Source organism: Triturus cristatus, chromosome 1_2 (assembly GCF_964204655.1).
Source record: "Triturus cristatus chromosome 1_2, aTriCri1.1, whole genome shotgun sequence".
NCBI lineage: Eukaryota > Metazoa > Chordata > Amphibia > Caudata > Salamandridae > Triturus > Triturus cristatus.
In genome coordinates, this window is record NC_140580.1 from 465,899,971 (window position 1) to 465,972,059 (window position 72,089).

Consider the following 72,089-nt stretch of genomic DNA (forward strand, 5'->3'; position numbering starts at 1 on the left):
ATATATAAAGTCTTTTCTAAACCTACATTCGCAGACACAGACTTTTCCAAAGAATCCAATTTTGACTGTAATTTCTCTGAGAGAAGAATAGTAACTCCTTCGTGTACCATTTTATCAATGGCTTCCATTTTCACTATTGGTTGTATTTCCAGTTTCAAAAGTTCTTGATTGAATGTGTCGGCATTAGGCACACTATAGAGTTATTTACTCCAATTTTTTTGTACATTATTTCAGGTGCAATGTTTTCATTTCAAAACAAGTTCGTTAATAGCCAACTCTGTAAAATTACTTTACCATGTTTTGTCAAAACACTGATTCTTATATCTTGAAGAATGTTTCCATATTGTTCAACACTTGCTTGTCACATATTCTTAATAAGTTCTTTATATTCAAAATGAGACCAAATGTTTACATTTCCAATACCTCCCAGATTTCCTAGGGTCTTCATGGACAAGTTATTTAAAAACTGGTTGACCTTTCACAGGAGTAAGTTGTAGTAGATCGCCAAATTCAATTACATGTTTTCCTCCAAATAAAACATCATAATCTGTTTTTTAAAATCTGTTGCATTCTTAAATGTACAAAGGCAAGCATTATGTTTGAGACCATGCTCACTTCATCAATGATCAGAAGTTTCATTTTCTTCAGTACTCTTGAGACTTTATAACAAGCTTTTCCAGATAGCTTGTGATATTCCAACTTATGTTCATGTTCAACTGGTATCATGAGTAAACAATGTAATTTAATCCCTTTAATGTTGTGTGCTGCTTACCCAGTTGGAGCAGTTACAACACAAGATAAATGTGATTCAGTGTTTTTCCGTAGATAACTGGTCAAAACTTTAATTAACAAACTTTTTCATGTTCCAGCTTGACCACTGATATACATTCGAATATGTTTAAATGATGTACAGTTGTATTCTTTTTTTCATGCAGTAAACCATGCTGTAACTGTTGTGTTACTTGCTGATATATTTCTTTTTGTTCAAAATGTTGTTGTTCTTCCAAGTTTCCCAACTCAATAGTATCCTGTTGTGCTTGTTGCATTGCCATTTCTACTTCATTCATAGCTATTGCTGCTTCATTTTCAAGAATTGGTTGTCCTAGTGGATTTGGCTAAGAGGATCATAACTTTGACTATCTTGAGAACTGTCTTTAGCTATTTCAGCTGCAATAGTAGTATCTTCTTCAATATCTTCATTTAACATTTGTAGATAATTTGGAAAAATTGTGCATTGAATGCTATCTTTACATGCATTACAAGAATCTTCTTAGCAGTCATAATCTCCAAGTAATTCCATTTCACTACGCCAAGGCTTGAAAAGTTGCAGAAGTGCTAAATAGAAGAATTCCCTTTTATCTGGAGTTGTGCAACTGAGTTCCCTGTGGTTAATAAGATTTCCTTTGGAATATTTTACCAAACATCCTTCACATCCAACTACTGCATATTTTTCTTGATTTATATTTTCTGTAACATTTCTCTTAAAGCTGTAATGTTGCAGTACTTTATGGAGACATATGTTTTCCAGATGTGGACTTCTTTTAGGATAATATGTATCCTACATATTCGTTTTAATAATATCTTTACTTTTTGGTTCATTCAATGCTAAGTACTCAATTTCTTGTACAGATTTCAATACTCGATTTCATGTTGCAGCACGACCTAGACGTACCTTGACTTTGAATATAAACTTGCAGATCTCAACTGATCCGAACATTCATAGGATCCAATCTCTCGATGGGGAAACATCTTCAAACTAAAGCTGTACAATTTGTTACTAAGAGTCTTCAATTGTGAAATTTCTTCCCACATTTCTTTCAACTCCGTCTTTTCAGATTTGGTTATATATGATGTAACATAGCGAGCAATCAAATTATCTGCAACATACTGGATATCCATATTTGCAGTCCACATTGTCAAAATCACTGGATTGTAGTCATTAATATACTTTGAATCTTCAGTTCTTTTTATCATGTAAGTATTCTTCTGAGATTTTCGAGTTATAGTATGCCTTACTGCTGACATAAAATTGCTAACTCTTCCTTTTGAAATTAATGGATGTGGTATTCCAAAACAACATTTTGTATAAAATCTTCCCTTTGACTTGTATTTCCTTCGACAATATTTTCAACATCGATGACTTTGAAACCGTAAAACTTGCTGTCTCAAGTTGTTTTCTCCTCCTTCTTTTGGAATAGCACAAGTAACATATTCTTCAATGAAAGTCAAAACTCTTTCATCAGTATCAATTTCAAACTTAGGTGCATCCTTGATCCATTATAACATGTGTACATGACGAGCACCTCTGGCTTGGTACTCCTTTCTCCCAAAGAAATCAATAACTTCTCCAAGAGGTGGATTATTTTTATTGCAGATAAAAGACATCATAGCTTGAAACCTATGATTAAAATATCTGCACACATTTACAGGTTCCAAGGAACACAGTTCTCCAGCTGGCTTCAATTCTATGTTTTTTATGTTTGAGTTTGCTTGTCGTAGAAATTCAAGTAATTCGTCCCATGCATAGTCAGCACAGCTAAGCGTATCAAACCACATAGGGGTTCCTAAGTTCCTTAACATACATTTAAGTTCTCTGTGACAACAATATCAATACTCATTAGTACAATGTTGACACGCAATCAAATTAATTAACTGAGATTCTAAAAGATCGTCCCTTTGTTGTACTTTGTCCAAAAATTCCTTTGAAGAAAGATGCGTAAGATGAACTTCTGTTTTTAATACATGGTTCACTGCATATGAAAGTCCAGACAATTCACTTTCAAACAGAAGATGAAATAAATATGGAATACACTGTCGCAATCTTGGATCTTCTGAGTACAATCTTGTTGTACGATATTCTGAAGCTGGAATCTGCACAGGTCGTTCATCATATCGTCCACCTTTTCCAGTGGGGAAGAGCTGTGGAAAACAAAGAGCTTCCAAACTTTTTTCCCATACACTCATGGGAGTTCCCTTCACTTTCTTCATTTGGATTGGAATAATTCAATAGTGTTTCCTACCACTTCTTTTGAATGTAAAGGATGTATACTATAATGTTCATAAATTTCTTCACTCTTGCAGTTGTCCACTTTTTTCTCTTTTTGGTAAGTTGACATTTCTCTTTCAGCTTCTAAACATATTTCTTGTTCTTCCACATATGCATTTTTATAATAAATATTCTTTTGTACAAGATATAATGCAGCCTTTTGAAGTTTGGTGACATCTATTAACTCTTGCCATATTTTCCAACTCTTTGTTGGTACACCATTAACTAGAATAACTACAGGTTCACTTAATTCTCTGTCTACACCAACAGTGTCAATGTTTTTCTACAGGTAAATACACAACTCTTCCTTTGTAAATCTGTTGGTGGCAGCTTACCTGTTTTAGGCTCCATACGAACTATAGCCTGAAACGGGTGGACAGATTGAATAGGAATGGACACATAAGTATCTAAATCTATCAGTTCCAGAGGAATAGCTACCAACTCTAGGTTGTTATGTACAGCTCTAGCTGGCATTTTGTTCTCTTCAAATTTGTTGTACCAATATTTACAAATACATTGATCACTACCCAACTCAAAACGACCTTCCAACAACAAATAAGCACCAAATTGCACCCAGTTATCATTGTTTTCCTTTTCACTTTTTAAATACACATCAACATTCCTAGTTTGACTTCTATAGTGAGTACGTCAACAACAAATACAAACATAGTTTGGTTTTTCACAAGAAAGTACCTTAAACTTTGTAACTTCTTCTGAAAACTTCTCAGTAGTACTAACTTCTACCTATTCTTCAACACCTACACTTATCAAACTCTCACTTTCTCTACACTCCTCTTCAGGACCAAAGAAACAAAACTGTATATCATCATAAACTTTTTTCTACATCCAATACTGAACCATGCAAAAGAGCAGTGTTTATTTCACTTAAAGATAATGCAGGACGTTTTACATAGTACAATCTTCTTACTAACTTTCACATTTCTGAGTGATGTACTGCTAACATTCTTAAATGATGAAAAGTACTTCAAGACACTTTTCTAGAAAGACAAGCCAGAGAATGGCCCTACAAGCTATTATATTTTCTCACTTTACAAGGATCTAGCCCTTGCAATATCTTAATCTTCTGTTTAACACTTTTATTACCATAAACTCATAAGAAATGTTGTAATATATCAATAGATACTGTTGTATACTGGAGCTTGTGTATGTCTCCCTTGAACTTCTTCAGGTATTATCTCTTCCACATTTCTAGCAACCATTTTTTCTTTTTCAATTGGACAACTGTTTTACCCTCATCACAACGACCACTGGCATCAACTGCATGAACTAATGTATTTTGTTGAAAATAAATAGCTTTCTTCATTAAAAAAAGGTTCAGTACTAGAAGTGTGCTTCAATTCGCCCGAAAATGTTTTGCAAAAGTTAGTTCTATTAACCAGTCTTTTTCTTTTACTTTTCCCCTTCACAAAGTTTTATTCAATGTTTTCGTTCTCTTCAATACTTATATAAACAATTTTCTTCTCAATTCAAAAGCCTTTTCCACTATACTTTCAATCTGTTCTTTCTGTAAAATGCTGATCTTCTTTGATAATTTTGCAATCTGTCAATACATTTTGTAGTACTCTACTTTTATACATTCTCTTCCTGATTTCTTTGTATTCTTTCATCGTTTTTTTAACATGGATTGTTTCCCTATAACCTGATTTTTCATTAATTTGTCCTTTTTTGTGTTCTGCTGATTGCTTGTAGAACTTTTCTTTCTCTTTTCCCCATTTTGAAAATCGATTACATTTTTAAAATTCTTTCATTCTCTTACCAGAAGACATTTTCTTCAACGTCACGTTGTACTTCATCTAATTTTTCCTTTTCTCTCTCCTTTAAATAGTTCTGTTTTCTTTGTTGTCTTTTCTTTTCAACTTTTATTGTCATACTGAATATTTCTTAATAATTATGGAGAATATCTAAAAAAAAAAAGTAACGTTTATTATTTAAAATAAATTATTTAATGTTATTAAAATAATGATATACAAATATTGCCATCTTTAAATAAAGAAATACCTTGAGTAGTGCCTGGGTGACTAGGTGAGTGCAACAGTAGAACCTGGGTGATTCTAAAACTGCAAGGGTAGTACATAAGTAGTGCCTGGGTGATTGCATGACTGCAGGGGTAATATCTGGGGGATTACTGGAGTACATAGCAAATGAGTGGGGGATTTTATAACTACATGAGTACTGCTTGAGTGATTGCAGGAGTACTGAGGGAATACCTGAGTGATTGGAGGACTGGAGAGGTAGTGCCTGGGTGATTTTATAAGTGCATGTGTACTGGCTGAGTGATTACATAAGTACAAGGGTAGTGCATGCATGATTGAAGGAGTGCAAGGGTAGTGCATGAGAGATTGTATAAGTTAATGGGTAGTGGCTGGGTGATTGAAAGAGTGCATCGGTAATGCCTGGGTGATTGCATGAGTGAAAATGTGGTGCTTGGATCATTGGAAGACTACATGGGTAGTACATGGGTATTTTTATGCGATCGAAATGCGTCCAGGGCGGACACTTGTGTGTTTTTACTTCGATGGTTTAATAAACTACTATCATGAGGTAACCCCCTTTGTTTGGAGTGACTGATTCATTTTGAAGATTCTTCTGAGGTCCGTACCTGTGTTTGAAGAAATAGCAACTCAGGCATCAATGCTGGGTATTTTTATAACTACATGAGTGTTGGGCCTATCCAAATATAAATCAGCAGACTATTACATGACTCAACCATAAGTCTCTCTATATTGTTAAAAGCATGCATACATACGTCTCTACCTTTTCAAATTATCATCATATCTAAAAGAAATATGTCTCTTTTAAATATGATGATGATTTGAAAAGGTCTGTCTGTACCTGTCAGAGCCTGGAAGAGGCTGGGCTGGGCCTATTCCCTTGGTTTTTGCTGTCTCTGTGGTAGCTCCAGGGCGATATGAGAAGATCTAAAGAAGACTATCAGAGCTTCTTCTACCTAGTATGTCTTTCCCTATTTGTGGCCGTGACTTCTTAACTGCACAATACATTTTTGCTCATAAAATAGCTAAGGGAAGCAACAGGGGAACAGGGAGGGGACACCTAAGCCATCTAAGATCCTTCAAAACTCCACATTTGATTGCTTCCTAACTAAGGCTGCTACAGCTATTGATAAAGAAATCCTGGCAGTCGAACGACGGCTATCCCTAGGAGGTAGCTCTCTTGTCACTCTGAATGAGAACCTAGTGCATAGTGGGGTGCTTGAGGTCATTGACAACGGCGATGCTGAAATCACACAATTACTAGTTGTTCCTCCAGTGGAACCACCATTACCCCCCCGAAAAATCACTCCCCTCCTATAAAGTCCCTATGTCACCTGGTCCATCCGTTAAAAGGAAGAAAAAGTTGAAACATATGGAACCTTCAGTGAGTGCAAAGACTAGGTCTAAGGAAAAGCTACAGGAACCATCACAAGGGATTAACAGTACCTATTTAGCATCAACCACTGTGCAAGAATCTCAACCAGCCGCTTTGGCCTCACCTCCGCAAGACACAGACTCCTTTTTAATCCGGTTGGAATAACTATTAACTAAAAATCTTTCACCAATTTTGCTTAGACTTGACAAACGTGAGGCTAATGTGGGGAATTTAATTAAATCTGTCACATGTTTTCTGGAAGGGGTAGAAATGGATAGAGCATCACATCCGGCTTGCTCCACCATGGGGGAACACATGGTCTTACAGGCACCCATAATAGGATAGGGAATCAAAATAATAAAAACCCTCTATCTGCTCCTGTTGGGAGTGCTTTGGGGGCAACTCACACTAAAAATGGGGTTCTGAAGCATACTAATTAAATAGGTGACAGTGAGCTTGCTGGCTGTGGATCTAGGCCTAAAACCCAGAGCCCTAAAATTCATCCAAAGGGTAATGGTGCAGCGAAGCAGTCTCTGTGTCAGTTCAATGCTTTGGCTCACTCTTATAAACTATCAAATAAGGCCAAACTGGATCTACCACCCGAATATTGTCCATATGTTGCAATCCTAACCAATGTCCCACCACTTCAGGGCAGTCTACAAGAAACCACAGGCCAATTGAAAAATAAGGTATGTCATTGGCTATCTCAAAATACGTATGAAAATTCTAGTTACCATGCCATCTTGATGGTCAGAAGAGTGAGTTGGGTTGGTCCCTTATGCAAGTCCACTGACGGTGATTGTAATGTGATAAACTGTTGAAACCCTGATCTCGCAGGGTCTACAATTAGGACTGAGAGAAACGAATCCAGATGGGCTTCAGACCATGGGATAGGCATTATGCTGTTGGGTTTCTTTTATGGACGTCTAAAACCTTGTGGGCCAGCAAACCCACAAAATGCCCTACCAGCACTGTGTGAGCAGACGAGGAAGGAGCAATCCCCCTTGGTAACTAGCAATAGTTACAAGGCATTAACCGATTTGGATAAATTAGATTGACTAGAGCCTAGTAATGCCGCTCTCATGACAGCCCAGGGCACATTTCAGGCCGGCTTTTCTGTGGAGGAACAGATTTATTCCAGCCCCAAAGAAATAGTGAATTACACTCCATTCAGCCCACCAGAAAATAAGGCTTTTACAACAGACATAACAAGAGGTAGCCCCAAATAAGAAAGCCACTGAAGGGAGGACCTATTACCAATCCTCAGTTGAACGTCATTTCCTGGACTATTGCAGGGTTACGTTCTAAACTTAATGATCCTGAGTAGGGTAATTTAGTGGATAACTGTCTTTTCCAAGAAACCTCATCTAGTGAACAGATCCACAGGGTGGGTTTTTCCACATTTAGTATAGAAGCAAGACAGTCAACATTTGTCAGACCAGTTGGAGAAATCCTATTTTTTAAGAACACACCACTTGTAAACATAGTACTGACTTGGGAAATTATACTTTAATAACATATCAGATATATATAAATTACAAATTCACATTTTAAGTCCACAGTTAAGTTTCAACCCTTACCCCATTATGCCTAATGCCATTTTCGATAGTAACAGTTCATGGAACATTCAACTAAACTGACAGGTCACAAGTTCACCATATTTTCAAACCCACCACACAAGGTTACTAATGCAAACAGCAGGTGTGGTTGACGTTTGCAAAATATCTCCTTATCCTATCTACAGTACCTTTCAAACATTTTCTACTAACCAATAAGGAACACGCTTTTTAAAGAAAGTAACATGCACCCTATTTTTGAGTGTACAATCTTCTGAAACAGCCAATCAATTCTCTACTTTTAAAACAGCATCTTGTCCACCATTTTAGATACCTCTCATTGTACCAACTGGCTACCTCAGCTACAGACATCTTTTCATTACTTCCAGACATCCCTTCAAGATGCTTACAGTGTGGATTATTGGACACAGCTATGTTTTCTGGTGCAAAACGTATGCTGAACGCAGAGCTATTGACAAAGACCTAGCTTTGCAAAATGTGGATATTAAATGGATTGCACAGAGAGGATTAAAGTGGCACCAAATGATGCCTTTGGTTAAAACCTTTTTGCATCTCCAACCCCCTGACCTCATGATTTTGACTGGGGTAGGTCTGGAAATACTAATGAAGGACACCTTTGCACAATTGATGTTGCTTTTACCTCAAACTGTCTTTGTATATTCTAAGATATGACAAAGACAGAAATGGAAGTGGTCAAATCAATTCTGTCTACAGATTGAGAAAGCTTACCTCAGAGACCATAGGATGGGCTCCATCTATAACAACAATCTACGTTTTGATATGGATGACATCTACAGAAGTGATGGAGTACACTTCACAGATCAAGAAAAGAGAGGCTTTCTCAACAAACTAAAACTGTGCATCCGCACTTACATGTAGCAACAACAAACTCATAATTAAAACAAGAGCTCTTTTTAAAGCCACCCTATAACATAATAGTAAATATAATTTTTTTTTTTACACATAGATATTTATTTTTAATTTTTTGTGGATTCGTGCACCCGACGCAAATCTGCAAAAGCATGAATTCAATGTACTACAACACAATACACTTTTCAAGTTTAACTATTCATTTTTAATTTGATATATTTTTAATAACTCTATCAATTGTAATCTTGTCATCAATCACAGTAACTCTTTAAAACAACTGCACAAATACAATACTACCTTCTAAATTACATACTACTTAATTATTTATTTACGGTGAATTCGCGAATCCAGTGCGACGTTACACGGGGGCCACACTGAGTGCCGCGTTCGGGTCGTGACTCCAAATTTGAAAGAACAAAAATACACCCCACTTTCATTATTCGCCCTACCTCCTCAGGCCAATAAGGACCTGGGGACCCCATCCCCCGGAGCCTGCCACCATTTAAAAAAAATATTAATAATAAGGATGGATAACGCGTGGCCCTCCAATAATGGCCCCTGTGACCCCATCCCCCAGGGCCTGGCCTCATTGTTGGGGACAGTGGGGGGAACCCCAATGCCCCTACGGTCCCTGCCAGCTTCCCGCCTCCTGCTAACATACAGCTCCCATTGCCCAAAAGCAATTCTGCTTTGCTTCGTTAAAGCGAGAGCAGGTTTCCTGCTCTCGCTTTAACGAAGCTAAGCAGTGTTCGCTATGGCAGGTCGGGAGCTATGCTCCCGCCCTGCCATAGCAAACAGCAATGTCCTGGGGTGGGCAACTTAGAAAATTGTAGGACCCGGCCCTGGGGGTGGCAGTCCCCAGGGCCATAGAGGGCTCCAGAAGGGGTGCACGTGGCCACCCTTCCTTCGTGAAAATAGGCCCGGGGTGGTGGTCCCCAGGGCCGGGGGTCCATAACAGACTCCAGAATTTACATATTTAATGCCCCAGGGAGGTGGTGGTCCCTGGGCAGTGTGGGGGGTTCGAGCCCCCCACACTAATTAGTTCACAAAGCCCCAGGGAGGTGGCAGTCCTCAGGGCTTGGGCAGCCTGCGAGGCCCTGCCCTTATTTTAATAATGCCCCGTGGAGGTGGCGGTCCCCGGGGCTTGGGAGGGCCAGCGAGAGCCCCCTCCTATATTTAAATTATGCCCCGGGGAGATGGCGGTCCCCGGGGCTGCAGAGGGGCTGCTTGACCCCCTGCACATTATGGCTAAAGCCCTGGGGATGTGGCGGTCCCTGGGGATGCGGGGGCCCCTGCTATATAATTACACATCCCCCGGGACCTGGCCCACCCGGGGGCTTAAGGAAAATGAAGCGCGGGATACCACACTTTGTCTTTCTTTATTTTCTCGGCGGGATTCGCGCACCAAATGTGACTTCCACCGGAAAAAAACAAAAAAATGCCTTATTTGGTGCTGGAGGTCCCTGGGGGTTCCTACATTTACAACCTTTTTCTACCTTTTTAATATGACTCTGTTCTACAGAATCACAAAATGGCTGCCAACACACTCTGGTTTGGAGTGTTGACAGCCAATCAGAATGAAGCTTGTGCTCGGGAGGTTGGCGACTCCTCCTCAGTGCTCAGATATATACATTTTTATTTTTTCAATTTCTCAGTAACTACTGAACAGATTTACACCATTTAAAAAAGGGTGCTTTCTTAACCAGGAGGTACCTTTTTGCCAAATTTGGTGTAATTCCATTCAGCAGTTCGAGCTATAGCCTGTTCCAAAATTTCCTATGGAAATTAACATTGGAAAAATGCGTTTTGGGACCCCCCCTTTCTTCTCGGCCCCCGCTTGAGGAATCACCCCGAAACTTACAAGACAGGAGCTGACTGGAGCAGGTCGTTAGTTTGGAAAATTTCGCGAACATTCATCAAACGGTGCAAAAGATATTGGCAAAAGAAAAATGCTTTTGAATAGAAACAAGGTCCTAACTATATATATAATTCACTGAAAAAACCATAGGTTTCACACATGTTATAGTTAGCTGGAAATTTTACTGATAAAAAACCAATGAAATTCCCCCGTTATAGTTACTGTAGGCAACTATAACTCACGCGACCGCAATCCTCTGCTGATGCTAATACTGTATTTAGACACTTATTTGCCCATGTCTTCTTCCATTAAATTTTAGCTATACATATATTACAAATATTTTTTTTTCATAAAGACACATATGTCATCAGCAGAGGATTACGGTCGCGTGAGTTATAGTTGCCTACAGTAACTATAACGGGGGAATTTCATTGGTTTTTTATCAGTAAAATTTCCAGCTAACTATAACATGTGTGAAACCTATGGTTTTTTCAGTGAATTTGTACGGTTTTTTAAATGCTAAGTTACTTTACGCCATTTGTGGCGTGCGCGCCCACTTAACGCAGTTCGTTCCATGCGCGCACGGTGCGCTTCGCGCACCGTGCGCGCACAGTGAGCACGCGGTGCGCGAACACATTACGCTAGATGGGCCATGAACGCACGATGCGCTTCGCGCACCGTGCGCACATGGAGGACATATGATGAGCAAACTCTTAAATCTGCTTTTCATTTATTTTTTTTTATTTTTTTTACCGTACGCTTACCGTAAACTTACGGTACGCGTACCCCGCGATTTTTTTTAAAATCAATAAATGTTTTTTTTGTACTTTTCTGTCCTTCTTTGACCCCCTTACAAATGTTAGGGGGTCTGTAACTCTCCTCATTGCCCCCTTTCCTTGTTTTCTCTGTTTTTTTTCTGAGTGAAACACACAAAATGGCGGCCGCCGCTTCCTGGTTTCGGCCGATTCGAATGTTTACTAAGATCTAAGAGCCAATCAGAATCGCGCTCGCGCACGCCATGTTTCTTCCGTACGCTTACCGTAAGCTTACCGTACGCGTACCCCGTGATTTTTTTTAAAAATCAATAAATGTTTGTTTTGTACTTTACAGTCCTTCTTTGACCCCCTCACAAATGTAAGGGGGTCTGTAACTCTCCTCATTGCCCCCTTTTCTTGTTTTCACTCTTTTTTTTCAGAGTGAAACACAGAAAATGGCGGCCGCCGCTTCCTGGTTTCGGCCGATTCGAATGTTTACTAAGATCTAAGAGCCAATCAGAATCGCGCTCGCGCACGCCACCGTACGCTTACCGTAAGCGTACGGTAAGCGTACCGTAAGCGGGCTCCGATATATATATTGATTTAAAGGCTATTTTCTCAGAATCTACTGAACAGATTTACACCAAACCTACAAAAGGCACTTCCTTGACCTAGGGACTACCTCTCTGCCAAATTTTGAGTAATTCTGTTCAGCCGTTCGGGCTGTAGCTCGTTCTAAAGGTCCTATGGAAAAATGCATGGGAAAAACGCGTTTTGGGACCCCCTTTTATCTCAGCCCCCGCTTGACGGATCCCCCCGAGACTTTCAGGGTAGGAGCGGAGCGTAGCGCCCCACCTATTTTGAGAAATTCGCGAGGATTCATCGACCGGCGCCAAAGTTATTCAAAATAGAATGTTGAGGTTTTCCTATGGAAACGTGGTCCTAACTATAACTACCTACTGGCGACCGCCAGTAGGTAATATATATATATATATATATATATATATATATATATATATATATATATATATATATATATCCAATAAAGATGCACTCCTGTCGGAAAGCGTAGCCCTCCGAGGGGTGGCACAGCGCCGGTGGAGTAACCCGGTAATTAAATCCTTGCAAAACGGAGTTCCAACTGTGCTCTCAGGTCAAGGAAAAAGACACCACACCGTCCAAGTTGCTTCAAGGGGGTTTATTGCTTCATAAACCCAACGTGACGCGTTTCACCCTCAACGGGCTTGCTCACACACCGTTATGCTACCGGACCATCGTATACATACATAATTTGTACAACCATGGACATTGAAAGAGGACTATTGCAAAGGTTTTTCAGCGCCATTTTGGAACAGTGAATTTTTGAACAAATAGCAGTACTTTATAGGCGCCATTACACAACGGTAATAACATCTCGTATTCTGTGCCAAAACATACTTTACAATTTACTTGTTTGTAAATAGACACTCGTATACTATGGAAAAAACATGATATACAATTAACTCATTTATAAATGGAAAATCCGTACCTCGCTCCTAGTGAGCTTAGTTGTAGGACATAGGTAACCAGTTCATAAAGATCTAAACATCATAAGCAGCGTACCCTGAAGTAATAATGTGCCGTGTGTTTGAGCTGGGGGTCGCGTTACTGTTTGCTGAATTGCTCTCTATGTATAAATAGCGTTTCAAGTTACAGTGTCGTAATTCGCTCCTAGTGAGCTTGGTTCTATATATATATATATATTTAAAGAAGAACTCGGTAGCTCCACCACCAAGAAATCCACGGCAACAAGGAAGTCCAATACAATAGCAAGGTCAGTCAGTAACGTTTTATTCCATCTTTACCAGGTGCACAGCAACAGGGACGGTCGACGCGTTTCGGCGAATGCCTTCAACTGGACCATAGAGTCCCAACATCTAGACAGTCTTTTTAAAGTGACAAAGTGCAAAAAACAAGTAATTGATCTAGTGTTCATCAGTGATGTCATCAGTGATGTCACTGACCATGTCATGAGTGATGTAATATGTGACGTCATCAGCAGTGGATTGCGGGCGCGCGAGTTATAGTTAGCTGAACTAACTATAACGGGGGAATTTCAATGGTTTTGTACGAGTGAAATTTCCAGCTAACTATAACGTGTGTGAAACCTATGGTTTTTTCAGTGAATTTGCAAGGTTTTTTAAATGCTAATTCCTAACTATAACGTTTGTGAAACCTATGGTTTTTTCAGTGAATTTCAAAGGTTTTTTTTAATGCTAATTTATGTATTTTTTAATATATTTTTTATAAAATTGTTTTATAAAAAGTTACCTATGTATATAGTTATAGATTACCTCTATCCTTTCATTTGGAATGGCTCTGCTTTTTAAAAAAAAAATTTTGGTAAAGTTGAACAGCATAGTTAATATCTTCTATTAACTTCTAAACACTTTAATTCTTTTTTTTTTTATGGGTTTTTACCGTGCGCGCTCGGTGCGCGCACGGTGATTGCTACGTCATCGTACGCGCTCGTCGCTGTGCGCTTACGGACATTCTCAACGTACGCATGCGTACGTCGTGCGTATCCGCGCGCTACGTTCGCGCATGCGCGCGTGCTTCGTACGCGCTCGGTGCGCGCACTACGTACGCATGCGTATGTTGTTCTTGTGCGCATGCGTATGTTCCCACGTAGGCATACGTACGTCGTGTGTACTCCGCGTAGTACGTTCGCGCATGCGCGCGTGCTTCTTACGCGCTCTGTGCGCGCACTACGTACACATGCGTACGTTGTTTGTGTGCGCATATGTACGTTGTGCGTGCTCCGCGCGCTACATTTACACATGCGCGTACTACGTGCGCTAAGTTCGCACATGCGCGGTACGTTTGCGCATGCGCGCGTACTACGTGCGCTAAGTTCGTGCATGCGCGCGTAGTACGTTCGCGCATGCGCGCGTACTCCGCGCATGCGCCGTGCGCGCATGGTGCGCGCACGGTAAGTCATGTGATTAAGAAAGATTACTTTTTATTGGTTCATAGTACTTTCACTTCCAGATTCTTCCAACACCACACCCAGGCAAGTCATGTGATTAATAAAGAACACTTTTCATTGGTTCCTATTACTTTCAGTTCCAGATTCTTCCAATACCACACCCACTCCCCTCATTATTACTTCTGATTCTCTGGGAGAAGGAGCTGATCTGTTTTTGAGATACAATGGCAGAGCAGCAGCCATCTTCTACTAGTGATCAGGAGACTCTTGTGCCACAGAGACAGAGGAAGCAGAAAGACTCTTTCATATGGCAGTTTTTCACTTTTCCAGAGGGGCAGAAGAAGGTAAATGCTCCCAAAGTCACCTGCATTATTTGCAAGCGGACCTTATCACGTGGAAATGCTAATAAGAAATACTCTTTTAGTATTCACACGATGTTAAGGCACGTTGAAGGACAACATCCTGTGTCTTTTACTCGAGCTGCTAGTAAAAACTCACAAGCAGCTCAGCCGAGCACATCCGCAGCAGCTCAGCCAAGCACATCATAGGCAGCTCAGCCGAGTACTTTTTCTGCGGTGGCGCCTTCACCTAATTCTTTACCTCTGGATATACGCCCTGCTTTTCGGAGGCTGTATACACGGTGCATTGACTGTCATACTCCTATTTCTCTTGGTGAAACCAGTATTGATCTCATTGAGAGAAAGTTAGAGCAGCACTCATGCACCCGGCCATAGTTTTTTTCATTTTTTCGTTTTTCTGTTCCTCTGTCCCTACATTAACACAAGGGCTCTTTTTAGAGCCACCTAAAATCTAAACACAAAAACTTGTTTTTAAAATCTATTTTTCGGGTTTTTTTTACAGTGCGCACGTTTTAAAAAAAATAAATAAAAAATAATCGTTTTTTTCACCCTTTGTGATCCTTCAGGGACTCCCTGACAAAGACTAGGCGGTCGGGAAGTCTCTACCATGCCCCCTTTCCATGTTCTCCACCTTTGTTTTAAATTGAAACACATTTTTAAATGTTTTTTTTAAATTGCAAGTAAAATGGATTACATTTCCTAAATTTTCTTTCAAGATCTGAAAAAAAGAAAAAAAGTATTAATATTCAACAATACATTTTCTTAAGCAGTACATGTTTTTTCATATTTAACAAAGCGATTTTTTGCCCTTTTTTTGCTGTTTTCAGAATGTATTGAATTTCACTGAAAATAGTGATATCAATTGATTTCATCATTTAACAGTGGGCAAAAAAAAAAACAATCTGAAAGATTGTTTAAAAAAAGCCCTGAATCTCTTCTCACTAAAACAGACCTTGATAGAAATGTCACAAATATATTAAAAATACCTTCTAAGAACAATAACTATTTGCAATAAATAACGTCTGTAAATCTTGCTGCTTAAGCACGTACACCAAAATAATATCTGTCAAACAAGTCCACAATTGTTACCTTTACCTTTCCATGAGGCCAAATAGTAATTTTAAAATCCTTTGTAAGTGAAATATCCAATGTTAATCCTATAAAATTGAAATAATGGTTTCTTCAGATGCTGAAATTTGTGTCTAAAATTTTGGTTTTAGAAAAATTAAGTAACAATTTGGTAAATCATAAGGCAAACGTTGCTTGAAAATCAATTGAGAATCATTACACAGTGTCCATCCTTTTTCACATTTAAGATAAACTGTGTAATGACCAGAAGTTATAGAAGGTCCATCATGAAAAATAATTAAAACTGCAACAAAAGTTTGACCTGATATTGATAATTGATTTCCTACAAACTTCTTTAGTAAAGTTTCCAATTTAGTTCCATCTGCTCTACAACGTTGCATCATTAAAATGTCCATATTTATTCAAAAATAACGTTGATAACATGTATGATTTACATTGAGAACATTCCATGTTGTGATTAGCATCTTTAACTAATTTACTAAAAGTCACTGATTTACTCTCTGGTGATGTTAAATATATGAACCTTTCAGAATCAACATTACTGCTGCATGTGCTCATACAGTTTTCACAACAATGTTCCCATTTATATGAGACACCAAATATATTTTCTATTTCTACCCGTTCATCTTCCAGTACCATAAGCATATACTTTAAAAATTCCTGTGCATCTTGCTGGACATCTTGTGTAAACTGTGTACATCCAGAACATTCATCTAAAAGATTTCTAACATCAGAAGCACTTTCTATTTTAGTTTTATCATTACTCAGCTTCTCATAAAGGAGACTCAGCAAAGAACAGAATCTTTTTCCATGATTTAGTATTATCTGCTCTTGCAAAATTTGAAGATAAAATACGACATTCAGCACTACATTTGCGTAGCAGTTGACACCAGAGCTATTTTCAAAATGACAACCAACAACCTCTTCAACACTGTCCTTTTTCTTTTTGCTTGCAGTCACATCACTCTCTTTTTCTTTCTGTTCTGTACATCCTCATTCCAGATATTCTCAAATCTCCTTTTCCGACAAACAACACGTTTTTCAAACACAGGATACTGACCTAAATGAGGAGCATAGCTTCTTCTTAATCTATTATACTCCTTTACACAGTTTGCATCAGCACTAACTTTTGAGTCATCAAAGTCTATCATGAATAAACCAGATATTTTTTTCACGCGTGACAAAGCAACATATGCCATACCTTCTTTAAACACAGTAGATCCAATGTTTACAAAAGCACTATCTACAGTTAATCCTTGAGATTTGTGAATAGTTACAGCATATGCTAGAGAAAACGGAAACTGCTTCCTACGTACATATAAGTCTTTCACAAGCAAGAAACGAACTGAACAACGACAAATGTCTTTAACCTCTTCAATCTGATCAAATTTTATTTTTAAAAATTCAATTCCAACTTTTTTCTGGTAATTAACAAAACCCACAACTTTATCCATAGCTCCGTTCACTAAACCTTTCTCTACATTTAAATTACGTCTTAAAATTACTCGACAGTTCATACATACATAAAGATTCTTTTCTAAACCGGCTGTTTTCGAGATGTTTTTCTCTAGAGAATCCAATTTACTTGTCAATTTGTTTGTCAATATATTAGTTATTCCTTCATGTTGTATTTTATCCACAGCTTCCAGTTTGACAATCTCTTCATTTTCCAATTTCAAAAGTTCTTGATTGAATATAGAGCATTCATGTAGTGTTGGCATTAAGCAGATTACAGTATTTTTTCCAGCAATGTTCTTGTATATTTTCTCTGGAACTATTTGTTCTGTTGGAAACACATTACATAGCAATCGACTCTGTAAAGCTTTTCTGCCATGTTCTGTGAGTAGTCCAATTCTGATATCTTTCAGAATACTTGCATAATCCTCATCATTGGCTTGCCGCATATTGGTAATGAGTTCTTTATACTCAAAGTATGTCCAAATATTCACATTACCTATACTTCCTAATGACTTTTTCGTGTCTTCATGTGTAAGGGTTTGAAATACTGGTTGTCCTTTAACTGGAGTGAGCTGCAGAAGATCCCCAAAAACTATAACATGTTTTCCTCCAAATAGCACGTCATAGTTTGTCTTTAGAATTTGCTGCATTCTTAAATGCACAAAGGCAAGCATTAAGTTTGATACCATGCTTACCTCATCAATGATGAGAACTTTCATTTTTTTCAATACTCTTGCAACTTCAAAACATGCTTCTCCAGTTAGCTTGTAGTATTGTATTTTGTTCTCGTGCTCTACTGGTAACATTAGCAAACGATGGAGGGTAATTCCTTTTATGTTATATGCTGCTAACCCAGTTGGAGCAGTAACAACACAAGACAAAGTTGAATCTGTTTTTTGCTGTAGATAGCTTCTAATTACTTTAATCAAGAAACTTTTTCCAGTTCCGGCTTGTCCACTCACATACATTCTGGTTGGTTCAAACGATGTGCATGAGCACTCTTTATTTTCATGTAGTAATCCGTGATCAATTTTTTTTCTGACTTCCTCATAAATTTGTTGTTGTTCATCATTCAGTTGTTGTTCCATATTTGGTAAGTTTATTAAATCTTCCTGAGCTTGATTCATAGCTGTTTCGACTTCAGTCATGGCTATTGCAGCTTCATTTTCTACGATTGGTTGTCCTAGAGGATCTTGACTGAGCGTACCAGAACTTTGACTGTCTTGAGAACTGTCTCTAGCTACTTCAGCTGCAATTGTTGCTTCTTGTTCAATTTCTTCATTTAACATTTGAACATAAGTTGAGAAAGTACTGCATTCTATGCTATCTTTGCAAGCATGAAAGGAATCTTCATAGCTCTGAAAATCTCCAAGTAGTTCGTCCTCTGAACGCCATGGTTTAAACAGCTGTAAAAGTGCCAAGTAGTAAAATTCCTGTTTGTCAGTAGTGTCGCAACTCAGCTTCTGGTGATTAATGAAATTTCCTTTTGTTTGTTTTACCAAACATCCTTCCTCACCAGTGACTTTATATTTTCCATTGTTGATGTCTTCTGTGGTATTCCGTTTATAAATGTAGTTCTGCAGCACTTCATATAGACACATGTTCTCAAGATGATGACTTCTTTGTGGGTAATATGTGTCCAACATGTTTGTTCTTAAAATGTCTGTACTTTCAGGTTCGTACTCTGCTAAATATTCAATTTCTCGAACAGATTTCAGTACCCGATTTCTCATTCCTGCAAGGCCTAAACTTACCCAAATTATTCTTCTGGATTTGGAGTACAGACTTGCAGATGATAACCTATCTGAGCATTCGTAGGATCCAATTTCTCGATGCGATAACATCTTTAAACTGATACTGTATAGCTTTTTACTGACAGTCTTCTTATGAGAAATCTCTTCCCACTTTTCTTTCAATTCCGTTTTCTCAGATTTAGTGATGTAAGATGTGACATACCGAGCAACAGCAATAGAATTGTCAGCTACATACTGTATATCCATGTTAGCATTCCACATGGATAAAATGACTGGGTTGTAGTCATTTATATATTTTGACTCTTCTTTTCTTCTTAGGTTGTAGGTATTCTTAGGCGATTTTCTTGTAATAGTATGTCGCACAGCTGACATAAAACTGTTTACTCTTCCTTTTGAAAGAACTGGTCGTGGAAATCCAAATCGACATTTTGTGTAGAATTTATCTTTACTCTTGTACTTTCGTCGACAGTATTTTCCACACCGATGACTTTGGAAACGTAAAACTTGCTCTTTTAAGTTTTTTTCTTCTGTGCTTTTAGGTATAGCACATGTTGCATATTCTTCAATGAAAGCTAAAACTGCATCATCAGAATCTGTTCCAAATTTTGGGGCATCCTTGATCCACAACAGCATATGAATATGAGGAGCACCTCTTGCTTGGTACTCTTTTCTCCAAAAGAAATCCACAACTTCTCCAAGAGGTGGATTTTTTTTATTGCAGATGAAGGACATCATAGCCTCAAATCTATGATTGAAATATCTGCAAACATTAACCGGATCCAATGAGCACAATTCTCCTGCTGTCTTGTATTGGATGTTTTCAATATTTGAATTTGCCTCTCGAAGAAAATCCAGTAAATCATCCCAAGCGTACTCACCACAGCTTAGGGTAAGGAACCATGTAGGAGTTCATAAATTCCGTAACATACATTTCAATTCTCCATGGAGTCGGTACCAATATTCATTAGTTCCTCGTTGACAAGCCATCAAATTTATCAATTGAGATTCCAAATGATCATCTCGCTGTTGCACTTTGTTCATAAAATCCTTTGCAGACACATTATGTAGATGTACTCCAGTTTTTAAAATGTGATTTACTGCATAAGATAGTGCTGATAAGTCACTTTCAAATAAAAGATTGAACAAATAAGGAATACTTTGACGAAATCTTGGATCTTCTGCATATAATCTTGTAGTCTGATACTCAGAAGCAGGAATCTGTACTGGACGTTCATCATATCGTCCACCTTTTCCTGTAGGAAACTGCTGGGGAAAACAACGAGCTTCCAAACTCTCCTCCCATACACTCACGGGAGTTCCTTGTGCTTTTTTCATCTGAAACAGATCAATAGTGTTTCCCATAACTTCTTTAGAATGAAGAGGATGTATGCTGATATGTTCATAAATTTCTTCTTCTTTTGACTTATCCACTTTTTCAATTTGCCCAGCTGGTATTCCTGAGTCTGCTAGTAAAACTTCTTCATCTTCTTCCATGTAAATTGATTCATACCATTTATTATTTCTTTTCAAATATAAATTTGCTCTTTGTACTTTTCGTACATCTACCAGCTCCTGCCAAATTTTCTTATTCTTTGTTGGTACACCATTAACCAGAATAACTAATGGTTCAGTTTCCAATCTATCTGCATCAATTGTTTCCATATTTCTTTTCAAATCCAATGGCAAATAGACAACTCTTCCTTTTAAACCTCTTTGTAAATCCGAAGGAGGTAATTTACCTGTTTTGGGCTCCATACGCACTATGGTCTGAAACTGATGGACACATTGAATGAGTATAGACTCATACGTATTTAAATCAGAAAGTTCTGCAGGAATATCAACCAATTCTAAATTATTATGTACAGCTCTAGCTGGCATTCTATTTTCTTCTAACTTGTTATAACAGTATTTACAAATACGCTGATCTTCACCCAAATCAAAACTATTTTCCAGAAATATATATGTTGCAAATTCCTTCCACTTATAATTATCTTCATTTTCACTTTTTTTATAGAGATCAACATTCCTTGTTTGAATTTTGTAATGGCTTCTCCGGCAACAAATACAAGTAATATTTGGTCTTTCATTAGAGATGATAGTAAATTTTGTCATTTCATCTTCAAAATTTTTACTAACAGTGAGTTCTACATTCTCTTCCACATTTTCCTCAATAACTGTGTCATTTCCTGCACTTTCTTGCTCTGGACCAAAGTAACAAAACTGAATATCATCAGTAACCTTCACTACATCTGATACAGATCCACGGAACAGAGCACTATTCAACTCATTTAACTTTAGTGCTGGACTTTTAGCAAAATACAATGTTCTCACAAACTTTCTCATTTCAGTATGATGACCAGCCAGCATCCTAAAATGGTGAAAAACACTTTGGCAAACTTTCCTAGATAGACAAGCAAGAGAATGTCCTTGCAAACCAGTATTCTCTCTCACTCTGCATGGGTCTAGTCTTTGAAGCACCTTAATCTTCTGTTTAACACTCTTTTTACTATATTCTCTTAGAAAGTCACGTAATTTATCACTAGATTCCTGTCGCACAGTGCAAATACTACTACAATTCCAAGTATACAATGGGGCTTTAGGACGTCTCCCCATAACCTCATCAGCTAACACTTCTTCCTCATTTCTTGGAACCATTTTCTCCTTTTCCATTACACAACCATCTTTAACTTCATAAGCTCGACCATTGGTGTCAACTGCATGCAACAAACTATTACTTTGAAGATAACTCTCTTCATTAAAAAATGGTTCAGTACTTGAACTATGCTTCCATTCTCCTAAGAACACGTTACAAAAGTTATTTTTTTTCACTACTCTTTTACTTTTGCTTTGTGACTTCATTGCTTTGACTAATTTTTCTAATCTACGCATCCTGTTCAAAATTAAAATGAATAGTTTTCGTTTTATTTCCAAAGCCTTAGCAACAATTGTTTCAATATATTTCTTTTTTTTATAAAATTTGGTTTTCTTCTTATATTTTTTCACATCCTTTAGCAAATTTAACATCACTCTTCTCTGAAACATTTTTCGACTAATGTTTTTAAAATCTATTTTTCGTGTTAAGTCACTCTTTCTTACTTCTGATTCTACATTGGCTTTTAGTATTTTCTGTCGACTCTGTTGTTGTTTTGTACTTGAAACACTATTTGCAGTGGATATATTTTTAACATTCTTTCTTTGTTTCAAGATATTTAAAAAAAAATCCTTAGTCTGCTTACCAGAAGACTTTTTTTTTTTTTCCAACATGAGGTTCTTCAACTATTTTTTTCTGTCCAGTTTTCTTCAAATATAGATGTTGTTGCTGTTCTTTTATCTTTCTTGACTTTATAGGCATCTTTAATTAATTTCACTGTTGTTCAGCAATACCTGAAAGAAACTAAAAAATAGATACCTTTATGTAATTTTAATACATTACGATTTTTTTTTTGAGCTTTTCAAATCCTATCATATGACCTGTCCCTTTCCTACAACTGCAAGTCTGACAGAACAATACCAACACGTATTAAATCTCTAACATCAATTCCTGTGTGCACACAGACTCATGGTGTGATACTAGGCAAAAAACGATTTTGGTTTGGCAATTTCAAAGCACATTTACTACTGTGGAAGAGTAAGTGATAATTACTATGGCAGCCTGACACATTTTCTTTATATTTTAGAGAGGCAGAAAAGAGCACATGTCCTAACAGCTACTTGAGACCATCAGCATGTGTTACAGGGTGAGTGATTAGAGTAGAGCAAAGGAAATGAGCCTTGGTGACGTTGAATGTGTTAGCATTACACACTGCTATCTGAAATACCACACATAGCTGAATAGTAAGCATGAGAGTGCAGGAGAAGCACCTGTCTGTGTGCTAAGAGCGTGCTTCTGGAGACCGTGTATTGTCAGGTGCAACACAGATCTGCATGGACGCTTGCACAACTGCATGAAGACTGCAGAGATGTATGTAAGAGTACATGTGTGGTAAAGGTTAATTGGAGTTTTGAACATGTAAAAACTACCTCACCCATTGCGGGAGTGGAAGGAAAATGTACCATGCTAATTTCAAATGTGTTAGCATTTGCCTCTCATTTGTGAGAAAGTGATTTCTGCTGAATGCTAACCATCACTGTTCAAGAAAACAAGCTGCCCCTTTCCTGCGAGTGCAAATCTAACAGTGCAAGAGCAACACGGATTAAATCTCTGACAAAAATTCCTGTGTGCACACAGACTCATGGTGTGATTATCGGCACAAAACAGTATTCCTGGGTGATACCAGTACACCTTAGCTTATGGTGAAGACATACTCCATAATATCTTTCAAGTTCAAGGCACTTAAATATCTTCCTTAACATAAAATGTAAAACACAACTTTAAAAGTGGAAGGAAAATGTACCATGCTAATTTCAAATGTGTTAGCATTTGCCTCTCATTTGTGAGAAAGTGATTTCTGCCGAATGCTAACCATCACAGTTCTTGAAAAACAAGCTGCCCCTTTCCTGCGAGTGCAAGGCTAACAGAGCAAGAGCAACACAAATTAAATCTCTGAGAAGAATTCCTGTATGCACACAGACTCATGGTGTGATTCTATGCACAAAACTGTATTCCTGGGTGATACCAGTACACCTTAACTTATGGTGAAGACATACTCCATAATATCTGACATATTCAAGGCAGTTAAATATCTTCCTTAACATAAAATGTAAAACACAACTTTTAAAGTGGTAGAAAAATGTACCATGCTAATTTCAAATGTGTTAGCATTTGCCTCTCATTTGTGAGAAAGTGATTTCTGCTAAATGCTAACCATCACAGTTCAAGAAAACAAGCTGCTCCTTTCCTGCGAGTGCAAGGCTAACAGAGCAAGAGCAACACGGATTAAATCTCTGAGAAGAATTCCTGTGTGCACACAGACTCATGGTGTGATTCTAGGCACAAAACAGTATCCCTGGGTGATACCAGTACACCTTAACCTATGGTGAAGACATACTCCATAATATCTTTCAAGTTCAAGGCACTTAAATATCTTCCTTTACATAAAATGTAAAACACAATTTTAAAAGTGGAAGGAAAATGTACCATGCTAATTTCAAATGTGTTAGCATTTGCCTCTCATTTGTGAGAAAGTGATTTCTGCCGAATACTAACCATCACAGTTCTTGAAAACAAGCTGCCCCTTTCCTGCGAGTGCAAGGCTAACAGAGCAAGAGCAACACAGATTAAATCTCTGAGAAGAATTCCTGTGTACAGACAGACTCATGGTGTGATTCTAGGCACAAAACAGTATTTCTGGGTGATACCAGTACACCTTAACTTATGGTTTAGACATACTCCATAATATCTTTCAAGTTCAAGGCACTTAAATATCTTCCTTAACATAAAATGTAAAACACAACTTTTAAAGTGGTAGGAAAATGTACCATGCTAATTTCAAATGTGTTAGCATTTGCCTCTCATTTGTGAGAAAGTGATTTCTGCTGAATGCTAACCATCACAGTTCTTGAAAACAAGCTGCCCCTTTCCTGTGAGTGCAAGGCTAACAGAGCAAGAGCAACACGAATTAAATCTCTGAGAAGAATTCCTGTGTACAGACAGACTCATGGTGTGATTCTAGGCACAAAACAGTATTTCTGGGTGATACCAGTACACCTTAACTTATGGTTTAGACATACTCCATAATATCTTTCAAGTTCAAGGCACTTAAATATCTTCCTTAACATAAAATGTAAAACACAACTTTTATAGTGGTAGGAAAATGTACCATGCTAATTTCAAATGTGTTAGCATTTGCCTCTCATTTGTGAGAATGTGATTTCTGCTGAATGCTAACCATCACTGTTCAAGAAAACAAGCTACCCCTTTCCTGCAAGTGCAAGGCTAACAGAGCAAGAGCAATACAAATTAAATCTCTGATAAGAATTCCTGTGTGCACACAGACTCATGGTGTGATTCTAGGCATAAAACAGTATTCCTGGGTGATACCAGTACACCTTAACTTATGGTGAAGACATACTCTGTAATATCTTTCAAGTTCAAGGCACTTAAATATCTTCCTTAACATAAAATGTAAAACACAACTTTTAAAGTGGTAGGAAAATGTACCATGCTAATTTCAAATGTGTTAGCATTTGCCTCTCATTTGTGAGAAAGTGATTTCTGCTGAATGCTTACCATCCCAGTTCTGGAAAACAAGCTGCCCCTTTCCTGCGAGTGCAAGGCTAACAGAGCAAGAGCAACACGAATTAAATCTCTGAGAAGAATTCCTGTGTAGAGACAGACTCATGGTGTGATTCTAGGCATAAAACAGTATTTCTGGGTGATACAAGTACACCTTAACTTATTGTTTAGACATACTCCATAACATCTTTCAAGTTCAAGGCACTTAAATATCTTCCTTAACATAAAATGTAAAACACAACTTTTAAAGTGGTAAGAAAATGTACCATGCTAATTTTAAATGTGTTAGCATTTGCCTCTCATTTGTGAGAAAGTGATTTCTGCTGAATGCTAACCACCACTGTTCAAGAAAACAAGCTGCCCCTTTCCTGCGAGTGCAAGGCTAACAGAGCAAGAGCAACACAAATTAAATCTCTGATAAGAATTCCTGTGTGCACACAGACTCATGGTGTGATTCTAGGCACAAAACAGTATTCCTGGGTGATACCAGCACACCTTAACTTATGGTGAAGACATACTCCATAATATCTTTCAAGTTCAAGGCACTTAAATATCTTCCTTAACATAAAATGTAAAACACAATTTTAAAAGTGGAAGGAAAATGTACCATGCTAATTTCAAATGTGTTAGCATTTACCTCTCATTTGTGAGAAAGTGATTTCTACTGAATACTAACCATCACTGTTCAAGAAAACAAGCTGCCCCTTTCCTGCGAGTGCAAGGCTAACAGAGCAAGAGCAACACGAATTAAATCTCTGAGAAGAATTCCTGTGTGCACACAGACTCATGGTGTGATTCTAGGCACAAAACAGTATTCCTGGGTGATACCAATACTCCTTAACTTATGGTGAAGACATACTCCATAATATATTTCAAGTTTAAGGCACTTAAATATCTTCCTGAACATAAAATGTAAAACACAACTTTTAAAGTGGAAGGAAAATGTACCATGCTAATTTCAAATGTGTTAGCATTTGCCTCTCATTTGTGAGAAAGTGATTTCTGCTAAATGCTAACCATCACAGTTCAAGTAAACAAGCTGCCCCTTTCCTGCGAGTGCAAGGCTAACAGAGCAAGAGCAACACGAATTAAATCTCTGAGAAGAATTCCTGTGTGCACACAGACTCATGGTGTGATTCTAGGCACAAAACAGTATTTCTGGGTGATACCAGTACACCTTAACTTATGGTGAAGACATACTCCATAATATCTGACATGTTCAAGGCTGTTAAATATCTTCCTTAACATAAAATGTAAAACACAACTTTTAAAGTGGTAGGAAAATGTACCATGCTAATTTCAAATGTGTTAGCATTTGCCTCTCATTTGTGAGAAAGTGATTTCTGCTAAATGCTAACCATCACAGTTCAAGAAAACAAGCTGCCCCTTTCCTGCGAGTGCAATGCTAACAGAGCAAGAGCAACACGGATTAAATCTCTGAGAAGAATTCCTGTGTGCACACAGACTCATGGTGTGATTCTAGGCACAAAACAGAATTCCTGGGTGATACCAGCACACCTTAACTTATGGTGAAGACATACACCATAATATCTTTCAAGTTCAAGGCACTTAAATATCTTCCTTAACATAAAATGTAAAACACAATTTTAAAAGTGGAAGGAACATGTACCATGCTAATTTCAAATGTGTTAGCATTTACCTCTCATTTGTGAGAAAGTGATTTCTACTGAATACTAACCATCACTGTTCAAGAAAACAAGCTGCCCCTTTCCTGCGAGTGCAAGGCTAACAGAGCAAGAGCAACATGAATTAAATCTCTGAGAAGAATTCCTGTGTGCACATAGACTCATGGTGTGATTCTAGGCACAAAACAGTATTCCTGGGTGATACTAGTACACCTTAACTTATGGTGAAGACATACTCCATAATATCTTTCAAGTTCAAGGCACTTAAATATCTTCCTTAACATAAAATGTAAAACACAATTTTAAAAGTGGAAGGAACATGTACCATGCTAATTTCAAATGTGTTAGCATTTACCTCTCATTTGTGAGAAAGTGATTTCTACTGAATACTAACCATCACTGTTCAAGAAAACAAGCTGCCCCTTTCCTGCGAGTGCAAGGCTAACAGAGTAAGCGCAACACAAATTAAATCTCTGAGAAGAATTCCTGTGTGCACACAGACTCATGGTGTGATTCTAGGCACAAAACAGTATTCCTGGGTGATACCAGTACACCTTAACTTATGGTGAAGACATACTCCATAATATCTTTCAAGTTCAAGGCACTTAAATATCTTCCTTAACATAAAATGTAAAACACAACTTTTAAAGTGGAAGGAAAATGTACCATGCTAATTTCAAATGTGTTAGCATTTGCCTCTCATTTGTGAGAAAGTGATTTCTGCTAAATGCTAACCATCACAGTTCAAGAAAACAAGCTGCCCCTTTCCTGCGAGTGCAAGTCTAACTGAGCAAGAGCAACACAGATTAAATCTCTGATTAGAATTCCTGTGTGCACACAGAATCATGGTGTGATTCTAGGCACAAAACAGTATTTCTGGGTGATACCAGTACACCTTAACTTATGGTGAAGACATACTCCATAATATCTGACATGTTCAAGGCAGTTAAATATCTTCCTTAACATAAAATGTAAAACACAACTTTTAAAGTGGTAGGAAAATGTACCATGCTAATTTCAAATGTGTTAGCATTTGCCTCTCATTTGTGAGAAAGTGATTTCTGCTAAATGCTAACCATCACAGTTCAAGAAAACAAGCTGCCCCTTTCCTGCGAGTGCAATGCTAACAGAGCAAGAGCAACACGGATTAAATCTCTGAGAAGAATTCCTGTGTGCACACAGACTCATGGTGTGATTCTAGGCACAAAACAGTATTCCTGGGTGATACCAGCACACCTTAACTTATGGTGAAGACATACTCCATAATATCTTTCAAGTTCAAGGCACTTAAATATCTTCCTTAACATAAAATGTAAAACACAATTTTAAAAGTGGAAGGAAAATGTACCATGCTAATTTCAAATGTGTTAGCATTTACCTCTCATTTGTGAGAAAGTGATTTCTACTGAATACTAACCATCACTGTTCAAGAAAACAAGCTGCCCCTTTCCTGCGAGTGCAAGGCTAACAGAGCAAGAGCAACACAAATTAAATCTCTGAGAAGAATTCCTGTGTGCACACAGACTCAGGGTGTGATTCTAGGCACAAAACAGTATTCCTGGGTGATACCAGTACACCTTAACTTATGGTGAAGACATACTCCATAATATCTTTCAAGTTCAAGGCACTTAAATATCTTCCTTAACATAAAATGTAAAACACAACTTTTAAAGTGGAAGGAAAATGTACCATGCTAATTTCAAATGTGTTAGCATTTGCCTCTCATTTGTGAGAAAGTGATTTCTGCTAAATGCTAACCATCACAGTTCAAGTAAACAAGCTGCCCCTTTCCTGCGAGTGCAAGGCTAACAGAGCAAGAGCAACACGAATTAAATCTCTGAGAAGAATTCCTGTGTGCACACAGACTCATGGTGTGATTCTAGGCACAAAACAGTATTCCTGGGTGATACCAGTACACCTTAACTTATGGTGAAGACATACTCCATAATATCTTTCAAGTTTAAGGCACTTAAATATCTTCCTTAACATAAAATGTAAAACACAATTTTAAAAGTAGAAGGAAAATGTACCATGCTAATTTCAAATGTGTTAGCATTTGCCTCTCATTTGTGAGAAAGCGATTTCTGCTAAATGCTAACCATCACAGTTCAAGAAAACAAGCTGCCCCTTTCCTGCGAGTGCAAGTCTAACTGAGCAAGAGCAACACGGATTAAATCTCTGATTAGAATTCCTGTGTGCACACAGAATCATGGTGTGATTCTAGGCACAAAACAGTATTTCTGGGTGATACCAGTACACCTTAACTTATGGTGAAGACATACTCCATAATATCTGACATGTTCAAGGCAGTTAAATATCTTCCTTAACATAAAATGTAAAACACAACTTTATAAGAAGAATCACATTTCTATTATTTATATCCAAATACACCACATACATCCCCTCTCAAATTCATAACTCACCTTTTAAAAGTAGTTAGTTGAGAAAGATATGTGCCACTCACACAGCAGATTATCAGAGCCAGAATCTCTGAACTGTACACCTCTCACCAGAACCAGTAAATGGCAATGTTTCCCTCTCTTTTTTCACACATATACATGTTAACTTCAAATCACAGTGTTTCCCACATTTTTTCAAATGGAATCACACGTTTCTATTGGTTGCAAATTTCAACCCTTTCCAAATGATCCCTTCCCCCAACATGACTTCTGCCTGCTACCATAGCAACAGGTCATAGAACACTGGTGTGTGCAGAGAGGTCAGAAGTTCAGCACACAATGTTTCAAATCCAAATAGCAAGAGTGCTTGACTTTTTAAACCTAACAGCAAATCTAAACTAATGTTCTGTGGGAACACATTTTTCTGAACCAATACAAAACATGCTTTTAATAATTTAAACATACAGCCTAGTTTTTACTGTTGAATGGTCTGAAACAACCAATGATTTCTTTTTATTTTAATAAAAGTATGTAAGCCTCCATTTTACAACTATCTTTCTTTTCATGTTGCCATTCTACTGAAAGACACCTTCTGAGTGCATCCAGATCTCCTTGGAAGATGTTCACAGTGTGGATTATAGGTCACAGCTATGTCTTCTGGAGTGAAAGGTTTGCAGAAAAAAGAGGTATTGTGAAAGATCTTGCTTTGCCAAATGTAGACATTAAATGGATTGGTCAGAGAGGGTTAAAGTGGCACCAATTAATGCCTTCGGTGAAAACCTTTCTACATCGCCCACAGCCAAACCTTATTATTGTGCACTGTGGTGGAAATGACCTAGGCACTTTAACTGGGGTAGGTCTGGAAATGCTTATTAAGGACACCTTTGTGCAATTGATGTCACTTTTTCCACAAACTGCCTTTGTATATTCTAATATATGCCAAAGGCAAAAGTGGAACTGGTCCAACCAACATTGTCCGCAGATTGACAAAGCAAGAAAGCACGTCAATAAGTGTGTTTCTGCTTTCCTCAGAGACTATGGTATGGGTTCTATATACCACAACAACTTGCGTTACAACATGCAAGGCATTTATAGAGGAGACGGTGTACATTTCAATGATGAAGGGAACAGAGTCTTCCTCTTGAACTTTAGACTCTGCATCGGTACTTACTTGTAGGTACCAAAAAACACTCAATAAACACAATGGCTCTTTTTAGAGCCACCTAATATCTAAACACTTAATCTTCTTTTTTAAATCCGCAATTTTTTTTTAAAATAATTAAAATCTTTTTTGGGCCCTTCGGGGTCCCACTGTGACCTCCTGACAAATGCTAGGGGGTCAGGAACTCCCTACCCTGCCTCCTTAGAAATCTAATTGAATTCAGTTAAATTCAATTATAATTATAGTTTTAAATTTTTAAATTTAAATTCAAGTCATAGCACTGAACCGGTAGCAGATGGTGTTGTAACTCCAAATAAAAGGCAACTCTGGGACCAGCTGTGGAGGGCGCTAAAGAAAGAACGAAATAAGTGATGGGAGGCCACCACGCTTCAAAAGTATATCGATATGGGGAGAGTCCCGAGAGGACTAAGAATCTTTGTTACCCCCACCTTTAGCGACCCGGATCCGGAGCTAATTAATGACTGGGCTGCCAATAATCATAACTGCTCGACGATAATGCTTGGGTTGTTGGTAAAATATGCACGCAAAGATGTGGATCGTTTAGCTGAAGAAATTGAAAATATTACTAAACAACTTAAACATATGCGTAGCCAAGAAGAATATAGCACAGAGATGGATAAAATGGAGACAAAACTCAATTAAATTGAAGAAGAAATCAGGGGCAAGAAACAACAAAAATTTAAGCGTGATTTAATAGACTATCAGAAGGGACAAATTCTGACTTTTTCTAAGAAATATGACCAACTCCGGAGAAAAATAGTTACAGCAAAAGAAATACAGAACACTACCAGCACAAATGGACTTGTAAGTGGAACTGCTGAGAATCCAATTAATGAGAGCCGGAGAGAAGGAAGTGAAATTAGTGAAAGTGACATATCGAGTGTATTACAACATGATGGAGTAAAATAATTTTTTTTAACAGAATTTACACTGATGGCCGGAGGCAGAATGGCAACGAACAAACAAGGAAATCGAGGTCGTGGAAGAGGAGGCAGAGGCACCGTAAAGGGAAACACAACGTCATTAGGAGATTTGGGAAGCCCAGTGGGAAGGCAAACAAGGGGCCAGCAACAGAAGAAGTAATGGAGAAAAAGACGGTCTTTAACCTCTCCAAATGCGAACTGAACAACCAAGAGGTAGAAATTCTTTCACTTGGTTTATCTTTCTGCCCAACTAATGATTTTAATTACACTCAAAGTCGTATTGACCTTTTCTATTTTACTCGTAAATTGAGAATTAAAAAATGGTATGCCAACAGGTGTAAAGACAAGGGAGGCACACCAAGGGAAATTCCGAGTGAAATCAGTATTGGGGATGTTGATCTTTTACATATGCTCAATGAACTTACTCGTGACGTTAATTCTGCTAATTTACCAACTCTGAATTTAATTGAAGAAAATGTTTGTATAGACATGAGTGCACAGAGTGGTTTTAAACCAAAATCGATTTTTCTTCCCCAAATAAAAAATGATGCTATTGATGTGTTCGAGAAAGGTTTTATGCAAGAATATCTTAAACTCTCTAAGGCAAAATGTTATGGAGGAAAAAACCTCTCAGTTGAACAAATAGCTGCCTTTGAAAGTCTCAGAAATGACAATTCTATAGTCATAAAGAAAGCTGACAAGGGCGGCAATGTGGTGGTGATGTCTCATGAGATGTACATTAATGAGGGAATGCGTCAACTCTCAGATTGTAAGAGTTACGAATTGAGTAACAGAAAAGATTATGAGAATTCTACAACCATCTTCCAGAGTCAGTTAAGTGATTGGAAAGACAAGGGTATGTTAGAAATTGAGGAATACAATTTTCTTACTTGTCGATATCCTAAATTACCAGCTTTGTACTTACTTCCAAAAATCTATAAAAATATGCAAAATTCTATTGGTCGGCCAATTGTTTCTTCCAGGGGTAGTTGTTTAGAGAACACATCTAAATATGTTGATTTTTTCCTTCAGCCTCTTGTACAGAAATTACCGTCATACATAAAAGATACGGCCGATTTTTTGAGAAAAATGCAAAGTATTGAATGGAAAAATGATTATGGCCTTCTTTGTATGGATGTAACTAGCCTGTACACATGTATTCCCCATGATTTGGGGATACAGGCATGCCGTTATTTCCTGAATGAAAGATCGGTTTCATTTTACAGCATACGGAGATGCTTATTTCCATGATTCTCTGTTGCCTGACCCAGAACTACTTTACTTTTGATGCCAAAATTTTCAGGCAAACTCTCGGTACTTCGATGGGGACTTGCTTTGCTCCTTGCTTTGGGGGTCTCTATCTAGGGTACTGGGAGGAAATGGTGGTCAGAAGGTTAGAGATTGTGAAAGAGAAAATTGTAGTTTGGGCCACGTACATAGACGACACTTTTGTTGTCTGGGATGGCAGTGAGGAAGAAGCAAACAATTTCATTGAATGTTTGAACATCCACACTTTCAATTTGAAATTTACCCATCCATTCTCCAAGGAGAGCATTGACTTGCTTGACCTTAGACTGGAAATAATGGGAGAGAGACTCGAAAGTAGTCTTTTTCGGAAAGAGACAGCTGGTAACGGCTTACTTCGCGCTCGCAGTTGTCATCCCAGTACGCTAATTCAGAGTATCCCTCTAGGGGCATTTTTACGTGCAAAAAGAAATTGCAGCACAGAAGAAAGTTTTAAGTCTGAAAAAGAAACGATGACACAGAGATTTCTTAAATGAGGATATAGCAAATCTACCATTAAAAAAGCGAGTCTGGAGGTTGAGAAAAGATCGAGATTGAGTCTTTTAAGTAAGAAGGAGGGAAGTACAAAAGAAGATCAGCCTAAGTTAAGGTTTATTACTACCTTTAACAGACAGGCGCAGAAAATGAGAAAAGGTTTGGGAAAGTTTTGGCAGGTACTCAGTATCGATAAAGATATCGCCAGCGAAATAGAACAGTTCCCACAAATAACCTTTAGAAAGGTCAAATCCCTCAAAGACACATTGTGTAGAACTTTAGAGATACAAGTTTCGAAAAAACTGAAATTAGGGGATTTTTCACATGTCGAAAATGCAAAGCATGTAGGAACAGCAGAAATTGTAAAGAATATACATTTTCTAGAACAACAAAACCCTATGAAATCAGAAAGCATGTGTCATGCAACACGGAATATGCTGTCCATGTTCTGATTAAACAGCAAGAGAACCTCTGTCCACAGTGACAATATGATTGGCCTTGAGAAACTCGAGATTTAATTGAGGTTTGGTGTATAGGTGTGAGGAGATAAACTGGATAATATTGAATTAGATCATGACAGCTCACAGAATGTGTCTGTGACCGATAAAGTTTTGTGATATTGAAGCCCCTGGTAAATATATCAATGTGGCGTTTTTTCTCAAGTCCTTATCCATTCTTCCAACACTGCAGTTTGTTATACCAACAATACCATGTTAGATGAATTGTAGTAATTGTTTGGGTAAAAGAAAGAATTTATGAATGTTCCAAATGATTTTAACTTGGAAGTCTGTCGATTATGTTCGTTAGTCACATGTTCTGTTTATTTAAACCTGAGCTAACACTGACAATTTCACTCGTGATCAAGGGGATTGTCTCCGAAACACGTTGAGTCTGTCAGAGCCACCTGTGTGAATAAATCACTTTCTGCATAACTTTCAGGGTTCAGCGTTCGATTGATATTTTGGGACACGCCGTCCCGCTGTTGAACGCCGTCAGAAGCGGCAGAGAAGAGGCGAAAGTTTTGTTGTGCTGAGGCGCTGCTTTGCCAAATCGGTTTGCTATATATATATATATATATATATATATATATATATATATATATATATATATATATATATATATATATATTATCTACTGGCGGTCGCCAGTAGATAGTTATAGTTAGGACCCTGTTTCCATAGGAAATCCGCAACATTCTATTTGGAATAACTTTGGCGCCGGTCGATGAATCCTCGCGAAATTTTCAAAATAGGTGGGGCGCTACGCTCCGCTCCTACCCCGAAAGTCTCGGGGGGATTCGTCAAGCGGGGGCTGAGAAAAAAGGGGGGTCCCAAAACGCGTTTTTCCCATGCATTTTTCCATAGGACCTTTAGACACAGCTACAGCCCGAACGGCTGAACAGAGTTACTTGAAATTTGGCAGAGAGGTAGTCCTCAGGTCAAGGAAGTGCCTTTTGTAGGTCTGGTGTAAATCTGTTCAGTAGTTCCTGAGAAAATAGCATTTAAATCAATATATATATGTGGGCGGAGCCTAACCACACATCTCATCCTGAGATCTGATTGGCTGTCAGCACTTCATCCAAGAAGTGTTGGCAGCCATCTTGGGACCAATATACATGATAGCACCTCATTAAAAAGCATTGCAGTTAATAGAAGGTTTTAAGACTTTAGTTACATTATAAATCATTTGTTGATGGTACCATACTCATTTTAGGAATTGTGGTATGTTCTAAGGTGATTTCACCATGTGAAAAAGCCTTCTGCTGGGATATCATGATTGAGAGAAAAATATTTTCTCATGCTTTTACCACAGAGGTTTGGAAGGTGATCTATAAGCTAAACTGAGAGCTTATTTTCTGTAAATTCACATTATCTTTCTCAGTCATGTGAGAATGAAGTCTGACATTCTCAGTAAAACATGTACATCCAACAAGGGCAGAGACTGTCAGTTGATTCCTTTGTGTTCTACTGCAGCTTTCCAGAGTGTTCCAAAGAACTACTAGAGCGCTAACCGTCCTACTTATGATAAATGTATGGCACACCTGAAGCCATCTTGCTTGGATTAAAGTGGTAACTCTTAAAACATTTAATTTAAAAAGGAACAAAATGAGGGGGTTCATTTTTCCATAAAAAGTATGATTAGTGCTGCAGAAAGAAAAATGAGGGCACATTTTGAGTGACTTCTCAAATCCTCTTCTATTTCATTAAAAAATTCTGACATGCAGACTGAAACATGCACTTTCAATACCAGCAGCAGTTTTCCCTGGTGAGCAGTAGCTTTACTACAGTGATCTAATGAGCAAAAAGAGTGCTAACATTCTGATTTTATGGCAAATGTGTGACACATTTGAATGCCTTCTTGGTGGAATCAAAGTAAAAAACTGAAAGTATTTCCTACTGAGGAGACTGCAGTAAATGAGGAAATTAGGAAACTTCATAACAAATAAGTCTCCCAAGATGGCCACCAGAGACAAAAGAGCCCAAATGTAGCCCAAATATCACCCAGATGTAGCCCAAGTATAGCCCAATGACAGAATGTCCAAGAATGTTCTTAAAAACAACTAGAGCACTTACTGTCTTCATTATGACAAAGGTATGGCACACCTGAAGCCATCTTGATTGGAATAAACTGGTAACACTTAAAACATTTAATTTAAAAAGGAACACAATGAGGGGGTTCATTTTGCCATAGAAATTATGATTAATGCTGAAGAAAGAAAATGAGGGCACATTTTGAGTGACTTCTCAAATCCTCTTCTATTTCATTAAAAAATTCTGACATGCAGACTGAAACATGCACTTTTAATACCAGGAGCAGACTTCCATGGTGAACAGTAGTTTTACTACAGTGATCTAATGAGCAACTAGAGTGCTAACATTCAGAATTTATGGCAAATGTGTGACATATCTGAATACCTTCATGATGGAATCAAAGTAAAAAACTGAAAGCATTTCCGACTGAGGAGACTGCAGTACATGAGGAAATTAGGAAACTTCATAACAAATAAATCTCCCAAGATGGCCACCGGAGACAAAAGAGCCCAAATGTAGCCCAAAATCACCCAGATATAGCCCAAATATAGCCCAATGACAGAAGTGTGCAAAACACTTATTATTTTGTGTTTTTGCAGTGTTATATAGTGCAGACTTGTCAGGTATTGGAGTGCTTTAAATGAGCATTGGTTAGATCACACAAGAACAAATTCATTTTGGTTGTAGACATGGGGAGACTAAGTGATTTGACCAGAATCACAGAATGTCGAGCTGAAGCAGAAACTTCAACCTGGTTCCCCAGTTGCAAAGTCTGCAGTTCTGGAAGTAACACCACATCCTCTCCCCTAAGTGCAACATTTAATCAAGTTGTCAACTAGATAAAAAAACATAAAGATAACAAATAATTTAAAAGTGCTTTGTCGCTATTTGAAAACTCAGAAAATATGTCCTTATTTTAGTCTTTTAGAGCACTAACCATAATTTTGAAGCCAATAAGACCCTCTCATATATGTAATTTCTAAAGGAATGCTCTAGGTATTACAGTTTTGATTACATTAAGATGATGTCAGGCGTTCCACACTTTTGTAATAAATATAGAATGTTAGCAATCTAGTTGTTCATTAGGATACTGTTGAGAGGCAGAGGCCAGGGGCACGGACTCTGAAAATTGAAGGCAGGTAGGAGGGTGCAAAGGCAACAATTTAACCACACTGAGCAGGCAGGAAGGGCCGTGGAAGCACAACAGACTATGGAGGGCAGTGGAAAGGGGGGCAGGGGCAACAAACCAACAATACAGGACTTGCAAGAGAGGCTGTTGGAGGGAAGATCTATTACGGGTCAAGGAAGCTAGGGGCGGTCCCCAGAGCCCCGGGAGCCACCACAGAACTGAGCAGGAGAGTGAGTCAGGGACAAAAGGGGCACCTTAATTTGAGGCGGGGTGCCTAGGAACGCTTGCTCCAAAAATGAAGAAAACAGACATATGAGACATGGAATTGGAGGCAGAATACAATGGCAGTTTAATGAGAAGATGCAACTTCAAAGAAACCACAGAATAGAGACATAAAGTACAAAATACAGAATCCAGATAATCATACAGCTGTCATGATATTCTCTGTATCTCAATTAATGGACTGACAGAGAGAGAGAGAAAACACATCTATAAATGCATCATGAGAAACAAGTTACACCAAGGAAAATGTTACCTAGGGACACTCACATTTACTCTTAGAGCAAGCATTCCTGCAATTACAATACAACATCTTTTAAATGCAAAAGTAAAGAGAACAATGGTTAAACATAACATGACATTTCATATAGGTAAAATAGAATAAGATACTTCAAGCAAAGCAGAGCAAGACATTTTAAGCAAAGGAAGACAAGAGCTCCCAGTTCTTGGGGAAAACCTGCACAGCCTGTTAACCTACATACAGACGGCGAGGTTGTCCGTCGATATCTGTGGGTGCTCCCTTTTTATATCATTTTGTGGGCTCCTTTGCACGCTACATCTACCTACGTATGCTACCCAAAAGCTTCGTCTGCAGATTTTACCAGACATTTCGTCATTTACCCACTTATTGCTGACAATGGACTGGGTGAAAAGGTCAGTCTCTCAGGCCAATCGCTTATCGTAAGTTCCATAGAGCAAGCAGAAAATAATGGGTGTTGTACAGGAATTCAATATATTCATGTATAAAATCTCCTCAGTTCTCCTAACTTGACGCTCTGCGGTTGCCACTTCCTTAAAAGCGGGAAACCTGCCCAGGAAGCAAGTACCAGTCCAGGATGCAGCCTACTGTATGTCGACAGCTTCAGGGGGATGTTGAACTTTGATACCGAGCACGGAGCACTCGGGTAGGGTGGGGGCTACTAGTTTGGAGCAGAAGGCCTCGCAGACCTGCCTTCAGACTGCTATACACTAAAATTGCAGAGCTATGGTCAATTTAACAAAGAGGCCTACATATTGAACAGAAGGGCCTACACAGGGGTTTTATGCTGGCTGAGTGGTAAGGATGTCTCAGGATAATTATATAGCAACACAGGACCCGCTGGTCAATTTAATACGGCCTACAAATGCGGCTGGCAGGGCAAGGGCAAGGGTCTCATACTTCAGGTGTGGACAGAACGGGCCAGGGGCCCCCTGTGATACAAAATCTACCCTCCTTCAAGGCTGTGGCAATGTAATAGACCATTGTGGGCAGAAGGAAGAGGCAATGGTAGTACAACCATACATGCCAACAGACCCGATACAGCCAGGAAACGTCCAATGTTTTTAAGCTCAAATGGGCTTTATTTGATCTGTCTCCTGTCTACAATATCCTCTTTTTCAATGTAACTCAAAGGGGAAAATCAATACCCCAGTTTTTTTTCAAAATCTCCCTCTTACCAAGTTCAAAATGTTCGCAAGTATGGTACATTGGATCATGGAAGGAAATGGGATAGGGACATGGACTTGGATAACAGAGGACAGGAGAGACATGGAGAGGTGCACCAAACTGACCCTGCAGGGCAGGCATCAGGGTTTGCAGCAGCACAATACACTACACAGGGCATGCAGGACGGGAGTGCAGCACAACAATCCATAGAAAGCAAGAGGGAGGGGACAGGACCATGCACATGGACAACAGAGAACAGAGGGGCAAGAGGCAATGGTAGCTAGCTGACCATAATGGACAGACAGGAGAGAAGGCTGCAGCATAACAGACCATAAAGGGCAGGAGGGACGGATCAGGGGCATTACAATGGAACAGACAAGCCAGGAGGGAGGGAGTAGGGGTCTGCACATGTAAACAGAGGGCTGGGGGCAAGGGGGCAGGGCAGGAGCAGCAAGATAGCCATGGAGGTCAGGCAGGATGGGCACTAGAAGCAAGACACAACATGAAGAGCAACAGTGAGACTGTGATGGCATACACACAGACCATGGAGGGAAGGTGGGAGGGGGTCAGGGGCAGCTAACTGACCACACAGGGAAGGTGGGAGGGGCCATGGCAGCACAGAAGACCATGCATAGCAAGTGGGAGGGTTAGTGGCAGCACAATGGCTATGATGGGCAAGAAGGAGGGTGCAGGGGCATGCACAAAGGACGATGGAGGATAGAAGGGAGGGTCAGGACCTGTGCACAGACAAGAAAGTTCAGGGGAAGGGGCCTCACAACAGACCACACGGGGCAGGCAGGAGGATCAGTTGCAGCACAACAGACCAGGGACGGCAGAAGGGTGTGGCAGTACAATGGACCATGTAGGACAGGAGGAAGAGGATAGAGGCATGGCATGTGGACAGGCAGGGTGGAGGTGGCAGGGACAGGTTACAGTCATCTGACAATGCTAGGCAGGTGGGAGGGGAGTGGCAGCTCAACAGAACACTCAGAGTAGATAGGAGTGGCAGGTCCATGGGACATGGTGGGCAAAAAGGATGGAGCAGGGGCATGCACAAAGACATCGGAGGGCAGGGGGAAGGAGAATAGGGGCAGCAAGCTAAGCACAGAGTTTAAGCAGGAGGTCAATGATGGGGCATAGAATTGGGCAATGGAGGGCAGGAGGAGTGGACTGGTACATCATACTAAATTGAGGGCAGTGGCAGCACATCAGACCATGCATGGCAGGAGGGAGGAGGCTAGTCCATGGATTCACACAACAGAGGATAGGGAGGAGGGGGATGGGGCAGCAAGCTAACTGTTCAGAGAAGGCAGGTATTAGAAACTTTATTGTTTTTAAAACATTTTGTCTGTGCAAACTACTTAAAATATGAACAAGTATGCAGCATAATCTCACTTTTATTCAGGAAGAAGAAGACGTTAGTGACTGTGACTCCGGGCTCACTTGGCAAAAACACCCCCTGACCCTCCACCCCCTATCGCAAAATGTAATGCCCGTGAAAAGGGTAGGTGAACACAGTGTTATATAGAACATAGTCCTGAGAGCACGATTGAAAATGAAAACTAGATATAGTGTATGGTATAAACTATGCACCAAAAAGTGTGATATAAGATGAACCAGGCGTGAAATATAATATGCAATACATTGTGCGCAATGACAGATTCATTGGAGAGCGCGAGATAGCACAGGCACTAGCGCGTGCTATGCGATATGCGCCTTGGAGTGTAATATGCACAGGGCAGTGTTGTGTAACCTAACTAGTCTCTAAAGTTGTAATATAAAATATGTGCTGGGGAGTGTAACGTTGCATATTCACTGTGACAAAGATATGGATCCCAGATTGTAATATGTATGGCATAGCACTGTGCGTTATAACATAGGCATCGAGGAAGGCACGTTAGATGGGGCAATATAACCCGTGCGAAGACAAGTGTGGCATGACATTTTCACGGGGTGGTGTTACAGTGCACATGGGCTAGAGAGTGTCATAGCATATGCACTAGCTAGTGGAATACAATACAGAGGTGTGTGGCACTCGGCAGGCAATGGTGGGTGTAACACAGCATTGGGCTCTGTCAGGAGCGCGCTGTGACTCGCAAGTGATGTTCGTCCCCTTTCCAGAGAGTAAAATAAAAAGTATTACACATCCGGCAGTGGATGTGTGTTTTATTAACTGTGAGGGGGGTTTCTTGCATAGTTTTGGTCGAATTTTTGTCGAATCCCCTTTGAATGGCTTGGTGTGCATGTGTATTAAATGTGCCCGTCAATAGCTACCGATGTTTGTATAAATAAACGACAAGGGTGTCTACCGGGATTAGGCACGGTAGAGCATCAGACATGTCAGAGCTTCACTAGTGGTGTAAATACATTCCACGTGGATTAATTGCATGCATAGTCGCCTTTTAATGAATATCACGCAAATCGTCATGGTGATAGGTACGTACGGTTTGTCCAGCATGTCCTAGGTGTGTCTATAAATATATATTTTTTAAAAATAATAAAAAACAGTGGCCGGCCCTGGGGATTGGGGTCAAAAAAATATAATTAGGAGACAGGCCCTGGGGGATGGGGTCATCAGGGCCAATAAATTAGAACAAGAAGGGGAACCACACAGCCCCCCTTCTTAAAAAAATAAAATAAATAAAAGACTGGCATCGTGCCGGAGGCCATGCCCCCTCCATGCAGCACTCTGCAAACGCGCCCCCAACAGGCATCTCCAGTATGCGCCAGGGAGCTGCGCTGCAGACAGGTGTTCTGAGGCCAAGCCCCTTTTTACACCTCTCTGCAACGCAGCTCTGTGGCGCTTACTGGAGGTACCTAGTGGTCTAGTGTGACCCTAGGGACCCTTAGGATTCAAGGGGACTTAATCTCTCAACTTAGAACAGCCACAGGGCGCGTTTACACAGTGGTGAAGGGAGGGGACGGGGCCTGAGGTGACGTGTGCAAACACGCACCATGGCACGTTTTAAATTGGGGATATAATTTCCCTTCAATACTGAGGGCCCCTGGGGGCTAACTAGCCCACCAAGTGCTTCCAGTAAGCGCCACTGAGCTGCATTGCAGAGAGGTGGTCCAGGCCGTGCCACTTTTTACACCTCTCTGCAACGCAGCTCTGTGGCACTTACTGGAGGTACCTAGTGGGCTAGTTGGACCCTAGGGACCCTCAGGACTCAAATGAACTTAATCTCCCAACTAAAAACGGACACAGGGCGTGTTTACACAATGGTGAAAGGAGGGGACGGGGCCTGAGTTAACGTGTGCAAAAACGCCCTGTGGCCTGTTTTAAGAGGTAGTTTTAATCCCCATGCCCTATTATATACTAGGGGCTTATAGAGGAGGTAAGGCTAATCACAGGGGGACCCCAACGCATAATGTTCCCTAGTGTATGTAGGTGTTTTCACTGTATTCTAAGTGTCTTTTAACATAGCACTGGCTCTAGGACTGGTTAGTCAGACTCAGTTACCACCAGTATCCGTCTGAAAAAGTTGAGGGTACAGGATGATTTTGCAACAAGGCTTCTCTCTGCTCTTCTTTTTGTTCTTTCTGCACGTTATCCTTCTTCCTGCACTTATCTTCGTATTTGAGGACTTCTGTTGCTTCTTTCTGCACTTCTTTTGTTTCTTTCTGTGCATTTTTTCTTCTTTCTTCACATGTCCTATCTCTGTAGGCATAGTTAGAAATTAGCATTTAAAAAACCTTTGAAATTAACAGAAAAAACCATAGGTTTCAGGCACGTTATAGTTAGGAATTAGCATTTAAAAAACCTCAGAAATTCACTGAAAAAACCATAGGTTTCAGGGGTGTTATAGTTAGCTGGACTTTTCACTTGTACAAAACCATTGAAATTCCCCCGTTATAGTTAGTTCAGCTAACTATAACTCGCGCGCCCGCAATGCACTGCTGATGACGTCACATATTACATCACTCATGACATGGTCAGTGACATCACTCATGACATCACTGATGACATCTCAAATGACATCACTGATGACATCACTGATGACATCATCCTTGTGATAGAGTGGCAGACCTCCTCTCACCCTAATATAACCTTTGATACACACATTCAAAAATAGAGACTAAAATTTTCAAAACAATGGACATACCAATACCAGTTACAACAACCTCTTCAGTAATTCTAAGATCCACATACACATCCACTCATTCACCAACAGTCCAATACAGTCACTCATACATGTACTCACTCATCATATGTACTCATACACCTATACATTCTGTTACACAATGCCACTCATCCATAGAGTTACTCACACACATAGTCACTCATGCTAATAAAGAATCAAACATACATTTACTTGCATATACAGTTATACACACACCACCACACTTACTTCTACGGAAACTTACACATACTTAGTCTTTTAAACAATCACTTATAGAAACACATACTTATTCATACAGGAACTCTTTCAATCTCTCACTCTCACATATACTCACATATATACACCAATAGTCACATATACTAGTTTAAAACATATGTAGTTACTCATAAAGACACTATTGAGACAGTCATTCACTCACTAACACACCCATACACACACTCATCCACCCATACAGTCCTGCACACATACTGTGTTCAACACATACAAACAGTGAGTCACTCATTCATGCACCTATGCACTACATAATACCCCCACTGAACCATGCAGACACTCAGACTGATACTCAAAAAACCAACTAATAACCTATATAGACACCCATGTAGCTACTCACCAACCCATGCAGCCACTTATACACAAAGTGAGAGACTGATACAGATATTTACATATTTAAACATTACTCACTAAGCCATGTATTCACTATGATACACTTAATCAGTCAGTTACACAATCAATTTTTCAAAAACAAATCATCCATTTAGACACTTATATACCCATTTATTCTTCCATCGACCTTGAGATATACATATATAAAACATATTTAATTTTCAGAATAACACACATTCACTGGATGATGTCATCAGTGATGTCATCAGTGATGTCATTTGAGATGTCATCAGTGATGTCATGAGTGATGTCACTGACCATGTCATGAGTGATGTAATATGTGACGTCATCAGCAGTGCATTGCGGGCGCGCGAGTTATAGTTAGCTGAACTAACTATAACGGGGGAATTTCAATGGTTTTGTACAAGTGAAAAGTCCAGCTAACTATAACACCCCTGAAACCTATGGTTTTTTCAGTGAATATATATATATACGTATATATATATATATATATACATATGTTTCAAAAATTCCTTAACCTCCAGAGACGGCGATAAAGAACGAACGAACGCCTCTTTGTGGCAATAAAGAATCTCTTTATTTCTCTCTTATGCCTGCCATGAAGCGTTTCGACCGATAAAACAGACTTGAAAACAAGAGGGCTAACATTGGGAATTGTGGAACATATGTATAGATATATATATACAGATATTTATATATATAGAGAAAGTTTTGACAATGTTTGTTTTCTTATTTGATTTTTCAATTATCACCAGCAAAGAGCAAGTACATTTAAGACAAAACGACCTACGCGTTTCAGCCTCCGGGCTTCGTCTGGATATTTATTTGTTACATTTTTATATAATTTTATACTTATAAAATACATTAAAATTATTAGTTTAACAATTGTTTTAAAGTCAATATCTACATATATATATTCATTTTTATTTATGTATGTTTTACTTTCTTAAATTAAATCTCTGAGAAGAATTCCTGTGTAGAGACAGACTCATGGTGTGATTCTAGGCATAAAACAGTATTTCTGGGTGATACAAGTACACCTTAACTTATTGTTTAGACATACTCCATAACATCTTTCAAGTTCAAGGCACTTAAATATCTTCCTTAACATAAAATGTAAAACACAACTTTTAAAGTGGTAAGAAAATGTACCATGCTAATTTTAAATGTGTTAGCATTTGCCTCTCATTTGTGAGAAAGTGATTTCTGCTGAATGCTAACCACCACTGTTCAAGAAAACAAGCTGCCCCTTTCCTGCGAGTGCAATGCTAACAGAGCAAGAGCAACACGGATTAAATCTCTGAGAAGAATTCCTGTGTGCACACAGACTCATGGTGTGATTCTAGGCACAAAACAGTATTCCTGGGTGATACCAGCACACCTTAACTTATGGTGAAGACATACTCCATAATATCTTTCAAGTTCAAGGCACTTAAATATCTTCCTTAACATAAAATGTAAAACACAATTTTAAAAGTGGAAGGAAAATGTACCATGCTAATTTCAAATGTGTTAGCATTTACCTCTCATTTGTGAGAAAGTGATTTCTACTGAATACTAACCATCACTGTTCAAGAAAACAAGCTGCCCCTTTCCTGCGAGTGCAAGGCTAACAGAGCAAGAGCAACACAAATTAAATCTCTGAGAAGAATTCCTGTGTGCACACAGACTCAGGGTGTGATTCTAGGCACAAAACAGTATTCCTGGGTGATACCAGTACACCTTAACTTATGGTGAAGACATACTCCATAATATCTTTCAAGTTCAAGGCACTTAAATATCTTCCTTAACATAAAATGTAAAACACAACTTTTAAAGTGGAAGGAAAATGTACCATGCTAATTTCAAATGTGTTAGCATTTGCCTCTCATTTGTGAGAAAGTGATTTCTGCTAAATGCTAACCATCACAGTTCAAGTAAACAAGCTGCCCCTTTCCTGCGAGTGCAAGGCTAACAGAGCAAGAGCAACACGAATTAAATCTCTGAGAAGAATTCCTGTGTGCACACAGACTCATGGTGTGATTCTAGGCACAAAACAGTATTCCTGGGTGATACCAGTACACCTTAACTTATGGTGAAGACATACTCCATAATATCTTTCAAGTTCAAGGCACTTAAATATCTTCCTTAACATAAAATGTAAAACACAATTTTAAAAGTAGAAGGAAAATGTACCATGCTAATTTCAAATGTGTTAGCATTTGCCTCTCATTTGTGAGAAAGCGATTTCTGCTAAATGCTAACCATCACAGTTCAAGAAAACAAGCTGCCCCTTTCCTGCGAGTGCAAGTCTAACTGAGCAAGAGCAACACGGATTAAATCTCTGATTAGAATTCCTGTGTGCACACAGAATCATGGTGTGATTCTAGGCACAAAACAGTATTTCTGGGTGATACCAGTACACCTTAACTTATGGTGAAGACATACTCCATAATATCTGACATGTTCAAGGCAGTTAAATATCTTCCTTAATATAAATTGTAAAACACAACTTTATAAGAAGAATCACATTTCTATTATTTATATCCAAATACACCACATACATCCCCTCTCAAATTCATAACTCACCTTTTAAAAGTAGTTAGTTGAGAAAGATATGTGCCACTCACACAGCAGATTATCAGAGCCAGAATCTCTGAACTGTACACCTCTCAGCAGAACCAGTAAATGGCAATGTTTCCCTCTCTTTTTTCACACATATACATGTTAACTTCAAATCACAGTGTTTCCCACATTTTTTCAAATGGAATCACACGTTTCTATTGGTTGCAAATTTCAACCCTTTCCAAATGATCCCTTCCCCCAACATGACTTCTGCCTGCTACCATAGCAACAGGTCATAGAACACTGGTGTGTGCAGAGAGGTCAGAAGTTCAGCACACAATGTTTCAAATCCAAATAGCAAGAGTGCTTGACTTTTTAAACCTAACAGCAAATCTAAACTAATGTTCTGTGGGAACACATTTTTCTGAACCAATACAAAACATGCTTTTAATAATTTAAACATACAGCCTAGTTTTTACTGTTGAATGGTCTGAAACAACCAATGATTTCTTTTTATTTTAATAAAAGTATGTAAGCCTCCATTTTACAACTATCTTTCTTTTCATATTGCCATTCTACTGAAAGACACCTTCTGAGTGCATCCAGATCTCCTTGGAAGATGTTCACAGTGTGGATTATAGGTCACAGCTATGTCTTCTGGAGTGAAAAGTTTGCAGAAAAAAGAGGTATTGTGAAAGATCTTGCTTTGCCAAATGTAGACATTAAATGGATTGGTCAGAGAGGGTTAAAGTGGCACCAATTAATGCCTTCGGTGAAAACCTTTCTACATCGCCCACAGCCAAACCTTATTATTGTGCACTGTGGTGGAAATGACCTAGGCACTTTAACTGGGGTAGGTCTGGAAATGCTTATTAAGGACACCTTTGTGCAATTGATGTCACTTTTTCCACAAACTGCCTTTGTATATTCTAATATATGCCAAAGGCAAAAGTGGAACTGGTCCAACCAACATTGTCCGCAGATTGACAAAGCAAGAAAGCACGTCAATAAGTGTGTTTCTGCTTTCCTCAGAGACTATGGTATGGGTTCTATATACCACAACAACTTGCGTTACAACATGCAAGGCATTTATAGAGGAGACGGTGTACATTTCAATGATGAAGGGAACAGAGTCTTCCTCTTGAACTTTAGACTCTGCATCGGTACTTACTTGTAGGTACCAAAAAACACTCAATAAATACAATGGCTCTTTTTAGAGCCACCTAATATCTAAACACTTAATCTTCTTTTTTAAATCCGCAATTTTTTTTTAAAATAATTAAAATCTTTTTTGGGCCCTTCGGGGTCCCACTGTGACCTCCTGACAAATGCTAGGGGGTCAGGAACTCCCTACCCTGCCTCCTTAGAAATCTAATTGAATTCAGTTAAATTCAATTATAATTATAGTTTTAAATTTTTAAATTTAAATTCAAGTCATAGCACTGAACCGGTAGCAGATGGTGTTGTAACTCCAAATAAAAGGCAACTCTGGGACCAGCTGTGGAGGGCGCTAAAGAAAGAACAAAATAAGTGATGGGAGGCCACCACGCTTCAAAAGTATATCGATATGGGGAGAGTCCCGAGAGGACTAAGAATCTTTGTTACCCCCACCTTTAGCGACCCGGATCCGGAGCTAATTAATGACTGGGCTGCCAATAATCATAACTGCTCGACGATAATGCTTGGGTTGTTGGTAAAATATGCACGCAAAGATGTGGATCGTTTAGCTGAAGAAATTGAAAATATTACTAAACAACTTAAACATATGTGTAGCCAAGAAGAATATAGCACAGAGATGGATAAAATGGAGAAAAAACTCAATTAAATTGAAGAAGAAATCAGGGGCAAGAAACAACAAAAATTTAAGCGTGATTTAATAGACTATCAGAAGGGACAAATTCTGACTTTTTCTAAGAAATATGACCAACTCCGGAGAAAAATAGTTACAGCAAAAGAAATACAGAACACTACCAGCACAAATGGACTTGTAAGTGGAACTGCTGAGAATCCAATTAATGAGAGCCGGAGAGAAGGAAGTGAAATTAGTGAAAGTGACATATCGAGTGTATTACAACATGATGGAGTAAAATAATTTTTTTTAACAGAATTTACACTGATGGCCGGAGGCGGAATGGCAACGAACAAACAAGGAAATCGAGGTCGTGGAAGAGGAGGCAGAGGCACCGTAAAGGGAAACACAACGTCATTAGGAGATTTGGGAAGCCCAGTGGGAAGGCAAACAAGGGGCCAGCAACAGAAGAAGTAATGGAGAAAAAGACGGTCTTTAACCTCTCCAAATGCGAACTGAACAACCAAGAGGTAGAAATTCTTTCACTTGGTTTATCTTTCTGCCCAACTAATGATTTTAATTACACTCAAAGTCGTATTGACCTTTTCTATTTTACTCGTAAATTGAGAATTAAATATGGTATGCCAACAGGTGTAAAGACAAGGGAGGCACACCAAGGGAAATTCCGAGTGAAATCAGTATTGGGGATGTTGATCTTTTACATATGCTCAATGAACTTACTCGTGACGTTAATTCTGCTAATTTACCAACTCTGAATTTAATTGAAGAAAATGTTTGTATAGACATGAGTGCACAGAGTGGTTTTAAACCAAAATCGATTTTTCTTCCCCAAATAAAAAATGATGCTATTGATGTGTTCGAGAAAGGTTTTATGCAAGAATATCTTAAACTCTCTAAGGCAAAATGTTATGGAGGAAAAAACCTCTCAGTTGAACAAATAGCTGCCTTTGAAAGTCTCAGAAATGACAATTCTATAGTCATAAAGAAAGCCGACAAGGGCGGCAATGTGGTGGTGATGTCTCATGAGATGTACATTAATGAGGGAATGCGTCAACTCTCAGATTGTAAGAGTTACGAATTGAGTAACAGAAAAGATTATGAGAATTCTACAACCATCTTCCAGAGTCAGTTAAGTGATTGGAAAGACAAGGGTATGTTAGAAATTGAGGAATACAATTTTCTTACTTGTCGATATCCTAAATTACCAGCTTTGTACTTACTTCCAAAAATCTATAAAAATATGCAAAATTCTATTGGTCGGCCAATTGTTTCTTCCAGGGGTAGTTGTTTAGAGAACACATCTAAATATGTTGATTTTTTCCTTCAGCCTCTTGTACAGAAATTACCGTCATACATAAAAGATACGGCCGATTTTTTGAGAAAAATGCAAAGTATTGAATGGAAAAATGATTATGGCCTTCTTTGTATGGATGTAACTAGCCTGTACACATGTATTCCCCATGATTTGGGGATACAGGCATGCCGTTATTTCCTGAATGAAAGATCGGTTTCATTTTACAGCATACGGAGATGCTTATTTCCATGATTCTCTGTTGCCTGACCCAGAACTACTTTACTTTTGATGCCAAAATTTTCAGGCAAACTCTCGGTACTTCGATGGGGACTTGCTTTGCTCCTTGCTTTGGGGGTCTCTATCTAGGGTACTGGGAGGAAATGGTGGTCAGAAGGTTAGAGATTGTGAAAGAGAAAATTGTAGTTTGGGCCACGTACATAGACGACACTTTTGTTGTCTGGGATGGCAGTGAGGAAGAAGCAAACAATTTCATTGAATGTTTGAACATCCACACTTTCAATTTGAAATTTACCCATCCATTCTCCAAGGAGAGCATTGACTTGCTTGACCTTAGACTGGAAATAATGGGAGAGAGACTCGAAAGTAGTCTTTTTCGGAAAGAGACAGCTGGTAACGGCTTACTTCGCGCTCGCAGTTGTCATCCCAGTACGCTAATTCAGAGTATCCCTCTAGGGGCATTTTTACGTGCAAAAAGAAATTGCAGCACAGAAGAAAGTTTTAAGTCTGAAAAAGAAACGATGACACAGAGATTTCTTAAATGAGGATATAGCAAATCTACCATTAAAAAAGCGAGTCTGGAGGTTGAGAAAAGATCGAGATTGAGTCTTTTAAGTAAGAAGGAGGGAAGTACAAAAGAAGATCAGCCTAAGTTAAGGTTTATTACTACCTTTAACAGACAGGCGCAGAAAATGAGAAAAGGTTTGGGAAAGTTTTGGCAGGTACTCAGTATCGATAAAGATATCACCAGCGAAATAGAACAGTTCCCACAAATAACCTTTAGAAAGGTCAAATCCCTCAAAGACACATTGTGTAGAACTTTAGAGATACAAGTTTCGAAAAAACTGAAATTAGGGGATTTTTCACATGTCGAAAATGCAAAGCATGTAGGAACAGCAGAAATTGTAAAGAATATACATTTTCTAGAACAACAAAACCCTATGAAATCAGAAAGCATGTGTCATGCAACACGGAATATGCTGTCCATGTTCTGATTAAACAGCAAGAGAACCTCTGTCCACAGTGACAATATGATTGGCCTTGAGAAACTCGAGATTTAATTGAGGTTTGGTGTATAGGTGTGAGGAGATAAACTGGATAATATTGAATTAGATCATGACAGCTCACAGAATGTGTCTGTGACCGATAAAGTTTTGTGATATTGAAGCCCCTGGTAAATATATCAATGTGGCGTTTTTTCTCAAGTCCTTATCCATTCTTCCAACACTGCAGTTTGTTATACCAACAATACCATGTTAGATGAATTGTAGTAATTGTTTGGGTAAAAGAAAGAATTTATGAATGTTCCAAATGATTTTAACTTGGAAGTCTGTCGATTATGTTCGTTAGTCACATGTTCTGTTTATTTAAACCTGAGCTAACACTGACAATTTCACTCGTGATCAAGGGGATTGTCTCCGAAACACGTTGAGTCTGTCAGAGCCACCTGTGTGAATAAATCACTTTCTGCATAACTTTCAGGGTTCAGCGTTCGATTGATATTTTGGGACACGCCGTCCCGCTGTTGAACGCCGTCAGAAGCGGCAGAGAAGAGGCGAAAGTTTTGTTGTGCTGAGGCGCTGCTTTGCCAAATCGGTTTGCTATATATATATATATATATATATATATATATATATATATATATATATATATATATATACGTATATATATATATATATATACATATGTTTCAAAAATTCCTTAACCTCCAGAGACGGCGATAAAGAACGAACGAACGCCTCTTTGTGGCAATAAAGAATCTCTTTATTTCTCTCTTATGCCTGCCATGAAGCGTTTCGACCGATAAAACAGACTTGAAAACAAGAGGGCTAACATTGGGAATTGTGGAACATATGTATAGATATATATATACAGATATTTATATATATAGAGAAAGTTTTGACAATGTTTGTTTTCTTATTTGATTTTTCAATTATCACCAGCAAAGAGCAAGTACATTTAAGACAAAACGACCTACGCGTTTCAGCCTCCGGGCTTCGTCTGGATATTTATTTGTTACATTTTTATATAATTTTATACTTATAAAATACATTAAAATTATTAGTTTAACAATTGTTTTAAAGTCAATATCTACATATATATATTCATTTTTATTTATGTATGTTTTACTTTCTTAAATTAAATCTCTGAGAAGAATTCCTGTGTAGAGACAGACTCATGGTGTGATTCTAGGCATAAAACAGTATTTCTGGGTGATACAAGTACACCTTAACTTATTGTTTAGACATACTCCATAACATCTTTCAAGTTCAAGGCACTTAAATATCTTCCTTAACATAAAATGTAAAACACAACTTTTAAAGTGGTAAGAAAATGTACCATGCTAATTTTAAATGTGTTAGCATTTGCCTCTCATTTGTGAGAAAGTGATTTCTGCTGAATGCTAACCACCACTGTTCAAGAAAACAAGCTGCCCCTTTCCTGCGAGTGCAATGCTAACAGAGCAAGAGCAACACGGATTAAATCTCTGAGAAGAATTCCTGTGTGCACACAGACTCATGGTGTGATTCTAGGCACAAAACAGTATTCCTGGGTGATACCAGCACACCTTAACTTATGGTGAAGACATACTCCATAATATCTTTCAAGTTCAAGGCACTTAAATATCTTCCTTAACATAAAATGTAAAACACAATTTTAAAAGTGGAAGGAAAATGTACCATGCTAATTTCAAATGTGTTAGCATTTACCTCTCATTTGTGAGAAAGTGATTTCTACTGAATACTAACCATCACTGTTCAAGAAAACAAGCTGCCCCTTTCCTGCGAGTGCAAGGCTAACAGAGCAAGAGCAACACAAATTAAATCTCTGAGAAGAATTCCTGTGTGCACACAGACTCAGGGTGTGATTCTAGGCACAAAACAGTATTCCTGGGTGATACCAGTACACCTTAACTTATGGTGAAGACATACTCCATAATATCTTTCAAGTTCAAGGCACTTAAATATCTTCCTTAACATAAAATGTAAAACACAACTTTTAAAGTGGAAGGAAAATGTACCATGCTAATTTCAAATGTGTTAGCATTTGCCTCTCATTTGTGAGAAAGTGATTTCTGCTAAATGCTAACCATCACAGTTCAAGTAAACAAGCTGCCCCTTTCCTGCGAGTGCAAGGCTAACAGAGCAAGAGCAACACGAATTAAATCTCTGAGAAGAATTCCTGTGTGCACACAGACTCATGGTGTGATTCTAGGCACAAAACAGTATTCCTGGGTGATACCAGTACACCTTAACTTATGGTGAAGACATACTCCATAATATCTTTCAAGTTCAAGGCACTTAAATATCTTCCTTAACATAAAATGTAAAACACAATTTTAAAAGTAGAAGGAAAATGTACCATGCTAATTTCAAATGTGTTAGCATTTGCCTCTCATTTGTGAGAAAGCGATTTCTGCTAAATGCTAACCATCACAGTTCAAGAAAACAAGCTGCCCCTTTCCTGCGAGTGCAAGTCTAACTGAGCAAGAGCAACACGGATTAAATCTCTGATTAGAATTCCTGTGTGCACACAGAATCATGGTGTGATTCTAGGCACAAAACAGTATTTCTGGGTGATACCAGTACACCTTAACTTATGGTGAAGACATACTCCATAATATCTGACATGTTCAAGGCAGTTAAATATCTTCCTTAATATAAATTGTAAAACACAACTTTATAAGAAGAATCACATTTCTATTATTTATATCCAAATACACCACATACATCCCCTCTCAAATTCATAACTCACCTTTTAAAAGTAGTTAGTTGAGAAAGATATGTGCCACTCACACAGCAGATTATCAGAGCCAGAATCTCTGAACTGTACACCTCTCAGCAGAACCAGTAAATGGCAATGTTTCCCTCTCTTTTTTCACACATATACATGTTAACTTCAAATCACAGTGTTTCCCACATTTTTTCAAATGGAATCACACGTTTCTATTGGTTGCAAATTTCAACCCTTTCCAAATGATCCCTTCCCCCAACATGACTTCTGCCTGCTACCATAGCAACAGGTCATAGAACACTGGTGTGTGCAGAGAGGTCAGAAGTTCAGCACACAATGTTTCAAATCCAAATAGCAAGAGTGCTTGACTTTTTAAACCTAACAGCAAATCTAAACTAATGTTCTGTGGGAACACATTTTTCTGAACCAATACAAAACATGCTTTTAATAATTTAAACATACAGCCTAGTTTTTACTGTTGAATGGTCTGAAACAACCAATGATTTCTTTTTATTTTAATAAAAGTATGTAAGCCTCCATTTTACAACTATCTTTCTTTTCATATTGCCATTCTACTGAAAGACACCTTCTGAGTGCATCCAGATCTCCTTGGAAGATGTTCACAGTGTGGATTATAGGTCACAGCTATGTCTTCTGGAGTGAAAAGTTTGCAGAAAAAAGAGGTATTGTGAAAGATCTTGCTTTGCCAAATGTAGACATTAAATGGATTGGTCAGAGAGGGTTAAAGTGGCACCAATTAATGCCTTCGGTGAAAACCTTTCTACATCGCCCACAGCCAAACCTTATTATTGTGCACTGTGGTGGAAATGACCTAGGCACTTTAACTGGGGTAGGTCTGGAAATGCTTATTAAGGACACCTTTGTGCAATTGATGTCACTTTTTCCACAAACTGCCTTTGTATATTCTAATATATGCCAAAGGCAAAAGTGGAACTGGTCCAACCAACATTGTCCGCAGATTGACAAAGCAAGAAAGCACGTCAATAAGTGTGTTTCTGCTTTCCTCAGAGACTATGGTATGGGTTCTATATACCACAACAACTTGCGTTACAACATGCAAGGCATTTATAGAGGAGACGGTGTACATTTCAATGATGAAGGGAACAGAGTCTTCCTCTTGAACTTTAGACTCTGCATCGGTACTTACTTGTAGGTACCAAAAAACACTCAATAAATACAATGGCTCTTTTTAGAGCCACCTAATATCTAAACACTTAATCTTCTTTTTTAAATCCGCAATTTTTTTTTAAAATAATTAAAATCTTTTTTGGGCCCTTCGGGGTCCCACTGTGACCTCCTGACAAATGCTAGGGGGTCAGGAACTCCCTACCCTGCCTCCTTAGAAATCTAATTGAATTCAGTTAAATTCAATTATAATTATAGTTTTAAATTTTTAAATTTAAATTCAAGTCATAGCACTGAACCGGTAGCAGATGGTGTTGTAACTCCAAATAAAAGGCAACTCTGGGACCAGCTGTGGAGGGCGCTAAAGAAAGAACAAAATAAGTGATGGGAGGCCACCACGCTTCAAAAGTATATCGATATGGGGAGAGTCCCGAGAGGACTAAGAATCTTTGTTACCCCCACCTTTAGCGACCCGGATCCGGAGCTAATTAATGACTGGGCTGCCAATAATCATAACTGCTCGACGATAATGCTTGGGTTGTTGGTAAAATATGCACGCAAAGATGTGGATCGTTTAGCTGAAGAAATTGAAAATATTACTAAACAACTTAAACATATGTGTAGCCAAGAAGAATATAGCACAGAGATGGATAAAATGGAGAAAAAACTCAATTAAATTGAAGAAGAAATCAGGGGCAAGAAACAACAAAAATTTAAGCGTGATTTAATAGACTATCAGAAGGGACAAATTCTGACTTTTTCTAAGAAATATGACCAACTCCGGAGAAAAATAGTTACAGCAAAAGAAATACAGAACACTACCAGCACAAATGGACTTGTAAGTGGAACTGCTGAGAATCCAATTAATGAGAGCCGGAGAGAAGGAAGTGAAATTAGTGAAAGTGACATATCGAGTGTATTACAACATGATGGAGTAAAATAATTTTTTTTAACAGAATTTACACTGATGGCCGGAGGCGGAATGGCAACGAACAAACAAGGAAATCGAGGTCGTGGAAGAGGAGGCAGAGGCACCGTAAAGGGAAACACAACGTCATTAGGAGATTTGGGAAGCCCAGTGGGAAGGCAAACAAGGGGCCAGCAACAGAAGAAGTAATGGAGAAAAAGACGGTCTTTAACCTCTCCAAATGCGAACTGAACAACCAAGAGGTAGAAATTCTTTCACTTGGTTTATCTTTCTGCCCAACTAATGATTTTAATTACACTCAAAGTCGTATTGACCTTTTCTATTTTACTCGTAAATTGAGAATTAAATATGGTATGCCAACAGGTGTAAAGACAAGGGAGGCACACCAAGGGAAATTCCGAGTGAAATCAGTATTGGGGATGTTGATCTTTTACATATGCTCAATGAACTTACTCGTGACGTTAATTCTGCTAATTTACCAACTCTGAATTTAATTGAAGAAAATGTTTGTATAGACATGAGTGCACAGAGTGGTTTTAAACCAAAATCGATTTTTCTTCCCCAAATAAAAAATGATGCTATTGATGTGTTCGAGAAAGGTTTTATGCAAGAATATCTTAAACTCTCTAAGGCAAAATGTTATGGAGGAAAAAACCTCTCAGTTGAACAAATAGCTGCCTTTGAAAGTCTCAGAAATGACAATTCTATAGTCATAAAGAAAGCCGACAAGGGCGGCAATGTGGTGGTGATGTCTCATGAGATGTACATTAATGAGGGAATGCGTCAACTCTCAGATTGTAAGAGTTACGAATTGAGTAACAGAAAAGATTATGAGAATTCTACAACCATCTTCCAGAGTCAGTTAAGTGATTGGAAAGACAAGGGTATGTTAGAAATTGAGGAATACAATTTTCTTACTTGTCGATATCCTAAATTACCAGCTTTGTACTTACTTCCAAAAATCTATAAAAATATGCAAAATTCTATTGGTCGGCCAATTGTTTCTTCCAGGGGTAGTTGTTTAGAGAACACATCTAAATATGTTGATTTTTTCCTTCAGCCTCTTGTACAGAAATTACCGTCATACATAAAAGATACGGCCGATTTTTTGAGAAAAATGCAAAGTATTGAATGGAAAAATGATTATGGCCTTCTTTGTATGGATGTAACTAGCCTGTACACATGTATTCCCCATGATTTGGGGATACAGGCATGCCGTTATTTCCTGAATGAAAGATCGGTTTCATTTTACAGCATACGGAGATGCTTATTTCCATGATTCTCTGTTGCCTGACCCAGAACTACTTTACTTTTGATGCCAAAATTTTCAGGCAAACTCTCGGTACTTCGATGGGGACTTGCTTTGCTCCTTGCTTTGGGGGTCTCTATCTAGGGTACTGGGAGGAAATGGTGGTCAGAAGGTTAGAGATTGTGAAAGAGAAAATTGTAGTTTGGGCCACGTACATAGAAGACACTTTTGTTGTCTGGGATGGCAGTGAGGAAGAAGCAAACAATTTCATTGACTGTTTGAACATCCACACTTTCAATTTGAAATTTACCCATCCATTCTCCAAGGAGAGCATTGACTTGCTTGACCTTAGACTGGAAATAATGGGAGAGAGACTCGAAAGTAGTCTTTTTCGGAAAGAGACAGCTGGTAACGGCTTACTTCGCGCTCGCAGTTGTCATCCCAGTACGCTAATTCAGAGTATCCCTCTAGGGGCATTTTTACGTGCAAAAAGAAATTGCAGCACAGAAGAAAGTTTTAAGTCTGAAAAAGAAACGATGACACAGAGATTTCTTAAATGAGGATATAGCAAATCTACCATTAAAAAAGCGAGTCTGGAGGTTGAGAAAAGATCGAGATTGAGTCTTTTAAGTAAGAAGGAGGGAAGTACAAAAGAAGATCAGCCTAAGTTAAGGTTTATTACTACCTTTAACAGACAGGCGCAGAAAATGAGAAAAGGTTTGGGAAAGTTTTGGCAGGTACTCAGTATCGATAAAGATATCGCCAGCGAAATAGAACAGTTCCCACAAATAACCTTTAGAAAGGTCAAATCCCTCAAAGACACATTGTGTAGAACTTTAGAGATACAAGTTTCGAAAAAACTGAAATTAGGGGATTTTTCACATGTCGAAAATGCAAAGCATGTAGGAACAGCAGAAATTGTAAAGAATATACATTTTCTAGAACAACAAAACCCTATGAAATCAGAAAGCATGTGTCATGCAACACGGAATATGCTGTCCATGTTCTGATTAAACAGCAAGAGAACCTCTGTCCACAGTGACAATATGATTGGCCTTGAGAAACTCGAGATTTAATTGAGGTTTGGTGTATAGGTGTGAGGAGATAAACTGGATAATATTGAATTAGATCATGACAGCTCACAGAATGTGTCTGTGACCGATAAAGTTTTGTGATATTGAAGCCCCTGGTAAATATATCAATGTGGTGTTTTTTCTCAAGTCCTTATCCATTCTTCCAACACTGCAGTTTGTTATACCAACAATACCATGTTAGATGAATTGTAGTAATTGTTTGGGTAAAAGAAAGAATTTATGAATGTTCCAAGTGATTTTAACTTGGAAGTCTGTCGATTATGTTCGTTAGTCACATGTTCTGTTTATTTAAACCTGAGCTAACACTGACAATTTCACTCGTGATCAAGGGGATTGTCTCCGAAACACGTTGAGTCTGTCAGAGCCACCTGTGTGAATAAATCCCTTTCTGCATAACTTTCAGGGTTCAGCGTTGGATTGATATTTTGGGACACGCCGTCCCGCTGTTGAACGCCGTCAGAAGCGGCAGAGAAGAGGCGAAAGTTTTGTTGTGCTGAGGCGCTGCTTTGCCAAATCGGTTTGCTATATACATATATATATATATATATATATATATATATATATATATATATATATATATATATATATACGTATATATACGTATATATATATATATATATATATATACATATGTTTCAAAAATTCCTTAACCTCCAGAGACGGCGATAAAGAACGAACAAACGCCTCTTTGTGGCAATAAAGAATCTCTTTATTTCTCTCTTATGCCTGCCATGAAGCGTTTCGACCGATAAAACAGACTTGAAAACAAGAGGGCTAACATTGGGAATTGTGGAACATATGTATAGATATATATATACAGATATTTATATATATAGAGAAAGTTTTGACAATGTTTGTTTTCTTATTTGATTTTTCAATTATCACCAGCAAAGAGCAAGTACATTTAAGACAAAACGACCTACGCGTTTCAGCCTCCGGGCTTCGTCTGGATATTTATTTGTTACATTTTTATATAATTTTATACTTATAAAATACATTAAAATTATTAGTTTAACAATTGTTTTAAAGTCAATATCTACATATATATATTCATTTTTATTTATGTATGTTTTACTTTCTTAAATTAAGTTTAGTTTTGTTAAAGTATATATTAGATCAATATTTATTAATTTATTATATATATATATACATACATACTACACTCTGTTTTCTATATTAATTAACAAGAACAGTTTGTTTTTATAGTTGATTGTGCACACTTTTCACCTTTTAAATAAACGTCACAGTGAGGAGACGCATCATGTGATCAAGCTCCCCCCGAGGAGCGAAACGCGTCATGGCAGGCACTGCTCCTGTGATACTTTTTCCTTAATAAATTGTCACTGCTTCATCCACGTATGGTTTGTGGAAGTCCATGATTTGTTCCTGGAGTTTGGAAGTCCGTGCCTGGATTTCCGCTTTTCTACAATTTAGTGCGGACAGGACGTCCTCGTATATATATATATTTATATATATATATTTATATATATATATATATATATATATATATATATTTATATATATATATACATATATATATATTCACAGAAAAAACCATAGGTTTCAGAGACGTTATAGTTAGAAATTAGCATTTAAAACACCTTAGAAATTCACAGAAAAAACCATAGGTTTCAGGGGTGTTATAGTTAGCTGGCCATTTCACTCGTACAAAAGCATAGAAATTCCTCCATTATAGTTAGTTCTGCTAACTATAACTCGAGCGCCCGCAATGCACTGCTGATGATGTCACATATTGAATCATTCATGACATGGTCAGTGACATCACTGATGACATCACTGATGACATCTCAAATGACATCACTGATGACATCACTGATGACATCAGCCACGTGAAAATCTGAGACACCTCATCTTACACTAGTATAACCTTTCACCACTCACTGTAAAATACAGAGTACCATATTTGAAACTATTGACTCACCAATACCAGTTACTACATTCCCACTCACTGATTCCTAAGTCTACACACACAACTCCCCATTCAACAACAGAATCATTTATACATGCAGTCACTAATTAATAGAACACTGTCAAATGCACTTATACACATTGACACATCAGCAGTCATCTTAGTCGGTTATGCAGTCATCCTACTCACTCATGAAATAAATTAATCAAACTTACAGTTACTCACTTACACAATTATCCAACAACACCTCATTTATTCAAACAGAATAACTCATAGTTAATATGTTAAAAAAGCACCATTACAAGTATACACTCATTCATATAGTTACTCTCACAATCACTGACTCTTACACATACTTATTTATATACACCAACTCTCACATACAATGCCTTTTAGAAGATGTACAACTAAAACATATATTTGCTCGCCAACACACAAATAAATACACTGAGTCACCCAAACAACTGTTTCCACATGCACTCTTAAACCCATACACCTAGTCAATCAACTATTCAGACATCTATGCATAGAGTTACACACACCCATCCAACCACACACAAACTCAGTGTCCCATACAAATACTCACCCAACTAATCAATAACTAATATACACACTAATATAGTTAGTGACCAACTGATGCAGCATGTTATACAACAACAGAGACAGTGATGCACACATTCACATAGTTTATTTACTAATCCATGTATTAAGTGAGACACTTTTAATTACTCACTTAAACAGACAGTCAGACAGCTACTAAATCCCCATCCAGACATTTATATATCCACTCAATATTCAATACAGATTGGTATATATATAATACATATTTAAATTTCAAACTAAACCACATTCACAGGATGATGTCATCAGTGATGTCATCAGTGATGGCATTTGAGATGTCATCAGTGATGTCATCAGTGATGTCACTGACCATGTCATGAATGATGCAATATGTGACATTATCAGCAGTACATTGAGGGCGCGCAAGTTATAGTTAGCAGAACTAACTATAATGGAGGAATTTCTATGGTTTGGTTTTGTACGAGTGAAATGGCCAGCTAACTATAACACCCCTGAAACCTATGGTTTTTTTCTGTGAATATATATGGTGGAATTTCTATGGTTTTGTACGAGTGAAATGGCCAGCTAACTTTAACACCCCTGAAACCTATGGTTTTTTCTGTGAATATATATATGTAGATATACATATATATATTCACTGAAAAAAACATAGGTTTCAGGGGCGTTATCGTTAGGTATTGGCATTTAAGAAACCTTAGAAATTCACTGAAAAAACCATAGGGGCATTATAGTTAGCTGGACATTTCCCTCGTACAAAACCCTAGAAATTCCCCCGTTATAGTTAGTTCAGCTAACTATAACTCGCGCCCCCGCAATGCACTGCTGATGACGTCACATATTACATCACTCATGACATGGTGTGACATCACTGATGACATCTCAAATGACATCACTGACGTGCATGAAACCTATAGTTTATTCAGTGAAAATATATATATATATATATATATATATTCACTGAAAAAACCATAGGTTTCACACATGTTATAGTTAGCGGAAATTTTACTGATAAAAAACCAATGAAATTCCCCCGTTATAGTTAGTTCAGCTAACTATAACTTGCGCGCCCGCAATGCACTACTGATGACGTCACATATAACATCACTCATGACATGGTCACTGACATCACTCATGACATCACTGATGACATCTCAAATGACATCACTGATGACATCACTGATGACATCATCCAGTGAATGTGTGTTTTTCTGAAAATTAAATAGGTTTTATATAAGTATATCTCAAGCTCGATGGAAGATTAAATGGGTATATAAGTGTCTAAATGGATGATTTTTTTTGGAAAAATGTATTGATGTATTGCGTAACTGATTGTTAAAATGTATCATAGTGAATGCATGGCTTAGTGAGTAATGTTTAAATATGTAAATATCTGTATCAGTCTCTCACTTTGTGTATAAGTGGCTGCATGGGTTGGTGAGTAGCTACATGGGAGTCAATATAGGTTATTAGTTGGTTTTTGAGTATCAGTCTGAGTGTCTGCATGGTTCGGGATGGGGGTATTACGTAGTGCATAGGTGCATGAATGAGTGACTCACTGTATGTGTTGAAGACAGCATGTGTGCAGGACTATATGGGTGGATGAGTATGTGTAAAGGTATGTTAGTGAGTGAAAGACTGTCTCAATAGTGTCTCCATGAGTAACTACATATGTTTTTAACTATTATATGTGACTATTGGTGTATATAAGTAAGTATATGTGAGAGTGAGAGATTGAAAGTGTTCTTGTATGAATAAGTATGTGTTTCTATAAGTGATTGTTTAAAAGACTAAGTATGTGTAAGTTTCTGTAGAAGTAGGTGTGGTGGTGTGTGTATAACTGTATATGCAAGTAAATGGATGTTTGATTCTTTATTGGCATGAGTGACTATGTGTGTGAGTAACTCTATGGATGAGTGGCGTTGTGTAACAGGATGTATAGGTGTATGAATACATATGATGAGTGAGTACATGTATGAGTGACTGTAGAGGACTGTTGGTGAATGAGTGGATGTGTATGTGGTTCTTAGAATTACTGAATAGGTTGTTGTAACTGATATTGATATGTTCATTATTTCGAACATTTTAGTTTCTTTTTTTGAATGTGTGTATTAAAGGTTATATTAGGGGAAGAAGAGGTCTGCTACTCTTTCACAAGGATGATGTCATCAGTGATGTCATCAGTGATGTCATTTGAGATGTCATCAGTGATGTCATGAGTGATGTCAGTGACCATGTCATGAGTGATGTAATATGTGACGTCATCAGTAGTGCATTGCGGGCGCTCGAGTTATAGTTAGCTGAACTAACTATAACGGGGGAATTTCATTGGTTTTTTATCAGTAAAATTTCCGCTAACTATAACATGTGTGAAACCTATGGTTTTTTCAGTGAATTTGCAAGGTTTTTTAAATGCTAATCCCTAACTATAACATGTTTGAAACCTATGGTTTTTTCAGTGAATTTGCAAGGTTTTTAAAATGCTAATTTCTAACTATAACGTGTGTGATACCCATGGTTTTTTCAGTGAATTTGTACGGTTTTTTAAATGCAAATTTTTTTTTGTCATTTTTTGTAAGCCTTTGTATAAAATAATATATGTACTATATCCTGCATTATGAAAAGGTTTTTTTTTTTTTTATGCATTTTTTTCCGTGCGCGTAGCAACGTCGCGGGTACGCAGGGGCGTGTAATGCGCATGCGCGATACGCAATACGTGCGTGACGTACGCGTACACCCGGAAGCAACGTCGCGTTTACGCAGGGGCGTGTAATGCGCATGCGCGAGTGTGACGTACGCGCTGCGTAAGCGCACCGTAAGCGTCACGTGCGCGCACGGCAGGTCATGTGACTTACAAAGAACACTTTTTATTGGTTGAAATTACTTTCACTTCCAGAAACTTCCCACACCACACCCATTCCCCTCATTACTGCTTGAAAGAACACTTTTCATTGGTTGAAACTACTTTCAGTTCCAGATTCTTCCCACACCACACCCATTCCCCTCATTTCTGCTTGTGATTCTCTAGGAGCAGGAGCTGGTTTGACATTGGGATACAATGGCAGAACAGCAGACCTCTTCTGAGAGTGAGGCCAGCAGCACCACCATGATCCAGAGAAGGAGGAAACAAAAGACTTCTTTTGTATGGGAGTATTTCACTTTTCCAGAGGGGGAGAAAAAGGTGAATGCTCAATTGGTCACTTGCAAACTTTGTGGTCGTGTTTTATCAAGAGGAAATCCAAGGAGGAAATATTCCTTTGGAAATCACTCTATGAAGAGACACCTCCAGGACAGACACCCAAGGACCTTTGCTCGACATGCTGAAGAAAACTCTTCAGTAAGTCACCAGAGCCCAGCCTCAGATGCTCAGCCGAGTACATCATCGGCAGCTCAGCTGAGCCCTTCCTCTGATGTGGGAGCATCACCTTTTTCTTTTCCTGTGGACATCAACCCTCGATTTGGGAGCGTTGAAATGAGGTGTACAAAATGTGGTGGTCTTATTGTTTTTGGGGAGATCAGTCTTCCCCTTATTAACAATAAGATAGACCAGCATGTTTGTAGACGCTCATAATACTCCCATTCTTTCTTTCCTCCATCCCTGTATGAACCCAACGGCTCTTATAAGAGCCAACCTTACCTCTCAACTTTTTTTTATTTTTTCTTTGAAACTTTTTTTTTTTTTTTACCGTACGCGCACGGTAAGCGTATTTTTTTTTTTAAAAAAAAAACACTAAAAATCAATTACCACATCTCAAGATCCTTGAGAAATTAATAACTAATTTTTATAAATCTTTTTGAGATAAAGTGGAAGAAAGAGACCTTCTAATTTCTCACTTACCTGTCCCACCCAACAATTTAATTTATAATTAAAATGTAATTGTATTTACTTCAAAAAAATGGTTGGTTTTTTTTGGAAAATTTTCTTTCACAATCTGAAAAAAAAGAAAAAAGTATTAATATTAAATAAATCAATATATAACACAGTACACGTATTTACATATTTTTCCCATAACATTTTTTGCCTTTTTTTTGCTGTTTTCAGAATATATTGCATTTCACTATAAATTGTGAAAGCAATTGCATTCATCATTTTACAGCGGGCAAAAAAAAAAATAACAATCTCAAAGATTGTTTAAAAAAAGCCCAGATTCTCTTTTAACTTAAACATAACTTTAAAGAAATCCATAATATTCTTAAAAAATATCAACTAATATCAATACTTTTGTCTTTAAAATACCGTTTGTCATTTTTGTTTCAGAAATATTATCACAAAAATATATCTCAAATAACTCCACAATACATCTGGTTCCATTTCCTTTAGGCCAAATAGTAATTTAAAAATTCTTTTTTGATTAAATTTCCAATGGTAATCCAATAAAATTCTAAAGTTTAAACTGTACAGATCTCACCGATTCTCTGTAACTTTTTGGTTTCCGAAAGATTAATTAATAATTAAATAAGTCCACAATACAATTGTTTACTTTTCCGCATGGCCAAATAGTAATTTTTAAAATCTTTTTTGAATAAATTTCCAATGGCAATCCAATAACATTCCAAAATTTAAATTGTGCAGATGTTACCGATTTTGTCTAAATTTTTGGTTTTCCAAAGTTTCAATAAAAATTTAAAAAGTCCACATTACAATTGGTTACCTTTCCATTAGGCCAAATGATAATTTGTAAAATCATTTTTTTAGAAAATTCCAATGGTAATCCAATAAAATGGTAAAATTGTTTTGTCCAGATGTTGCCAAATCTCTCTAAAATTTAGGTTTCAGGAAGATTAGATAGGAATTTGCTAAATCAAAAGGCAAACGTTGCTTAAAAATCAATTGGGAATCATTACACAGTGTCCAGCCTTTTTCACATTTAAGATAAACTGTGTAATGACCAGAAGTTACAGTAGGTCCATCATGGAAAATTATTGCAACTGTTACAAAAGTTTTTCCAGAGATTGATAATTGCTGTCCTGTAAACTTCTTTATTAAAGTATCTAATTTTGAACCATCAGCTGTACAGCGTTGCATCATTAAAATTACATACTGTCCGTATTCCTTTAAAATTAACGTTGAAAACATGTCAGATTTACACTCACCGCATTGCATGCTATGATTAGCATCTTTAACTAATTTAGCAAAAGTGACTGTTTTACTCTCTGGCAATGTTAAATAAATAAACCTTTCATTATCAACATTAGAGCCACATATATTATAACAGCTTTCACAACTATGTTCCCATTTATAAGAGAGACCAAATAACTTTTCAATGGCAACCCCTTCTTCTTCCAGTACCTGAAGAAAATACATCAAGAATTCCTGTGCGTCTTGCTGTTCATTTTGAGAAAACTGTGTTCGTCCTGAACATACATCTAAAAGTTTTCTAATTTCAGTAGCACTTTCTATTTTAGTTTTATCAATACTCAGCTTTTCAAAAAGGAGACTCAGCACAGAACAGAATCTTTTTCTCTGATTTACTATTATCTGCTCTTGCAAACTTTCCAGATAAAATGCAACATTCAGCACTACATTAGCGTAGCAGTTGACACCAGAGCTATTTTCAAAATGACATCCTACAACCTGTTCTTCATTTTCCTTATTCTTTTTGCTTGCAATTACATCACTCCTCTTTTTTTTCCTCCTCTCTACATCTTCATTACAGATATTCTCATTTCTCCTTTTACGAGAAACTACACGTTTCTCCAACACAGGATACTGACCTAAATGAGGAGCATAGCTTCTTCTTAATCTATTATACTCCTTAACACAATTTGTATCAGCACTAACTTTTGAATCATCAAAGTCTATCATGAATAAACCTGATAATGTTTTCACTCGTGACAAAGCAACATATGCCATACCTTCTTTGAAAACAGTTGAACCAATGTTCACAAATGCACAATCTACAGTCAATCCTTGAGACTTGTGAATAGTTACAGCATATGCTAGAGAAAACGGAAACTGCTTCCTACGTACATATAAGTCTTTCACAAGCATGAAACGAACTGAACAACGACAAATGTCTTTAACTTCTTCTATCTGATCAAATTTTATTTTTAAACATTCAATTCCATCTTTTTTCTGATAATTAATAAAACCCACAACTCTTCCCATAGCTCCATTAACTAAACCTTTTTACACATCCAAATTTCTCCTTAAAAATACTCTACAGTTCATGCAAACATATAGATTTTTTTCTAATCCAGCTGTTTTGGAAATGTTCTTCTCTAATGAATCCAATTTATTTTTCAGTGTGCCTGTTAATGTGACAGTAATTCTTCCATCCTCAATTTTGTCCACTGCTTCCAATTTCCTGATATCTTCCTTTTCCAATTTCAAAAGCTCCTCATTGAATATTGAGCATTCACGTAGAGTTGGCATTAAGCAGATGACACTTTTGTTTTCTGCAATGTTCTTGTATATCTTCTCTGCAACTATTTCTTCCTTTGGAAATAAATTATGTAGCAGCCGACTCTGTAATGCTTTTTTGCCAGCTTCAGTCAGTAGTCCAATCCTGATATCTTTCAGAATACTTCCATATTCTTCATCGTTTGCTTGCCTCATATTAGTAGTAAGTTCCTTGTACTCAAAGAAGGACCAAATATTTGTATTACCGATGCTTCCCAATGACTTCTTCGTGTCTTCATGTGTCACAGTATTAAACACTGGTTGTCCTTTAACTGGAGTAAGTTGCAAAAGATCGCCAAAAACTATGACGTGTTTTCCTCCAAATAACACGTCATAGTCTGTCTTCAGAATTTGCTACATTCTTAAATGCACAAAGGCAAGCATTAAGTTTGAAACCATGCTCACCTCATCAATAATGAGAACTTGCATCTTCTTCAATACTCTTGAAACTTCCAAGGATGCTTCTCCAGTTAGCTTGTTATATTGTATTTTGTTCTCATGCTCCACTGGTAACATTAGCAAACGATGTAAAGTGATTCCTTTTATGTTATATGCTGCTAACCCAGTTGGAGCAGTAACCACACAAGACAAAGTAGAATCCGTTTTTTGCTGTAGGTAGCTTCTGATGACTTTTATTAGGAAACTTTTTCCAGTTCCAGCTTGTCCGCTTACATAAATCCTGATTGGATGAAATGATGTGCATGAGCACTCTTTTTTTTCATGTAGAAATCCGTGATCAATTTTGTTTCTGATCTCTTCATAAATTTGTTGCTGCTCTTCGTTCAGTTGTCTTTCCAAATTTTGTAAGTCTATAAATTCTTCTTGAGCTTGATTCATAGCCGTTTCCACTTCATTCATGGCTATTGATGCTTCATTTTCAATGATTGGTTGTCCTAGGGGATCTTGACTGAGTGTTCCTGAACTTTGGCTGTCCTGAGAACTGTCTCTAGCTATTTCTGCTGCAATTGTAGTTTCCTGTTCAATTTCTTCATTTAACATTTGCAGATAAGTTGTGAATGTACTGCATTGTATGCTGTCTTTGCAAGCATTAAAAGAATCTTCATAGCTTTGAAATTCTCCCAGTAGTTCGTCCTCTGTACGCCATGGTTTAAACAGCTGTAAAAGAGCCAAGTAGTAAAATTCCTTTTTGTCAGTAGTGTCGCAACTCAGCTTCCTGTGATTTATCAAACTTCCTTTTGTTTGCTTCACCAAACATCCTTCCTCACCAATGACTTTATATTTTCCATTGTTGATGTCTTCTGCGGCTTTCCGTGAATAAATGTAGTTCTGCAGCACTTCATAGAGACACATGTTCTCCAGATGATGACTTCTCTTGGGATAATATGTGTCCAACATGTTTGATTTCAAAATATCTGTACTTTCTGGGTCATTCTCGGCCAAATATTCAATTTCTCCAACAGATTTCAGTACCCGATTTCTCATTGCTGCAAGGCCTAAACTTGCCCAAATTATTCTTCTTGATTTCGAGTAGAGACTTGCAGAAGATAACCTATCTGAACATTCGTAGGATCCAATTTCTCGATGCGATAACATCTTCAAACTGAAACTGTACAGCTTCTTACTGACAGTCTTCTCGTGAGAAATCTCTTCCCACATTTCCTTCAATTCTGTTTTTTCTGATTTCGTAATGTAAGACGTTACATATCGAGCAACAGCAATGGAATTGTCAGCTACATACTGTATATCCATGTTAGCATTCCACATGGATAAAATGACTGGGTTGTAGTCATTTATATTTTTTGATTCTTCTTTTCTTTTAAGGTTGTAGGTATTCTTAGGTGATTTTCTTGTGATAGTATGTCTCACAGATGACATAAAACTGTTTACTCTTCCATTTGAAAGAACAGGTCTAGGAAATCCAAATCGACATTTAGTGTAGTATTTATCTTTGCTCTTGTATTTCCGTCGACAGTATTTTCCACACCGATGACTTTGGAAACGTAAAACTTGCTCCTTTAACTTTTTCTCTTCTGTGCTTTTTGGTATAGCACATGTTGCATATTCTTCAATGTAAGATAACACTGCTTCATCAGCATCTGTTCCAAACTTTGGGGCATCCTTGATCCACAACAGCATATGAATATGAGGAGCACCTCTTGCCTGGTACTCTTTTCTCCAAAAGAAATCCACTACTTCTCCTAGAGGTGGATTTTTTTTATTGCAGATGAAGGACATCATAGCCTCAAATCTATGATTGAAATATCTGCAAACATTAACCGGATCCAATGAGCACAGTTCTCCTGCTGTCTTGTATTCTATGTTTTTAATGTTTGAATTGGCCTCTCGTAGAAAATCCAGTAAATCATCCCAAGCGTACTCGGCACAGCTTAGGGTAACGAACCATGTTGGTGTTCCTAAATTCCGTAACATGCATTTTAGTTCACCATGGCGTCTGTACCAATATTCATTTGTCCCACTCTGACAAGCCATCAGATTGATCAGTTGTGTTTCCAAATGATCATCTCGGTGCTGCACTTTCTCCATAAAATCCTTAGCAGACACATTTTGTAAATGTACTCCACTTTTTAAAATGTGATTTACTGCATAAGACAGTGCAGACAAGTCGCTTTCAAATAAAAGATGGAACAAATAAGGAATACTTTGTCGAAATCTGGGATCTTCAGCATATAGTCTTGTAGTCCGATACTCAGAAGCTGGAATCTGTTCCGGACGTTCATCGTATCGTCCTCCTTTTCCTTTAGGAAACAGCTGGGGAAAACATCGAGCTTCCAAGCTCTCCTCCCATACACTCACGGGAGTTCCTTTTGCTTTCTTCATCTGAAACAGATCAATATTGTCTCCCATAACTTCTTTTGAATGAAGAGGATGTATGCTAAAATGTTCATAAATTTCTTCTTCCTTTGACTTGTCCACTTTTTCAATTTGTCCAGTTGGTGTTTCTGTGTCTTCTTGTAAATCTTCTTCTTCTTCTTCTTCTATATAAATTGATTCATACCATTTGTTATTCCTTTTCAAATACAAATTTGCTCTTTGTACTTTCCGTACATCTACCAGCTCCTGCCAAATCTTCTTATTCTTTGTAGGTACACCATTAGCCAGAATAATTCATGGTTCAGTTTCCAAAGTATCCGCATCAATAGTTTCCATATTTTTTTTCAAATCCAAAGGCAAATACACCACTCTACCTTTTAAACCTCTCAGTAAATCTGAAGGAGGTAATTTACCAGTTTTGGGCTCCATACGTACTATGGTCTGGAACGGATGAACACATTGAATGAGTATAGACTCATATGTATTTCCATATTTCCATATTTTTTTTCAAATCCAAAGGCAAATACACCACTCTACCTTTTAAACCTCTCAGTAAATCTGAAGGAGGTAATTTACCAGTTTTGGGCTCCATACGTACTATGGTCTGGAACGGATGAACACATTGAATGAGTATAGACTCATATGTATTTAATTCAGAAAGTTCAGCAGGAATAGCATCCAATTCTAAATTATTATGTACAGCTCTGGTCGGCATTCTATTTTCCTCTAACTTGTTGTAACAGTATTTACAAATACGCTGATCTTCACCCAATTCAAAACAATTTTCAAGAAATATATATGTGGCAAAATCCTTCCACTTATAATTATCTTCATTTTCACTCTTTCTGTAGAGATCAACATTCCTAGTTTGTTTTCTATAATGAGTTCTGCGGCAACAAATACAAGTAATATTTGGTCTTTCATTAGAGATTATTGCAAATTTTGTTATGTGATCATTAAATGTCTTACTTACAGAGGGTTCTACATTCTCTTCCACTTCTTCCTCATTTACTGTGTCCTTCTCTGCACTGTTTTGTTCAGGACCAAAGTAACAAAACTGAATTTCATCAACAACCTTCTCTACATCTGATACCGATCCACGGAACAGAGCCCTATTCAATTCATCTAACTTTATTGCTGGACTTTTAGCAAAATACAACCGTCTCACAAACTTTCTCATTTCAGTATGATGAACAGCCAGCATCCTAAAATGATGGAAAACACTATTACACACTTTTCTAGATAGACAAGCCAGAGAATGACCCTGCAAACCAGTATTCTCTCTCACTCTGCATGGATCTAGACTTTGAAGCACCTTAATCTTTTGTTTTAAACTTTTTTTACTATATTCTCTTAGAAACTCACGAAATTTATCAATAGATTCCTGACGCACAGTGCAAATACTACTACAATTCCAAGTGTACACTGGGGCTTTAGGACGTCTCCCCATAGCCTCATCCGCCATCACTTGTACCTCATCTCTTGGAACCATTATCTCCTTCTCCATTATGCAACCATTTTTCACTTCGTAAGCACGACCTCTGGTGTCAACTGCATGCAGCAAACTATTACTTTGAAAATAGCTCTCTTCATTAAAAAAAGGTTCACTACTTGAACTATGCATCCATTTTCCTAAAAACACTTTACAAAAGTTTGTTCTGTTTACTACTCTTTTCCTTTTGCTTTGTGATTTCAGTACACTAACCTTTTTTTCTAATGTACGCATCCTATTCAAAATTAAAATGAATAGTTTCCTTTTTAATTCTAATGCCTTTGCTGCAATGGCTTCAATTTCTTTTTTTCTCTTATAAAACTTAGCCTTTTGCTTATATTTCTTCACATCCTTTATCAAATTGGACATAACTCTTCTCTGAAACATTTTTCTACGTATCTCTTTAAACGCTGTTTTTCTGTTTAAGTTAATTGTTTTAGTTGCAGAAGGTATATTTGCTTTAATTAAATTCTCAATTTTTTCCTGTCCTTTTCTATTGAGAACATTCTTTCCAGTACAGACATTTTGTACATTTTTCCTTTTTTTGAAGAGGTTCTTTAAAAATGTTTTTGTCTGCTTACCAGAAGATTTTTTCTTTTTCCCAACATGAGCATCTCCAACTAACTTAGGTCCTCCAGTTGTCTTCAAATATAGGTTTTTTTTGTGGTTTTTTTTTCCTCTGGATTTTGTAGGCATCTTAAATTTTGTTCACTGCTCTTCAGCAATACCTGAAAAAAACTAAAAAAAAAATTCTTTTTTTTAATTTAAATATATTACTACATTTGTTATGATCTTTTCAAATATTAAAATACTATGTACCCCTTTCCTACAAGTGAAAATCACAATAACACCATCACAAATTAAATATCTAAAAACAATTCCTGTGTGCACACAGAGTCATGGTTTGAAATTAGGCAGAAAACGAAATTTCTTTGCCAATTTGAAAGCACACTTACTGCTCTATTTTTTGACAAGTGATAATCACTTTTACAGACTGACACATTATGAATCCACTTTTCAGATTTTTTAAAAAGCACATGTCCAAACTGCTTTTTCAGACCACCACCATGTGTAACCTGGGTGACTGCCTACATTCCAGCAAGGGCAACCAGCCTTAGTGATGCTGAATGTATTTGCATTACTGGCTGAAACCTCAAACCCCACTCGCTTGTAAATACTGTGCATGATTCCACATGGTAAGCAGCTGGGTGTGTGCTAAGAGTCTGCTTCTGCACCAAAAAATGGCTCCCCCTTTCCATCTAATGCAACTGTGAAATCACCAGAGCAATACGCAATAAATCTCTGCCTATAATTCCTCTTTGCACACAGAGTCATGTTTTCACATTAGTCACAAAACGAAATTTCTTTGCCAATTTGAAAGCACACTTACTGCTCTTTTTTTTGACAAGTGATAATCACTTTTACAGACTGACACATTATGAATCCACTTTTCAGATTTTTTAAAAAGCACATGTCCAAACTGCTTTTTCAGACCACCACCATGTGTAACCTGGGT